The sequence below is a fragment of the Schistocerca serialis genome, chromosome 9 (assembly GCF_023864345.2).
Source record: "Schistocerca serialis cubense isolate TAMUIC-IGC-003099 chromosome 9, iqSchSeri2.2, whole genome shotgun sequence".
Classification (NCBI taxonomy): domain Eukaryota; kingdom Metazoa; phylum Arthropoda; class Insecta; order Orthoptera; family Acrididae; genus Schistocerca; species Schistocerca serialis.
The window spans coordinates 111,139,493-111,211,581 of NC_064646.1; the positions used below are offsets into that span (position 1 = coordinate 111,139,493).

Genomic DNA, 72,089 nt, shown 5'->3' on the forward strand with positions numbered 1-72,089 from the left:
CTTCTATTCTTTGGAGTCGTAATTCTGACCCAAATCAATTTTCTGCACTTGCTTGCTGGTTCATTCTCCATTTGCATTTTCCAGGGTCACCACATGGGGTGTATTTTTCCCTCTTCTCCTGCTGAAGTGTATTTTGTAGGGTTTGTGGTACTTCTTATATCAGCACCAGCGGGAAGTTGCGTCTCTGGCCAATATAACTGGGCAATATTTTGCCAACCCTGATACACCGCCAGATGAAAGTAGTATTACAGTTGGTCCGGATCCCTCTGTGCCACTTCCCTGTCAATCCAGCTGTGGTGAAAATTCCTGGAATGCTTCCGCAAGTTCTCTCTACTGCGCTACTAAATAAATAGCCACACTTCTCACAAACAGAGGTATATTTTGCCCATCATTTTCACTATTTCTCTTAACACAACAAACAATTGCTATGGTAATACCACTCTCTTGAGTATATTCAAAAATGTTCGTACATGTTTACTTTAGGACCTGAGAGAGCAAACCAAATAAACAATTACTGCTGATCAGTTGTTCATCATGCCCTTGTTGGTGCATCGTTTACTCCATGGCTCTTGGACTCAGGCACTTGCTGCACCATGGCACCCATGACCCCGGACGACCAGTGGTAGTAATACCATTTATACTGGTCCCCTTCTTGCCGGCTCCACCACTGCTCCACATTCACTGCATACAAGAAAGAAAAACACACAGTTTCCCTTTCCCACTACATTTATCCTTATTCGACTTACTCATGAGCATGTGTTGTTGATGGCTCTCCAATGGTGTGTTGGGATGTTTATAAATATTCTGAAATACTACAACTGCTAGCTTTAAGCCCGGGTCATTTTCTTGGACAGATTGCAAATTTTTTATCACCTAGCTCTCACTGTTTCATATTGCCACGGCTCATTTGGCTTTATGACAGCACAACCTATATCTGTATTAGCTGAGGCAATACTGAAGGATAGGTATGGGACCACAGTTGTAAAACAACAATGGAATGGTACAAGACAATATTATTTGTTATTGGCACATTTTATACATATGTGCATGCACCCACTCATGAGTTGAAATCTTTCTAAAGATAATTTTTATTCCTACTACTGATTCCATGACCTGTGCTGTTAAATTGAAAAAAAGATTACTTACTTATGACAGATTTCATTAAGGTAAAAATAGCAATAACCAAACACCTTGTAGAAACTTCTGGGACCTTAAGTGATCCTTATACTCATGTACCAACACATTTGCTCCCTAATTGTATTGAGATTAATAATAAGACTGAATTTGCAATAACCGATTAAATTTAAATACTCTGCCTATAGACATTACACCTCTATCTTGCCTTCAGACTGAAGTTATATATTCAGGAGCAAAAGTGTTTAATGAGGTAGTCAGCAGACACTGGATGAGAACCAGTAAATCACCAGGTATTCATGGATGAAGTACCTTAAAGGACACATTTGATGATGTGATGGTAATTTAAGTATCCAGGATTGCCTATACCCAACTAAGAAAGAATTGTTCAGTCCAGTATTGGAACAATTCAATTTAAACACAGTGTTGGAACAGTTCAATTTAAACACTGTGATGGGAACATTACAGTTAACTGTTTTGAATACTGGCCTTCACCTCTGAACAGTCAGGTTATATGAATTACCATATCTTTTGAAATATCAATGGAACAGATCAACTAGGTGATACAAAGATAAGCAATCATATTACTGAAAAACTGTCTAATGCTGAGAAGTTACCTATATTAAATGCAATTATAATGAAATCAGGACCTTTAGATGCTTACAGGCATTGATAAATATCAACAAGGAGAGTTGAAAAATGTGTGCCCCAACTGGGATTGAAACCCGGGACCTTCTACTTACATGGCAGATGTTCTAACTCACTGAGCCAACAAGGACACAGACAAGAGTGCAACTGCAGGGACTTATCTCTGACACACTCCCCATGAGACCCACATTTTCAACTTACTGTCCGCACACTACATTTGCAGTGGCCCTGCCGACTATACTCATTACTCGAGGCATTCAGTCTACCGATTCCCGTAAGAGGTCTGGATTTCATTGTAATTTCATTCTTAGAGAGCTGCAAGGTCACCAATGGTATCTGTTCTTTTGGACATGTCCAAAAAAACAGATACCATCTTCATATTGATAAGACCATCCAGTGGTCGTCTTCAGTGTGGATGCACTCATATTTCCCAAATGGGGAGTGTGCCAGAGATAAGTCCCTGCAGTTGCACCATTATCTGTGTCCTTGCTGGCTCAGTCAGTTAGTGTGTCTACCATGTAAGTAGAAGGTCTCAGGTTTGAATCCCAGTTGGGGCACACATTTTTCTACTGTCCCCATTGATATTTATCAATGTCTCTAAGCAGCTAAAGGTCTAGATTTCATTATAATTTCATTCTTCGAGAGCTGCAACATAACCAATGGTGTCTGTAGAGATACCAGCTTCATTTATTAAATGTAGTGTGACAACTGAAGATAGACCTGAAAACCACATATCCTGATTAGTTACTTTATGGAGATACATGTCTATTGTTATATGCAGGGCAATTGTTAAGTATGACAATCAGGTGTGAACTTCTGCAGCTTGTAGCTCAACTTGCCACATGTGATCACAATGTATACAATGACATGTGACTGAAATTCGAATGTGAGAAGAGATACAAACACAAGGAGATCAATATTTAGATTAAATGTATTTTTTTTTCAATAGTTCCATAGTGAGCAGATCCATCAGGATGCAGAACATATTAGAAAAACAATAATACACAAGAAATGTTTTTACAAATTGCTAATGTATCTTCCATAGATCCCAAGGAAATGGTTCTCAAGGATGTGGAATAAACCAAAAATCTTAAATATATTTTTGTTTAAAAGGTAATAGCAAACTTGTCACAAAACATGTAAATGTTGAATACACTGAGGTGTATATGGTAATTCTTAGGCCATTGTAGCCATGCATTGTGAAATACAAAAATCATTATACAACATTTATTTACAATGATCATATTGGTGCACTTACGGTTGGAAAGTTACTGATAATGTGTTTGGACCAAAGTAAGTGACATTAGATCTTCATGAAGATTATTCATGTTCCTTAATATGTACCCATAAAATAAAGAAAAGACAACTATTCATCTTTAGGTGACTGACATGTGGCTCATAGAAACATGCAATGGAAAATTGTCATATCAGCTTTAGAGCTCTTGCTCTTTCTCTGCCAGCCGCTGTGGCTGAGTAGTTCTAGGCACTTCAGTCCGGAACCGGGCTGCTGCGATGATCACAGGTTTGAATCCTGCCTTGGGCATAGATGTGTGTGATGTCCTTAGGTTAGTTAGGTTTAAATAGTTCTAAGTCTAGGGGACTGATGACCTCAGGTGTTAAGTCCCATAGTGCTTAGAGCCATCTGAACACATTTTTTTGTTCTTTCTCTACTAGAAGTGCACACAGTCACATACAGATGCACAAGACATCTGCAGGGTGATGTTGAGATTCAATATGAACACAAAAATTGTTATATAACACATATTTACAAAGATTGCGTTAGTGCCCTGAATTTGTGCAGAAGTCAACTGAGTCTTGCCATACCCACAGGCATGTGTGTTTGTGTGTCTATGCAGTTGTGGGTGTGAATGCCTGTATACTTCTACTAGAGGAAGAGCAAGAGCTTGAAAGCTCTGTCTAAATAGTTTTCCATTGCTTATTTCTATGGGCCATACATCAGTAATTACAAGTGAATCCCTGCTTTTCCTTTATTTTATGTACTATTCCATCTAAAAATTTACATTATTGTTGTTCTTATTCCTAGTACTGATTCAGTGGACTGAGATTTTGGTTTTAAAAATAAATATATATTTAACAACAAATTTCATTAAGAATAAATTCATTGGGAATCAGTGGCTTATATCCCTCATTCCCTAAACACACCTCTGCAGGCTGTACCTGACATCACACCATAAATAAATTCTTATTACACAATTTTAGACATGGAAAACTTTAGCTTATCTTGATGAGTTACTCTCAAAAATAATCCTATATAACATTATGGAATGAAAGCAAGCTTAATATACCAGCTTTTTATTTTGTATGTCACCTACATCCGACAACATTTGCATTCCAAATACTGTCAAATCCTTCTGTCTATCATCGTATTTTAGACACATGCTGGTGGAAATCTCTTATGAGTTCTAAATTGCATATAGTGTTTTTGAGTTTAGTGGCAAAGAATTGGGTAGGAACAATTAATGTCTAAGAATATTTCATTAATTGATCTTTCTAAGATTACACTTGATTTGCTGTTTACTGCTACATTTGTATCATCTACAAACAAAACAAATTTGGCATCTAGTAATGTTACTGATGATACATCATTGATAGACATAAGAAAAAGTAAAAGCTCTAAGATGGAACCTTGTGGGACACCACGTATAATTAGTTCCCAATTGGATGGTGCCTGATGGCTCAATACACATCTCTATCCCATTGACTCCTTTTGTTTCCTACTGGAAATATGGGATTTGAACAATTTTGCAGCATTTCCTACTACACGGTATGTAATATTCTAATTTGCTTAAAAGGATATTGTGATTTGCAATCATATGCCTTTTTTAACAGATCACAAAGTATATCAGCAGCCTGTAATTTATAGTCTAATGAATTGAGTACATTTTTTCTGTATGTTTAGACAGCCCTCTTAACATCAGAACCCTTTGGAAATGTGAATTGTGATATTAACAATATATTATTTGTTGTTTGAAGGTTAATAAACCACCTGTATATTACCTTTCCTAAAATTTTCAAGAATAACCCACAAAAGTGAAATTGGATGAAATCTGACAGTATTTCTGTATCTCCTCTCTTAAACAAAAGCTTAGCTTCAGCATATTTTAACCATTCAGTAAATGTTCCACTGATAAATGATTGGTTGCATAGACAAGTTTTACTAAACTCAGAAGCACACTTTTTAATTAACTCCATTGGTGTTTTATAGTAACCACTAGAAATTTTTGATTTTAAAGATTTTGCTGTGGACATTGCTTCTGCTGGTGTAGTGTATTCCATATTCATGGAGCTCAAGTTATTTGTAATGACTGGTCTGAGATATTCCATGGGAGCATGTACTGAACTTTACAACTCCATCGTTTCATCTTTTCAGTGACAGTTATGAGGTGGTTGAATGGAGGTAGTATACTGTAGGATGTGCAATATGGTTAACGATTCACAATGTTCATACAGTTTACATAATCATCTTTGTAGCATATTCTGAGAGATTGCTTCAATAAGGATAACTCATTTCTTGGTGTTCATAATTTTTGAACCAATGCTTATTCCTTTGATAATGCACTCGCTATGCTATACACAACAACCATGCCAGTTGTGTCCCACAGACAACTCTAACACGCCGTAGCAAGAAAACCTTCAGTTCTCTGTAAATTACGGAAATGGGACACTATGTAGACTGCATACTACTCAGCAGTTTCACTTTCCATCATATCAGAAACAAAAGAACCAGAGTTCATTTGCTAAGTTATACAACAATGCACATCTGACACAGGAATTGCATGTACTATGAAAACTTCCCTCACCATATGACTCATTTACTTTAAAGTACTGATTTTCTAGATAAGACTAAAACTAGCAAAGTTTAAAGATGAGAGTTAAAATAATCCAAAGACCTCAGCAGATGGCACACACACTAAGAGACACTGTGAACATGAGTAGCATCGTCAACAGTGAAAAAAAATGTGAAGTCACTGTTTGCACATAGTTCAGTGTAGTTCCTTAATTTTCGTGCTCCATAGATCATATTTGTATTCCACCCTTATGAATAACATGTTCCTTTAGCACCTTTCCAGGCATTAATGCTGACACATCAAACCTCACCCCTTCATTTCAAAACTGAAAGACAGTGAGCATCAGACCTCCTCCCTTAGTCATTAAGAGGATATGAGGAGAGATAAAGATCTCCTCCCCAAGGAACTAATAATTCTGAAAGTTAAGACAGTTTTGTGCATGGTATCCATTGGTAGTGCTAAAAAATTCACCATCTGTAGGCAAGTACTGGCCAGATATTCTATCTTGGCACCAGCATAAATTTTGCATTCTGTAGGGAAGTATTGGCCAATTTTACAATTACATAATTTTCTTAAGCAATTTTTCCTTTTCATACCATTAACCTTCATAAACATTTTATTTAAAAAGATGATTTTCTTGTGGGTGACAGTGAATGCATAAGGCAGATAAGATTTTTCAAGAGCAGATATTTATGAGGGAGGATTGGAAAGCAGTGCACAACAATTTTACTACCAAAAATTTTAAAAGGTAACAAAACATTAAAAATCAAAAATAAACTTATATCTTTTACTTATTTTTCTACATAGTCACCAACATTCTTAACGTGTTTCTTCCATCATGGTATAAGTTTCAATATGCCCTGTTCTCAGAAGTCCATTTGGTTGGTTCACTTCTGCACCTGTCACAAAGCACTGGCTGGTCAGGAATTTCTTCATGGGAACAAACAGATAAAGTCCTACAGTGCACTGTCTGCACTGCACAGTGGATGCTGGACCATCTCACACACAAATTTGGCAAATTTCTCACAAACAGGAGCAGCAACATGGGGGCATTGTCATGAAGAAGTCTGATACATCAGCATTAATTTATGGTGCTTATCACAAAGGGTATGATGCAATTTAATAAAAGTTTTAATGTAGGCTGCAGCATTCACAGTGGTCTGGTGTTGAGCAAAGTCCACCAATAATACACCATACATATCCTGTCACAAGCACTTCCCTAACAGACTGAGTCACCTTGAATTTTTTTCATACTGGGGAACCATGCCTACACTCCATAGCAGTTTGCTTGGTTTCAGGCATGTAGTGGTATGCCCTCAACTCATCACCAATGGTGATTCCTTTCAGGAAGTCATGCCTTTCTGCAGTGCAACACATTAAGTGATCAAAGCTTGTTATCATTTTCTGGCTGTGGTGATTGTCAGGTTCTTAGGCATGCTGTACGAAATTTCAACATTTCATGAACAATATAATACACCACACCACAGGAAATGATGGACTGCTGCAATAAGATTCTCAGTTGCACATGTAGGTCGTTTAGAATTGCTGCATAAATGGCTCCAACATTCTGTGTGGTTGCAGCTGTTACCGGCGACACGGAGCATGGTGAATCACTAAGGTTCACATGGCCTCTTGAAAGAATGCACACCATCTGGAGACCTTTCTATGGTCAATACAGTTGTCCTGATACATGCCACATATGTCCCTGTGAATTTCATTTGGTTTATGATCTCTGGCCCACAAATATTAAACTACACTTCACTGCTCTTCACAAGCTGATGACAGTAACATGCGCGCTATGCTTGTTTTGTACTTCAGGCTCTTCTGTCTAGAGCTGCACGTGAAAATAAAATTTCCTCTTTAGTACAAACTTCAAACTATATCACCATTAAATTTCAACACTCCAGCTGTAATACTAAGGGAGAAAAATATTATTGTGCATTACTTTATGATCCTCCCTCATAACTTATTAATGCATGTGAAACTGTTTTATTATGCCTGCCTGAACCACACACATTGTGGAGAAAATGCAAATCATTCTCCTCTGGAACACTATTGTATTCTTATATTTTGGGGACCTAGAATGGTTTGAGCTCTTAAGAATGAGTACAGACACCTATCTATTCCTGTACACAAAATCACTGAATGTTTTATCACCAATCAGTTCGTATGTCCCTTTGCCACTAAAAGAGACAAAGGATCCATCAATTCTCAAATTAGCCAGCTGTGCAGACTATGAAGTAGTTGCAAAGCAGTTCAGTTTTCTTAATTTGGCAGTTGTATCAGAATTTATGTATCTCTTTCCACCAATAAAGATAAAATATACTGCTCTTCAATTCTATAATGCCAGTAAATAACTTAATGGCCAGTCCAATACTACTACTTTTTCCACACTCATTTCATCCATGTTAACCAACATTTTAAAAAGCAATTAGCACATAACAAGCCAATCAGTAGCCAAATGTGGTACAGCATTTACACAGAGTGAATATTTATTGTGAGAGCTGAAATACAGCAACTGTAGCCATGCTTCAGACTCGATACTGGACTGGTTGCGTGACCAACCAGAACTGACACTGGGAAAAAAACTGGAATTGGAAAAACCATGTAAAAACAGTGAACATGAGACAAGAAATATAATTTATAAATATTTAGTAATTGTTTCCTGATAGGTATATTTTGTATAATATAAAACAAAAAAATACACTCTCAAGTATAAACACACTCACAAAATTTTAAAAAGTTGCACAAGCATTACTTTGCTCATAAAATTATGACGGCATTTTCCACAAAATTCAATTGTTCAACCAAAACAAACAGTGGACAGTACCAAATAAAAATCAGTCCAAAAAAAAAAGAGCCGATCATACCCTGCAGAAACTGACTTTGTAATTTTGATTCCTTGTATACAATTATCAGTATTCACTGTTGGAGGAGTAGGGTTCTGTGTCTACAGCTATTTCTTCATAATCCTTCTCCAGGGCACCCAGATCTTCACGAGCTTCACTGAACTCCATCTCCTCCATACCCTCTCCAGTATACCAATGGACAAAGGCACGCTTCTCAAACATTAGGTCAAATTTACGGTCCAGTTTCTCCCATGCTTCTTGGATAGCTGTGGTGTTGCTTAGCATAGACACAGCACGATTTACCTTAGCCAGATCTCCACCTGGTACCTCAGATGGGGGCTGGCAGTTTATTCCTACCTGCAAGAGATGCAGGAAAACATTCAAATGTTATTACATTGTAATCATACAAAATTCTTGGATCAGATCAGGCACTGCAATCATAAAATTCATGGATCAGATCTTGCCTTGTCCAAACTTACACTGCTAGGAGTAATGATAAAGAAAATAAAATTAATTATGCTTAATGCTGTTAGATTGAAAAGGCATGAAAGAGTGGTCATTAGTGCCTGAGCTAAGTTGTTATTGGGGCATAGTAAAATATACAAATGCATATTTTCATCATGATATATACTGATAAAATTTTCTTGGGCTTCCAGCAATCTCCAGTGGTTTTATCAGGGCTTTGTAAAAGTGTTACCACTACTACACACTCTGCCAATGGTCAGACTGTTATTGTATCCTCTGAAGTTAGAAAACAGTCTATCTGCTACATAACATAGGCAAAACCCAAGTAACTTTGCATCCAGGCACAGAGAACTACATGATTACTCTAAACTGGATGACACCCCTCCCTTCCATTAACGAACAAGTCACGAGTGATGCAATAGCACAGCCTTCTGAAACTGCATTAACAAATGCTGCAAAATATGTGCAGACACAAAAGGAATAGCTATGAAATTGCACGTGAAGGTCAACTGACATGAGGCCAAAAAAAAGGTTCTAACATTCTCAACAAGCATTTTCTCCCACCAATTAGAACCAGCTTCCAAACAACAACGCCACTTAGCAGCTCATTGCACTGCTTCATGATGAGGGCTTTGAATCTGAAAGGCTAAATGAGAAAGATATAGGCAATATATATTTCCACAGCTGTAAAACAAACATTCAGGTGGTTGGAGTGGCTTTACAACATAATTAAAATGCACAAATATTGTGGTCAAATAAATTACATTTATATCTCATCAACTGTAGCATTAAATAATGTGCATTTCCCAGTACACTGAAAAAAGGAGCCAGTCAGATCAACAGATAAAGAAGGGTTAGAGGAGGAAGCATCAAAATATAGATCAATATGTCTGATTCCCACATTTAGTAGGATTCTTTAATCAGTGATGTTAGTGCAACTTAGTACCTTTCACATTCGACACAATTTACTCACAGAAACCCAACAAGGATTTCAAAAAGACTGCAGCACCACAATAGCTGTCATAAAATGTTACCACAAAGTCTATAGCATTCTAGATGGAGAGAAGAATGCCGTGGGTGTGTTTTTAGATCTCACAAAGGCATTTAACACAGTCAACCACGCACTGCTCTCACAGAAACTGACTGTTTACAGTATCAGACACACATATATTGACCTCCTGTCTACTAACCTAAAAAAATAAATAGTGCACAAATGTAAATGATGAAAATAATGTCAAAAATTAACATTCAGTCTAAAACCGACATAGTAATAAAGGGCATGCCACACGTCAGTACTGGGATCACTTCTTTTTCGCTTGCTTGTAAATGACCTCACATGACTTTCATACTCCCATGTAATTAAAAGAGATAATACACTTTCCTGTGCTTGGACATCACAAAAGAATGAATAACCAGGGCCTAGAAGTCTGTGTGGGTGTAACTCCATGAAGTCACTTGGAACAATATTGCTGCCCTGATGTAGCTCAGCTAACTTCTCTGGATTGCAGTTAGTTCATTTGGGGTGATGTTTGTGACAAAATGCATTTTACCTTGTAGGACAATAAAATATATTTGTATGGAATCATATGACCTGTTAGTTGTTACTACATGTAACTTCTATCACGAGTACTGTACTTCCTACAGTGGTGACTCCAAAATTTCAACCATGCCACATTTAAAATACAAAATCTCCCATGCTGGTCCAGTGTCTTACAGTGACACAGCTACCTCCAGCTCAAATGTTTCCTGCTCTGAGGGATATCAATCTCACCTCATCATCAACATCCACAAACTTTCCAAGCCTCAGTTTGGTAAAATTTCACTAAAACCTGGGTATAGTGTCCGACCTGCGAGTGTGTAATGAACTGATGACAATGCTTCCATTGTTTCCATGTATACCACACCAGACTCAAGCCACTTCACACAGAACTGGCCAATGATGTTTGTTGAATTCTCAGTATGACCTTACGAATGACAGCACTGTAAGATGCCGGGTGAGTACTTGCCTAGCAATTCCCATGGACCCTCCTTTAGTGCCAGTAAATCTATGTGCATTAACATTCTCATTCTCAGTGTTTTGCAAAACTATCCGGGCACCCATCAGGGTGTTGCAATAGTTGGTCAACAATGGCCCCCAGTAAACGTTCCTCAAACCATTTCCAACTACTTACTATCTCCCAGACAAAATAACATAGGTTTGAGTGATCTTCCTGGACATAAAAGCAAACCACCCAACACAAACATGTCTCATGCAGCATTAATCCACGTCATGACCACCATCACCTGAGTGACGTCACATCTCTGCCACACACCCGACATATGCTTCAGTCCTACACGACATGCACACACTGCAACTCCTCCATGCATAAGTAACGCCCAGATTCAGCACAACTGCATTATTTCATGAGCATACCATGCACATAAAGCACCAAGCAGCTCCAGCAGACCACCACTCACCACCAGTCATGCCCACATTTGTGTTCAGTTCACGTCTATCGTGCTGCACATACCTTTGTCTCATCCAGATGTGCTCCATCACTAAGCTTCTCCACCTGCTGTGCCTACTGTGCTGCGTTTCTGTTCACTACTTTACAACACGCCACTTCCCCAAAACTTCCATGCCTGCTGAGGCTACTTTGCTACATATCTCTTCGCCGCTTTGCGATGTGCTGTTCCATGATGCCTCCACTCCTGCTGCATCTACTGCATCAGGCAACACCCACCTCATGACAGTGCCAGCCTCACATAACCATGACCCTGCCATTCCATAATCCCTCAGCCCTCAGCCCTCCCTCTGCTGAATGTGGACTTACCTATGCTGTGGTTCATGTTTAATGTGTGCATAATGCAGACTGGAGGCATCACTGAGAACAATGACAAATTGGCAGTACTTCTCAACCATCTTGGTGATAATGCCGATCTCACTAATGACTTTCTGCTTGATGTACACACATAAACAAATAAGTATGAGACTGTCAAGGCACTTCTGCTTCAATGCCTATCCCACTCACCAGAGCAACAACTTCATCTAAAGATAAATGAAACCTCACTCTGTCACAGTATGCCATCCGTGCTGTGGCACAAGCTCTGCCTGCAAACTGAGACAAGCATACTTCCAGATTGCACTCTATGGACTTTGTGGCTGTTAAAACTGCCAGAGGGCATTCAAACAGGGATGCTCACGTACAAGGACACTCCACTAGATTTCAAATTATGCCTCACTGACAGAATGCCAGTGCTCAGACAGCACCACTCATTGATTAATTGTCATTATAACCATGCTACAGCTGACAGCATCCCAACCTGTGCTCTCAGCCTCTACTGCACACCTCATACTGTGCAGACACTGATCACCCGAAGTCTACCAGGACTCGCTGAATCTTACCTAGCTGGCACCCACTATTGCTCCGTGCCGTCTCCCAGGTGATGAGCATAAACAAAAGCTTACAGTGCACATTACCACCAGCACTCCTTCACCTGGTTACTGAGCCATGCCTGCCAGTCAAAACAATGTGAGTCAGCCAGGCCCTTACACCTGCCTGCATGAACCACCTCTGCTGGTTCCACACTTGCTTCAGCTCCAACACACTGCATAGCAGGCAGCCTTGCTTATATCCAAACCGATCTCGTGGACTGATAACAGTGTACCAAGTCAATCGTCCTCTTTCAAGTTGACGCAGATCATCACTTCACAACAGTGTCTGCAGGTCTCATATATGAGCAGGTGGCTCTCGCCACTTCATTTACAATGCACAACTGAATTCTTGCCTTTTACCCGATACTGGAGCCAACATCAGCATGATTCCACCATTTCTCACTCCCGCTACACTTTCATTTTTGGCAATGCAATTACACACAGCTAATGACTTTGTGATACCGATGGTTGGCATGCCTCCATCACTCTTGATATCAGCAGCCACGAAGCTATGCCCTGGATGTTCTTGGTGGCTGAAATGGTGGAACTCATCTTAGGAGTCAACTTCCTCATACACTACTGTCTACTGCCAGATCTGAACTGCACTATGCCCCTGCGCCATGATGGCTAACGGTCAGTCAATGGCAAGGCCAGCAACTCTCTTCCTGCCAATGATACAGTGCTATCTCCTATTTGCAGTCAGAAATGTCTCTCAGTCTTATCTTGAAATGTCAAACACTTCTGAATGAGCTCTGCATGAAATCTGCTGAATGCTCCAGACTCTGGCATTCCAACTCGAATATGCGAGCAACAAACGACATTCTCTCCTCTGTTTTGTGAGACATCTAGTGAGCTTTGTATGGCTCAACAGCAACAGCACTGTTCTGAAACATCTACAACCACTGCTTGATGACAAAGATGTTACTTTGGTCTCAAAATAGGTCAGTCAAGTGCCATTACCTAATTGTGCTCACTCGACCATATCCAGTGTTAATGACACTGGCTCTGTGAGCGGGTTGTCCATGGACGATCGTGTTACGATAATACCTGTTGCTATGCCCTCAGCCCCCACTTCACATCTGCCCATCCGGCCACATAATATTTGCACCATCTGTGATGGGACAGTTCATCGCATCAACACCACCCCTGAACCCACTGGTCTGCCATCACCTGGCTCCCCCCAAACTCAAAGCAGCAAAAGCTGCCTGGGCTTCTCCTATCAAGCTCATCCTCAAAAAGGATAATACTTGGCAAATGTATGGCAATTATCAGTACCCCAATGTCCAGACTGTAATAGACAGCTACCCCATACCAAAATAACAATACTTCACACACAAATTTGCTGGTGCCACTATATTTAGTGTTAGTGAATGTAACAGGGCTTGTTTCAGATACCTATGGCTGACAAATATCTAACAAAAACTACAATAATCACACCATTCAGTCTGTTTGAGTTTTTATGTATGCTATATCACTTTAAAAAATGCAGCACAGACCTGGCAGAGGTTTATTGACGGCGTCCTATTTATCACATCCTTCTGCTATGCTTACCTAGATGATATGATAATTTTCTTACAGTCTCCTGATGAACTTGAGATTCATTTATGCACTTTGTTGGACAAGTTAGTACCACACATAACTAATAATGATAAATGCCAACTATGGCAATCATGTGTCATCATCGTTGGACATTTGGTTGATGCTTCAGGAATATGCTCCATGCCAGAAAAAAGGGAGAACAAATATGCCTCCTCCCTAACCTCTCAGACTATCAAGAACTACAATGTTTCCTGCAGTCATCTGTTTTTACAGGTGTCATCTCCCACACACTGATGACTGATCCACTCCTCAGCAAGAACACCACCAACAAACAATTCCTGACATGGATTCCTGGAATGCAAACCGCCCTTGACAAGACAAAATCCGACCTCACACAGGCTATCACCCTCATCCTTCTGCACTGGATGCAAACTTTGTGATCACCACAGACGCCAGTGACCACATAATTGGCACAGTACTGCAACAAGATATTGCCAGCATAACACAGCCACTGTGTTTTTTCTCTTGAAAGTTAACCGATACTCAGAAGAAGTGGTCAAATTTTGATAGAGAGCTTGTGGCCATCTATTAGGTGGTCTCCTTTTTGCAGGATGACATTAGAGGATCCCTCTAACCATTTACACTGACCACAATCCTCTTGCAGATTCAATCAAAAACCCTTCTGTTGTCATCAAGGCAAGTGCTTTTGTCACCTTGACCTGTCTTTCAATTTAACACAGACATCATATACACTCCTGGAAATTGAAATAAGAACACCGTGAATTCATTGTTCCAGGAAGGGGAAACTTTATTGACACATTCCTGGGGTCAGATACATCACATGATCACACTGACAGAACCACAGGCACATAGACACAGGCAACAGAGCATGCACAATGTTGGCACTAGTACAGTGTATATCCACCTTTCGCAGCAATGCAGGCTGCTATTCTCCCATGGAGACGATCGTAGAGATGCTGGATGTAGTCCTGTGGAACGGCTTGCCATGCCATTTCCACCTGGCACCTCAGTTGGACCAGCGTTCGTGCTGGACGTGCAGACCGCGTGAGACGACGCTTCATCCAGTCCCAAACATGCTCAATGGGGGACAGATCCGGAGATCTTGCTGGCCAGGGTAGTTGACTTACACCTTCTAGAGCACGTTGGGTGGCACGGGATACATGCGGACGTGCATTGTCCTGTTGGAACAGCAAGTTCCCTTGCCGGTCTAGGAATGGTAGAACGATGGGTTCGATGACGGTTTGGATGTACCGTGCACTATTCAGTGTCCCCTCGACGATCACCAGTGGTGTACGGCCAGTGTAGGAGATCGCTCCCCACACCATGATGCCGGGTGTTGGCCCTGTGTGCCTCAGTCGTATGCAGTCCTGATTGTGGTGCTCACCTGCACGGCGCCAAACACGCATACGACCATCATTGGCACCAAGGCAGAAGTGACTCTCATCGCTGAAGACGACACGTCTCCATTCGTCCCTCCATTCACGCCTGTCGCGACACCACTGGAGGCGGGCTGTACGATGTTGGGGCGTGAGCGGAAGACGGCCTAACGGTGTGCGGGACCGTAGCCCAGCTTCATGGAGACGGTTGCGAATGGTCCTCGCGCCGATACCCCAGGAGCAACAGTGTCCCTAATTTGCTGGGAAGTGACGGTGCGGTCCCCTACAGCACTGCGTAGGATCCTACGGTCTTGGCGTGCATCCGTGCGTCGCTGCGGTCCGGTCCCAGGTCGACGGGCACGTGCACCTTCCGCTGACCACTGGCGACAACATCGATGTACTGTGGAGACCTCACGCCCCACGTGTTGAGCAATTCGGCGGTACGTCCACCCGGCCTCCCGCATGCCCACTATACGCCCTCGCTCAAAGTCCGTCAACTGCACATACGGTTCACGTCCACGCTGTCGCGGCATGCTACCAGTGTTAAAGACTGCGATGGAGCTCCGTATGCCACGGCAAACTGGCTGACACTGACGGCGGCGGTGCACAAATGCTGCGCAGCTAGCGCCATTCGACGGCCAACACCGCGGTTCCTGGTGTGTCCGCTGTGCCGTGCGTGTGATCATTGCTTGTATAGCCCTCTCGCAGTGTCCGGAGCAAGTATGGTGGGTCTGACACACCGGTGTCAATGTGTTCTTTTTTCCATTTCCAGGAGTGTATGTTGGAGGTGCAGAAAATATAGTTGCAGACTACCTGTCCTGCTTGGTGGTCACATCTACTCAGCTGGACTTAGATCTTCTTGCTGCCGCAGTAACTACAGACCCCAACTTATAATAACTACTCACTGGACAAGACACTGGCCTACAACTACGGCAATGCACACTGCCATGGACCACCAAACCTGTTTCATGTGATGTGTCACATAAGAGAATATAACCAGTCATCCCACAATCATACAACTGTTTTTACTTTGGCTGCTGCAAGAATCTGAGAACAGATGTATAGTATTGGTGCCACCATTCAGTTGTTTTTTATCTATGTCAGAATGAAAGTCCAGCAAAGCTGAAGCAACTTGATTGCATACTATAGAGGATTCCATCTGCAACCAGGTGTAGAAAACAGTACTTTTATCCTTTTTCCCTGAGTATGGATCATGATGCACAGATTGTGTAATCATACTAGTCTCATGGGTCACTCCTTGTATTCTGTCGAGGAGTTCCTTGAAAAATTAAGCTGATTATTATTGTATTGTTGATTGTGTTTGCTTAAACTTAAATGGATTGACTTTTTTCGGGTTCATAAACATTTAGTTTTATCTGTTATTACTTTTATGTTGTAATTTCATGTACTGACACGACCTTGAAGAATTGCTCCTCAATTTGGTCCTATGGAACTTGACGTGTAAATAAATAAATAAATGCTTACTGTACGACTAAATCGCAGGTGACGTGTGTGTGCTCCGAAGCGAAGCTTACGTGTGAACGCCTCTGAGGTGGGGTGGAGACAAATAGCAAGAACTGTTCAACACGTGTGCGTATCTCGTTGGGGCAGTGACTGAGCGAGGAACTTAGGTATGTTGAACTGACAGCCATAGTACTGCCCGTCACCGACGAAAGGCAACAGGCTGTCCGCCGTTGCCCAGGTAACACCAAGCCGTCTTTCCCTACCACGCCACCAGCAATTCGGTCGGTAAAGCGCCCCTGTTGCCACTCCGTGGATAAACAATACTGCGTGGTGTGGCGCGTTAGAGGCACCTACGTTCATTAGCTCTCATAGTGAAGTGATATTTTTCGGCGTTGAAGTGTTCTACAGTTGTCAGGGATTGTGAACAAGTGTTTCGTATTGGCGCTGCATTAATAATAAGAGTGTGGCACGTCTGAACACGAGATTCGCTATAAAAGTGGTCGTCCAAGAACACGTTTACCAGCTATGAAAATAATGTTCTACAGCAAAATACTTCCCCAAACCCGACAATAGTAACGGACAATGCGCAATATCACTCGGTTGTGATTGATACAGCTCCAAAAATGCAGCGGAGGAATGTGGCTATTTTTCTGTGGCTACAAAAAAATGTTGGATAAAGGTGAACCTAGCTTGTGGAAGGGGAAGCCAAAAACTCCACGCTACCAGGTCGACCAACTGGCTAAGGCTAAAGGGCATATTTTAATCAGGCTTCCTCCATATTATGCTCATTTAAATCCGACTCAGAATATATGGGCCTAGGTGAGAAGTAATGAAGTAAAAAACAACAAGAAATTTACGCTTAATGACGTTGAAATGCTGACAGAAGAAGTCATTACAAGTGTTACATCACAGGACTGGTCTCAAGTCGTCAGAGATACCAAGAATGTAGTTGAGGAGACATGGATTCATGAACTGTGTCGAGTTTTGATTAATACGTTACTTCTTTTGTTGCTGTGTTAATATCTGCTTCTGTCTCTAAACACAGACGAGTTTACAGATACACATTTCAATAACATTCCAATGCAGTTAAAATTTTGACAGAATCCTAAAACAGCGTATTATTAAACTAGCAGCTGAGGGCGAGATATATCAGTAGTTATGAGAAAACCTTTCTCAGCATAAAAATCGGGTTGGGGATTTTCGCTGCCCGGGGACTGGGTGTTTGTGTTGTCCTCATCATCTCATCATCATTCGTGACAGTGGCTAGATTGGACTTTGAAAAAAATTGGACTGCATAAAAATTTGGACTTTGTATGGGCGCTGATGACCGCGTAGCTGGGCTCCCCACAAACCAAACGTCATCATCATCAGTATAAAAATAAATGTGCAGTTTCTTCACTTACGTTGGTGCAAAAGTCACAGCAATTCTCGTTTCACAGGCATTTGATGCTTCTTAAAAATTACACTATGTCATTTTTTTTTTTTTTTTTTTTTTTTTTTTTAAATCTGTAGTTGCTTGAATATTGCGGTGGATAGGGAACTCGCAACTAATTTTAAATGCGCTATATAAAATTAATTTTGGTAACATCTCACTCCTCATTATCATGCCACGTATGAACGCATTTTATTTACGAGAGACTTCGTGCGTGACAACGGACGACTACTAATTTGCCGCCGCCATGGTTATAGTTACGACAGCTCGCTCGCATTAATACGACCGAGAGAATTCCCTGCCTCCCGAAAACGCTTTATTTGCTGCTGTTACAGACCCTTCGTCAGTGCACCCATCACCCAAATCACAGATTCACACTATACAAAAGAAACTATAGGTAATTTGAGCCCGCCCGGCTAGCTGCGCTGTCTAACGCGGTGCTTCCCGAGCGGGAAGGCGTGCCGGTCCGCGGCACGAATCCACCCGCAGATTAGTGTCGAGATACGGAGTGTCGGCCAGCCTGTGGATGGTTTTTAAGGCGGTTTTCCATCTGCCTTGGCAAATGCTGGCTGGTTCCCCTTATTGTGCCTCAGTCGGCGATTGCTGTGCAAACACCATTTCCACGTACGTGTTCATCATAATTACTCCATCGTGCAAACTTTTCGGGTTACACTTGTCTGGTACGAGACGTTCCCGGAGGGGGGAGGGGCAAACCGTTCAATAACCCCCTGGGTTCGGTGTGGGACAGTGGTGGGGGTGGGTGGACTGCTGTGGCCTGTTGGTGGCGTTGTGAACGACTGAGGGCTACAGCGGGATGAAGCATCTCCGTCGTTTCTAGGTCCCCAGTTCAAATACACAATACACAATAGGTACTCTGAAGCCAATATTTCCGTTCAAGTTGAGCAAAATACATTTCTGCATATGGTTTTGTGTACCCCAAGTTTTATTCTACTACAAGATTATTGCCCTCAGCACACAGCAGGTGCATATACACTACTGGCGATTAAAATTGCTACACCATGAAGATGACTTGCTAAGGACGCGAAATTTAACCGACAGGAAGAAGATGCTGTGATATGCAAATGATTATCTTTTCAGAGCATTCACACAAGGTTGGCGCCGGTGGCGACACCTACAACGTGCTGACATGAGGAAAGTTTCCGACCGATTTCTCATACACAAACAGCAGTTGACCGGCGTTGCCTGGTGAAACGTCGTTGTGATGCCTCGTGTAAGGAGGAGAAATGCGTAACGTCACGATTCCGACTTTGATAAAGGTCGGATTGCAGCCTATCGCGATTGCGGTTTATCGTATCGCGCCTGCGATGGTGTACTCAATGACGAACCTGGGTGCACGAATGGCAAAACGTCATTTTGTCGGATGAATCCAGGTTTTGTTTACAGCATCATGATGGCCGCATCCGTGTTCGGCGACATCGCGGTGCACACACATTAGAAGCGTGTATTCGTCATCGCCATACTGGCGTATCACCCGGTGTGATGGTACGGGGTGCCATTGATTACACGTCTCGGTCACCTCTTGTTCGCATTGACGGCACTTTGAACACTGGACGTTACATTTCAGATGTTTTACGACCCATGGCTCTACCATTCATTCGTTCCCTGCGAAACCCTACATTTCAGCAGGATAATGCACGACCGTATGTTGCAGGTCCTGTACGGGCCTTTCTGGATACAGAAAATATTCGACTGCTGCCCTGGCCAGCCCATTCTCCAGATCTCTCATCAATTGAAAACGTCTGGTCAATGGTGGCCTAGCAACTGGCTAGTCACAATACGCCAGACACTACTCTTGAACTGTGGTATCGTGTTGAAGCTACATGGGCAGCTGTACCTGTTCACGCCATCCATGCTCCATTTGACTCAATGCCCAGGCGTATCAAGGCCGTTATTACGGCCAGAGTTGGTTGTTCTGGGTACTGATTTCTCAGGATCTATGTACCCAAATTGCATGAAAATGTAATCACATGTCAGTTCTAGTATAACATATTTGTCCAATGAATACCCGTTTAGCCGGCCGAAGTGGCCGCGCGGTTCTGGCGCTGCAGTCTGGAACCGCAAGACCGCTACGGTCGCAGGTTCGAATCCTGCCTCGGGCATGGATGTGTGTGATGTCCTTAGGTTAGTTAGGTTTAACTAGTTCTAAGTTCTAGGGGACTAATGACCTCAGCAGTTGAGTCCCATAGTGCTCAGAGCCAATACCCGTTTATCATCTACATTTCTTCTTGGTGTAGTAATTTTAATGGCCAGTAGTGTACACAAAACTTCTTTCTTGCAGCTGTAATTTCTCCACATTCTATTAAAATTTTTTGTCCATTATTATACTTTCTGAATCAAACACCAAGAGAGCGGAGAAGATAAAGAACGGAGATCTATGAGTCAAAATAATATTTGTTTTAAAAGAGATGATTCTGTATTTTTCTAGCCATTGCATACTCTCCTCTGTTGTAGTATCAAAGTACAGTACTACGCACTAACCTTTTGTCAAAATCGTCAAATTACGTAATTTCCGTTTTCATTTATATCCCTTCCATAGAGAATCAAGACATCTTCATCACCAATGTAACTGCATTGTTAATATAGTATAGTCGATAAGGAAATACCACAAGGCTTTATTGTCATATTGTGAAAGTGCGCAAGATTATATTACTTCTTGCTTCTTAACAATTGGCCAGATCAGTAAAAAACCTTCAATACGTTCCATACGACAATTTTAGGCTGTTCTCGAGTGTGTTTTCGCCTTTTACGCACACCAACCAGAGCAGCACTACACATAGGTCTTTGCTCCTGCATTCTGCTCACTACCAAACATATGTCAATGTGCAGTTCCACGGAAGACTGAAACCGCACACGAACACACGATATCGCAAGGAAACCGAGAATATTCAGCTAGCGCTGACCTACTGCACTGTCCACTGGGCACATGCGGCAACAAAGCAATGGGGTGGGCGAATCACAGTGCTTAGCACCTGCGGTCTGCAGGAAGTCGGTGTCACCCTGAGGTGTCTGGTTTCCTGACAGCCACTCTGCTCGTTTCTTTATGGAGCTGATCGAACGAAATGACACAGCGCAAATGATTGTGGTAATAGTCGGCATTAGCAGTCGCAGGCTGAGCTACAAGTCTTCTTTTGGTAGGCAGACGATAGGAACACAAGGAATAAGAAAATTCACATACATATCTCAGTTATTTTTTAAACTGTCTCGCTCTTTCCTTCTTCTCTTTTTTGCCCCCATCGCCCTGCCTGCTCCCTTGGCGGAGGCCTATCTCACCACACTCTAAGCACGGCCCTGAAAAGACTAAAATAACATGTAACCAAAACATCAAAAAGAATATAGTACAAATTATCAATGAGAAGGAAAGTTGCTAGTCACCATATAGCGGAGATACTGAGTCGCAGATAGGCACAACAAAAGACTCTCACAATTAAAGCTTTTGGTGATTAAGGCCTTCGTCAACAATAGATAAACACACACACACACACACACACACACACACACACACACACACACAATTGCAACTCACACACACAAATGCAGCCTCAGGTGTGAGACTGCACCCGTGTGTGTGAGAGTTGCATTTGTGTGTGTGTGTGTGTGTGTGTGTGTGTGTGTGTGTGTGTGTGTGTCGCTATTGTTGACAAAGGTCTTAATGACTGAAAGCTTTAATTGTGGGAGTAATTTTTTTTGTGCCTATCTGTGACTCAGCATCTTCTCATAATAGTATTATATTCCATCCTGGATTTTCCATTCTTAAATTAACAATGAGGTCATAGAAGCAGTCTATGAGTTTTTATAAGTGCCTGACAAAAAAGTGGAACACCCAGAAGACATTGTCGAATGTTGGTTAACTTCGTCCACATACACACCATCGAGTATGTAAATGATTAGAGTTGAAATTCTCTGTAGCAGGTAGAACGGCCACCACAGTGCATCAGTGTTGTTCGTGTTTTGTGTTGTTACCAGTCCTCGTAGGATGTATGATGGGCGAGAACAGCGTCAGGTGTTGAGTGCTCACTGTGAATGGCTCGGGGATGTCATGTGCTCGTATGAGGTGGCGTTATCATTGCCTGGCAGTTGAAAAGGGGCCTCACCATGGGCCTCAATTTGACCAGCCGGAGGAATTGTGCAGTACCCATTTTTTCGGACATTCGGTTGTGACAGTGGCACTCTGTGGGAATGTGATGGCAGGCATACCCGTCATACAGGTCTCAGTTGACCACATCTGACCACAAGGGAGCATGCCGTACCTCGCACCGAGCACATTGCCAGCACTTCCCATCTGCAGTTGCCATACGAGAATAAGTAATGGGCTTCCTGCAACATTCTCTGTCATCCCGTATCGTTGGTGGAAGACTAGAAGCAGCCACACTAAGCAGTTACCATCCCACGCATATGTGGGATATGTGACTAGGGGTAGGGGTGGCAGATGGATAAAGGAAGTTGTGTATTTTATGAGTTCCAAGAGAAAGGAATGGAATGTGGGTGAACATTTAGCAACAGGATGTATGCGTGCAGATGAAGACAATAATTCGTACAGATGTCTGGAAGAGGTTTTATTTAGGAGTAGATGCCGATTCGATGTCTGTTTGCAGTAACGTAACAAAAAGTAAAATATAAATTCGAAACCAATTACCTAGAACGAAAAATAAGCGTCTGGCTTTAGTACCTATGTGTACCACTATAAAGCAAAGAAATCATAGCTGATGACAATCTTTTAGCGAACAAGACAGTCTTTCTGCCAGTCGGTTGTAATTTTCTAGTCTTCTGGCTCTGATACACCTATTCATGCAGTTCTGTGCATCATACAGCGACAAAATAGTATACAGGGTGTCACAAAAAGGTACGGCCAAACTTTCAGGAAACATTCCTCACACACAAATAAAGAAAATACACTCCTGTAAAGGAAAAAAGAACACATTGACACCGGTGTGTCAGACCCACCATACTTGCTCCGGACACTGCGAGAGGGCTGTACAAGCAATGATCACACGCACGGCACAGCGGACACACCAGGAACCGCGGTGTTGGCCGTCGAATGGCGCTAGCTGCGCAGCATTTGTGCACCGCCGCCGTCAGTGTCAGCCAGTTTGCCTTGGCATACGGAGCTCCATCGCAGTCTTTAACACTGGTAGCATGCCGCGACAGCGTGGTAGTGAACCGTATGTGCAGTTGACGGACTTTGAGCGAGGGCATATAGTGGGCATGCGGGAGGCCGGCTGGACGTACCGCCGAATTGCTCAACACGTGGGGCGTGAGGTCTCCACAGTACATCGATGTTGTCGCCAGTGGTCGGCGGAAGGTGCACGTGCCCGTCGATCTGGGACCGGACCGCAGCGACGCACGGATGCACGCCAAGACCGTAGGATCCTACGCAGTGCCGTAGGGGACCGCACCGCCACTTCCCAGCAAATTAGGGACACTGTTGCTCCTGGGGTATCGGCGAGAACCATTCGCAACCGTCTCCATGAAGCTTGGCTACGGTCCCGCACACCGTTAGGCCGTCTTCCGCTCACGCCCCAACATCGTGCAGCCCGCCTCCAGTGGTGTCGCGACAGGCGTGAATGGAGGGACGAATGGAGACGTGTCGTCTTCAGCGATGAGAGTCGCTTCTGCCTTGGTGCCAATGATGGTCGTATGCGTGTTTGGTGCCGTGCAGGTGAGCGCCACAATCAGGACTGCATACGACCGAGGCACACAGGGCCAACACCCGGCAGCATGGTGTGGGGAGCGATCTCCTACACTGGCCGTACACCACTGGTGATCGTCGAGGGGACACTGAATAGTGCACGGTACATCCAAACCGTCATCGAACCCATCGTTCTACCATTCCTAGACCGGCAAGGGAACTTGCTGTTCCAACAGGACAATGCACGTCCGCATGTATCCCGTGCCACCCAACGTGCTCTAGAAGGTGTAAGTCAACTACCCTGGCCAGCAAGATCTCCGGATCTGTCCCCCATTGAGCATGTTTGGGACTGGATGAAGCGTCGTCTCACGCAGTCTGCACGTCCAGAACGAACGCTGGTCCAACTGAGGCGCCAGGTGGAAATGACATGGCAAGCCGTTCCACAGGGCTACATCCAGCATCTCTACGATCGTCTCCATGGGAGAATAGCAGCCTGCATTGCTGCGAAAGGTGGATGTACACTGTACTAGTGCCGACACTGTGCATGCTCTGTTGCCTGTGTCTATGTGCCTGTGGTTCTGTCACTGTGATCATGTGATGTATCCGACCCCAGGAATGTGTCAATAAAGTTTCCCCTTCCTGGGACAATGAGTTCACGGTGTTCTTATTTCAATTTCCAGGAGTGTATGTTATGGGGACATGTGTCCGGAAACGCTTAATTTCCATGTTAGAGCTCATTTCAGTCTCGTCAGTATGTACTGTACTTCCTCGATTCACCGCCAGTTGGCCCAATTGAAGGAAGGTAATGTTGACTTCGGTGCTTGTGTTGACATGCGACTCATTGCTCTACAGTACTAGCATCAAGCACATCAGTACATAGCATCAACAGGATAGTGTTCATCACGAACGTGGTTTTGCAGTCAGTGCAATGTTCACAAATGCGGGGTTGGCAGATGCCCATCTGATGTATGGATTAGCACGGGGCAATAGCCCTGGCGTAGTACGTTTCTATCGAGACAGATTTCCAGATCGAAGGTGTCCCGACAGGAAGACGTTCGAAGCAATTGATCGGCGTCTTAGGGAACACGGAACATTCCAGCCTATGACTCGCGACTGGGGAAGACCTAGAACGACGAGGACACCTGCAATGGACGAGGCAATTCTTCGTGCAGTTGACGATAACCCTAATGTCAGCGTCAGAGAAGTTGCTGCTGTACAAGGTAACGTTGACCACGTCACTGTATGGAGAGTGCTACGGGAGAACCAGTTGTTTCCGTACCATGTACAGCGTGTGCAGGCACTATCAGCAGCTGATTGGCCTCCACGGGTACACTTCTGCGAATGGTTCATCCAACAGTGTGTCAATCCTCATGTCAGTGCAAATGTTCTCTTTGCGGGTGAGGCTTCATTCCAACGTGATCAAATTGTCACTTTTCACAATCAACATGTGTGGGCTGGCGAGAATCCGCTCACAGTTGTGCAATCACGACATCAACACAGATTTTCTGTGAACGTTTGGGCAGGCATTGTTGGTGATGTCTTGATTGGGCCCCATGTTCTTCCACCTACGCTCAATGAAGCACGTTATCATGATTTCATACGGGATACTCTACCTGTGCTGCTAGAACATGTGCCTTTACAAGTACGACACAACATGTGGTTCATGCACGATGGAGCTCCTGCACATTTCGGTCGAAGTGTTCGTACGCTTCTCAACAACAGATTCGGTGACCGATGCATTGGTAGAGGCGGACCAATTCCATGGCCTCCACGCTCTCCTGACCTCAACCCCCTTGACTTTCATTTATGGGGGCATTTGAAAGCTCTTGTCTACGCAACCCCGGTACCAAATGTAGAAACTCTTCGTGCTCGTATTGTGGACAGCTGTGATACAATACACCATTCTCCAGGGCTGCATCAGCGCATCAGGGATTCCATGCGACAGAGGGTGGATGCATGTATCCTCGCTAACGGAGGACATTTTGAACGTTTCCTGTAACAAACTGTTTGAAGTCACGCTGGTCCGTTCTGTTGCTGTGCGTTTCCATTCCATGATTAATGTGATTTGAAGAGAAGTAATAAAATGAGCTCTAACATGGAAAGTAAGCGTTTCCGGACACATGCCTACATACCGTATTTTCTTTCTTTGTGTGTGAGGAATGTTTCCTGAAAGTTTGGCCGTACCTTTTTGTAACACCCTGCATAAAAGTTTTTAACTGTAGGTACCGGTCACACAAATAGATATTTCGCATACGTTACACAGTAACTCGTCAGTGTACGAAAGGAACCCCCACTGTTTACCTGTAACAAACATTCCACTTGTTGTCCTCGATTTCATCAATCATTTTACAAGTACAATAAGATCTCTCTCATTTTGTTACACAGGAATTATGCGTAAAGAATGAAAAGAGTCTAACGCTAATCAGAAAAAGATGCGATATTTCTTTAATAGTTGGCGTTTTCTAAAGTGTTTGCGTATGCAACAATTCGGTAAGTGACACCGTTGCGAACGAAAAGTAGTACAAATAGTAATGTCGGTTGCAGATATTTCTTATATGAAGTTCGCGTTTTCGCGCAATAAGAAGACAATCTTCTGACCTTCACTGTGAACGGGTGCTGATATAAAACTTTCATTTCTCTCAAACGTTCCAGAGTTTTTTCAAACTTTGTCCATAGTATTTTGTCTGGGTGGATGTGGACAGGTTTATAAATTTCCATTTTTAATGTTAGTGAGGCTCAATTTTTAAGTAACGGAGTGCAGACCCATATGTGTGGGGTTCTGTCCCCGTACAGTTCTAGAATTTTTGTGTCACTTACTGCATTTTTAGCTTTCGGAACGAGTGTGAAAAATGACGAGATGCACGGTGAATCTGAGTCTCTCTCCATAATTAGCTGCATAAGCCAATTCAGAGGTCTGAGGAAAGGAAAGGAAAGGAAAGGACACTTCGCTTTCAATAGGACCCTGCGTAGTAAAGCACCGTGGTGTTCAAACCAGTCGTTGAGTTGATGGCTGCTTGAGGTTTACGCACCTCTCTGTACACCTCCGAGAACCACAAATGAAGATCATGCATATATTTAAGGCGTGTACGGAACTAATGAGGAGGTACTGAATAGACTTGGGGCGAAGGGGAATTTGTGTCACAACTTAACTAGACGAAGCTATCGGCTGGTAGGACATGTCCTGAGGCATTAAGAGACCACCAATTTAGTACTGGAAGGCAGCGAGGAGGGTAAAAATCATACAGGGAGACCAAGAGATGAATACACTAAGTAGATTTAGAATGATGTAGATTGCACTAGGTACTCAGAATGAGATTTTCACTCTGTAGCGGAGTGTGCGCTTACATGAAACTTCCTGGCAGATTAAAACTGTGTGACGGACCGAGACTCGAACACGGGACCTTTGCTTTTCGCGGGTAAGCGCTCTACCAACTGAGCTACCCAAGCACGACTCATGCCGCGTCCTCACGGCTTTACTTCTGCCAGTATCTCGTCTCCTACCTTCCAAACTTTACAGAAGCTCTCCTACGAAACTTGCAGAACTAGCACTCCTGAAAGAAAGGATATTGCGGAGACGTGGCTTAGCCACAGCCTGGGGGATGTTTCCAGAATGAGATTTTCACTCTGCAGCGGAGTGTGCGCTGATATGAAACTTCCTGGCAGATTAAAACTGTGTGCCGGACCGAGACTCGAACTCAGGACCTTTGCCTTTCGCGGGACCTTTGCCTTTCTGGAAACATCCCCCAGGCTGTGGCTAAGCCATGTCTCCGCAATATCCTTTCTTTCAGGAGTGCTAGTTCTGCATGGTTAGCAGGAGAGCTTCTGTAAAGTTTGGAAGGTAGGAGACGAGATACTGGCAGAAATAAAGCCGTGAGGACGCGGCATGAGTCGTGCTTTGGTAGCTCAGTTGGTAGAGCACTTGCCCGCGAAAGGCAAAGGTACCGAGTTCGAGTCTCGGTCCGGCACACAGTTTTAATCTGCCAGGGAGTTGCACTAGGTACTTGTAGATGAAGAAGCTTGCAAAGGATATAGTAGCATGAACAGCTGCACCAAACCAGTCTCTGGACTGAAGGCCACAACAACACGTTTCGAGAAGTAAAACAAGTATGTTGTATGTGCGGTAGATGTAGCCAGTAAATGCCGCTGGAGAGCGTTGCGGTTGCAGAGCACGTCGGTGAACGTCCCCCGCCCTCTCGTGAGAAAGACTCGACAGCGAGAAGATGGAGCCGTCACTCACCTTGAATCCCGTGGGGCACCAGTCGACGAAGCGGATGCCGCGCTTGTTCTTGATGGCGGCGATGGCGGCGTTCACGTCCTTGGGCACCACGTCGCCCCGGTACAGCAGGCAGCAGGCCATGTACTTGCCCGCGCGCGGATCGCACTTCACCATCTGGTTGCAGGGCTCGAAGCAGGCGGTCGTGATCTCGGCCACGGACATGCCCTCGTGGTAGGCCTTCTCGGCCGACACGACGGGCGCGTAGGCCGCCAGCGGGAAGTGTATGCGCGGGAAGGGCACCAGGTTGGTCTGGAACTCGGTCAGGTCGACGTTGAGCGCGCCGTCGAAGCGCAGCGACGCCGTGATGGACGACACCACCTGGCTCACCAGGCGGTTGAGCGTCGAGTAGCGCGGCTGTTCGACGCCCAGGCATCGCCGGCAGATGTCGTAGATGGCCTCGTTGTCCACCATGAACACGCAGTCCGAGAAGTCCATGGACGCGTGCGTCGTCAGCACTGCGTTGTACGGCTCCACCACAGCCGTCGACACCTGCGGCAGTGCAGTTTAACGGAACAGTTCAGCTTGACCACACTTGTACTACATTACTGGCCATTAAAATTGCTACACCACGAAGGTGACGTGCGACAGACGCGAAATTTAACCGACAGGAAGAAGATGCTGTGATATGCAAATGATTAGCTTTTCAGAGCATTCACACAAGGTTGGCGCCAGTGGCGACGCCTACAACGTGCTGACACCAGGAAAGTTTCCTACCGATTTCTCATACACAAACAGCAGTTGACCGGCGTTGCCTGGTGAAACGTTGTTGTGATGCCTCGCGTAAGGAGGAGAAATGCGTACCATTACGTTTCCGACTTTGATAAAGGTCGGATTGTAGCCTATCGTGATTGCGGTTTATCGTATCGTGACATTGCTGCTCGCGTTGGTCGAGATCCAATGACTGTTAGCAGAATATGGAATCACTGGGTTCAGGAGGGTAATACGGAACGCCGTGCTGGATCCCAACGGCCTCGTATCACTAGCAGTCGAGATGACAGGCATCTTATCTGCATGGCTGTAACGGATAGTGCAGCCACGTCTCGATCCCTGAGTCAACAGATGGGGACGTTTGCAAGACAACAACCATCTGCACCAACAGTTCAACGACGTTTGCAGCAGCTATAAGCTCGGAGACCATGACTGTGATTACCCTTGACGCTGCATCACAGACAGGAGCGCCTACGATGGTATACTCAACGACGAACCTGGGTGCACGGTGGCAAAATGTCATTTTTTCGGATGAATCCAGGTTCTGTTTACAGCATCATGATGGTCGCATTCGTGTTTGGCGACATCGCGGTGAACGCACATTGGAAGCGTGTATTCGTCATCGCCATACTGGCGTATCACCCCGCGTGATGGTATGGGGTTCCATTGGTTACACGTCTCGGTCATTTCTTGTTCGCATTGACGGCACTTTGAACAGTGGACGTTACATTTCAGATGTGTTACGACCCGTGGCTCTACCCTTCATTCGATCCCTGCGAAACCCTACATTTCAGCAGGACAATGCACGACCGCACGTTGCAGGTCCTGTACGGGCCTTTCTGGATACAGAAAATGTTCGACAGCTGCCATGGCCAGCACATTCTCCAGATCTCTCACCAATTGAAAACGTCTGGTCAATGGTGGGCGAGCAACTGGCTCGTCACAATACGCCAGTCACTACTCTTGATGAACTGTGGTATCGTGTTGAAGCTGCATGGGCAGCTGTACCTGTACACGCCATCCAAGATCTGTTTGACTCAATGCCCCGGCGTATCAAGGTCATTATTACGGCCAGAGGTGGTTGTTATGGGTACTGATTTCTCAGCATCTATGCACCCAAATTGCATGAAAATGTAATCACATGTCAGTTCTAGTATAACATATTTGTGCAATGAATACCCGTTTATCATCTGCAGTTCTTCTTGGTGTAGCAATTTTAATGGCCAGTATTTTATTGTTGTTGTGGTCTTCACTTCGAATACTGTTTTGATGCACCTCTCCAGGCTAGCCTACCCCCTGTAACCATCTTCATATCTTTACAGCTACTACAACCTATTTCCTTTTAAGCCCCCTTAGTGTGGTCAAGCCTTGGTCTCCCTCTACAACTATTCTTACCCCTCACAATTCCCTCCATTTTCACATCATGCCTAAGGATGTGTCCTGTCAAGGGATCCCTCCTTTCATTCAAGTTGTGTCATTAATTTCTTTTCTCTGTGATTCGATTCAACAGATCTACTTCATTAGTTCTCTCGTCCATCCATCTAAACTTCAGCATTTTTTTTTACAACGTCACAACTGAAAAGCTTCTGTTGAGTTGTCTGAGCTGTTTTTTGTCCTCGTTTCCCTTCTGTACAAGGCTACATTCGAGTCACATATTTTCGCAAAACACTACCTAATACTCAGAATAAAAAGAAACGATTGAGTGGCATTGTTGGCTGGGAGACCACATCCGGGGAAGTTCAGCCGCCGGGTTGCAAATCTCATTTCAGGTGACACCACATTGTGCGACATGTAGGTCGGTGACGATGACGAGAAGATGACGAGGACGATAAAACACCCAGTCCACAAGGGGAGAAAACCTCCAAACACGCTGGGAATCGAACCCTAACTCTCTTCATGGTAGGCAAGCACGTCACAACGCAGCTAAGGAGCGGACACCTAATACTTAAATTCACATTAGATGTTAAAATATCTTTCTCGGAATCACTTTCTTTCTGTTGCTAGTCTGGATTTTATGTATTCTCTACTTTGGTCATCATAGCTATTTTACTGCCCAAACAAATACTTGCTCTCAAGCACATAGATCCAAAATATTGGTAAAACAGTATGCGTTTAAGGATGTACTTATTGGAATATGAATAGACGTCCATGAAAGGCACAGATCTGAAACAGCTAGCCCAGAAATTTTGGCTGGCTGATCACTTACGAAATAAATGGATGGACCAACCAATTTCGCACACACTAACAGTGGCAATAGCTGTCTGTGAACTTCACAGGTCGCAAAAATCATGTTATTTCACGTTGCGTTTTAACAAACTCTTAATGAATATTGAAACTTACGTAGTAATCTTGGGGTTATTTACACTAATGGGTCCAGGCAACCACTGGCAGTAGCCGCTCGAATATTTTCCCTGACAGTCTTGTGAGGTTTCGTTTGCTGGAAACAAAAATCAAAGAGTACCGGGACTGTAGGAGTTGAGGAAGATCGTAGCATGGATACGACTCATCTTCTCCAGTACCGTCATCATGCATGCTACTGAGTACCACGCGCTGTGATTATTAGGACGTTACCTGGAAAAACCACTCAGCAGCCAACTCTATAGCGTTAGGAAGTATGTAGTTTAACTAAAGTGTTTTATGTTTAATGTGAACTAACCGAAGATGGCGTCGTTATAATTACATTCGATTGGAAGATTTATTCAAGTACGAATAAGATACTGAAGTAATGGGACAAAGAAGCGTGAATTAGTTTACTAACAGAACAGTGTTGTCAACATACGACCAAAAAGTTTTGTAGCAAGAGGAAACTGAACGTCAGATAAGTAGAAATATGAGGATTGCAACTTAAATAGTGGCAACTATTTATTCACAATATATACAAAAGAGTTACATGTAGCACCTGTTACTGTCCTTCAAAGTAGTCACCAGCGTTGTGTAGAATCCGTTGCCAGCGATGTGGAAGGCGTAGTACACCGTTAGCATAGCCTGTTGTGTTCTTGGTGCGAATGGAGAGGTCTACTGCCTGTCGAATCTCTGGAACAGTTCTGAAGCGAATGACACGAAGTGGTTCCTTCATCTTTAAAATCAAATCAAAGTCACAAGGAATCACGTCCGTAGAGTATGGTGGATGGTACAGTACTTCCCAGTCCTATCGAACGAACAGAGCAGCCACAGCTTGCGCTGTATGCGCCCACGCATTGTCGTGCAAAATGATGGGTGGGTTGTTCAGAAAGCGTCGCCGCTTCTTTCGCAAAGCTGGTCACAGCTGATGCTCCAAAAACTTACAGTAATACTGTGCGCTGACGGTCTACCGTGGAGGAACGTAATGCGTTGGGATAACACCATCACAGTCACACACGAGAATCACCGTAACTTTAGACCCCTCCAATCGCACCATCAACACAACGGGCTCTCTTAACAGTATACTACGCCTTCCACATTGCTGGCAACGGGTTCTACACAACGCTGGTGACTACTTCGAAGAACAGTAACAGGTGAAAACATGTAACTTTTTTGTATTGATTGTGAATAAATAGTTGCCACTATTTAAGTTCCAGCCCTCGTATTATTACTTATTTCGATAAAAAGTTGAGATCTACTTCTGCGGCCGTCTCTTAATCAAGCCGAAAATCCGTTGCCTTAGTGCACAGTCGAGTCTTGTAACAATGCATCTACTGACCACGCGAAAGTCTAAACCCTTACCAGACCAAGAGATTCTTTAGTGTCGCTCACGAGTCCACTACACGCAGGAGGCGGCTGCACCGATAGCAGGGGCTGTGTGGCGTGGACTGGGCGGTTTTTCAGGTTAGAGGGTCTCGGGAAAACACAAGAAGGGCTTCAGTCACAAAGGGTGCAGGCCGAACTCAGGAAAAACGTAGATACAGAACTATCGGTATAAAAGTTGTAAACTGTCGTAGCTGTGTTGGGCAAGTACCAGGGCTCCAAGCGCTACTAGAAAGCACTGACGCTCAAATCGTTATAGGCACTGAAAGCTGGCTAAAGCCACAGATAAGTTCAGCCGAAATTTTTGCGAAGCAGCTAACGGTGTTCCGAAAGTACAGGCTAAACACAGTTGACGGTGGAGTGTTTGTTGCTGTTAGAAGCAGTTTATCTTGTCGCGAAATTTGTCCCTGTGAGCCAGTAAGGGCAGAGGCCATTCTTGGGAACCGGAATAAAATAACATTTGGGTCCTTTTACCGATATCCCAACTCATGATACAGTTGCTGAACGGTTCAAAGAAAACTTGAGTTTGATTTCAAACACGTACCCGACTATACAGTTATGGTTGGTGGTGACTTTTAATTTACCCACGCTATGTTGGCGAAAATACATGTTTAATTCCGGAGATACGCATAGAACATCATCCGAAATTGTCCTAAACGCATTCTCTGAAAATTATTTCGAGGAGTTAGTTCAAGAGCCCACGCGAATAGTAAACGGTTGTGAAAACAAACTTGACCTCTTAGCAACAAATAATCCTGAGGTAATAACGAGCATCAAAACGGATACAGGGAGTAGTGAACACAGGGTTGTCTTAGCGAGATTGAATATTGTAACCCCCAAACCGTTCAAAAACAAACGAAAAATATACCTATTCAAAAAAGCGGATAAAAATTCACTTGACGCCTTCCTGAGAGACAATCTCCACTCTTTCCAGATTAATAATATAAGTGTAGACCAGATGTGGCATGAATTCAAAGAAATAGTATCGGCAGCAATTGAGAGATTTATACCAAATAAATTAACAAACGACGGATCTGATCCTCCTTAGTACACAAAACGGCATAGAGCACTATTGCAGAAACAGCGAAACAAGCATGCCAAATTTAAACAGACGCGAAATCCCGAAGATTGGCGATCTTTTACAGAAGCTTGAAATATAGCGCGAACTTTAATGCGAGATGCTTATAATAGTTTCCACAACGAAACTTTCTCGAAACCTAGCAGAAAATTCAAAGAAATTCTGGACGTATGTGAAGAATGTTAGCGGCAAGAAACAATCAATGCCTTCTCTGCGTGATAGCAATGGAGATGCTATCGAAGACAGTGCTGCCAAAGCAGAGTTCCTAAACACAGCCTTCCGAAATGCCTCCACAGAAGACGAAGTAAATACTCCAGAATTCGAATCAAGAACAGCTGCCAACATGAGTAACGTAGAAGTAGATATCCTCGGAGTAGGGAAGCAACTTAAATCACTTAATAAAAGCAAGTCTTCTGGTCCAGACTGTATACCAATTAGATTCCTTTCAGAGTATGCTAATGCAATAGCTCAATACTTAACAATCATAGACAACCGTTCGATCGACGTAAGATCTGTACCCAAAGACTGTGTGTGTGAATTCCTAATGGACCAAACTGCTCAGGTCATCGGTCGCTAGACTTACACACTACTTAAATTAACTTACGCTAAGAACAACACACACACACCCATGCCCGAGGGAGGACTCGAACTTCCGGCGGGAGGGGCCGCGCAATCCGTGACATGGCGCCTCAAACCGCACGGCTACTCAACGCGGCCACAAAGACTGGAAAGTTGCACAGGTCACACCAATATTAAAGAAGGGTAGTAGGAGTAACCCACTAAATTATAGGCCCATATCATTAACGTCGATATGCAGCAGGAATTTGGAACAGATATTGTGTTCTAACGTTATGAATTATTTCGAAGAAAAAGGTCTATTGACAGACAGTCGCCGCGCGAAGTGGCCGCGAGGTTAAAGGCGCCATGTCACTGACTGCGCGGCCTCTCCCGCCGGAGGTTCGAGTCCTCCCTCGGGCATGGGTGTGTGTGTTGTTCTTAGCATAGGTTAGTTTAAGTAGTGTGTAACTCTAGGGACCAATGACCTCTGCAGTTTGGTCCCTTAACAACTCACACACACATTTGACAGACAGTCAACACGAATTTAGAAAACATCGTTCTTGGGGGACGCAAGTACATCTTAGTCGCTGAAGTGTTGAGTGCTATTGGCAAGGGATTTCAGATCGATTCCGTATTTTTGGTTTCCGGATACTGTACCACGCAAGCGGCTTGTAGTGAAATTGTTTGCTTATAGAATATCGTCTGAGGTATGTGACGGGGTTCGTGATTTCCTGTCAGAGAGGTCACAACTCTTAGTAACATAAAGTCATGGAGGAAAACATAAGTGATTTCTGTCGTTCCCTAAGGTAGTGTTACAGGCCCTTTGCTGTTCCTTATCTATATAAACGATTTGGGAGACAATCTGAGCAGCCGTCTTAGGTTGTTTGCAGATGACGCTGTCGTTTATCGACTAATAAAGTCATTAGAAGATAAAAAAAGCTGCAAAAGATTTAGAAAAAATATCTGTATAGTGAAAAAATTGGTAATTGACCCTAAATAACTGAAGTGTGAGGTCATCCATATGAGTGCTAAACGTAATCCGTTAAACTTCGATTACGCGATAAGTCAAACAAATCTAATGGCCGAAAATTCAACTAAATACCTAAGAATTACAATTACGAACAACTTAAATTGGAAGGAACACACAGAAAATGTTGTGGGGAAGGCTAACAAATATAGGCAGGACACTTAGAAAATGTATCAGATCTGCTATAGAGATTGCCTACACTACTACACTTGTCCGTCCTCTTTTGGAATACTGCTGGGCAGTGTGGGATTCTTAGCACACAGGATTGACGGAGTACATCGAGAAAGTTCAAAGAAGGGCAGCACGTTTTGTATTATCGCGAAATAGGGGAGAGAGCGCCACTGAAATGATACAGGATTTGGGATGGACATCACTAAAACAAAGGCGTTTCTCGTTGCTGGGGAATCTTCTCACGAAATTACAATCACCAGCCTCCTCCTCTGAATGCAAAAATACTTTGTTGATGCCGATTTACATAGGGCGAAACATCACGATGATAAAATAAGGAAAATCAGAGCTCGCACGGAAAGTTACAGGTGTTCGGTCTTTCCGTGTTCTATAGTAGATTGGAATAATACAGAACTGTGAAGGTGGTTCGATAAACCCTCTGCCAGGCACTTAAATGTGACTTGCAGAGTATCCATGCAGGTGTAGATGCTACAGCATCCAGTAATCGTTAAGCTTGTTCAAACGTACGGGCGGACAAAAACTGCAAAACTCAAAGTACATCACAGAGGATTCTAGTTGTAGTTACACAGAGATGAAAACGTCTCTGCACAATATGAAAGGTCCCAGGGCAGTATCAAACGCGCAGGAAGAGTACTGTCTCATTTTTATAAATTAAAAGCGTAAAACAATGGATGTTCTACAGTATTAATTTATTTCTTTAACCGGTTATTGGCTTGAAAGGCCATCATGAGACTATAGGAGGATGCAGTATGTTCAAATGTGTGTGAATCTCTAAGGGACCAAACTGTGGAAGTCATCGGTCCCTAGACTTACACACTACTTAAACTAACTTATGCTAAGAACAACACACACACCCATGCCCGGGGGAGGACTCGAACCTCCGACGGGAGGATGCAGTACCGGAGAACAAAATTGAGAAAGATGTTATCCACGTACCGTGCAAACGAAACATAAATGTCATCTGTGACAGGGCAATAGTACGAGGGTAACCCCAAAAGTAAAGTCTCCTATTATTTTTTAAGTACATAGACCTGTTTATTTCTACAATGGTTTACATCAGTTTACAGATTCAACTTTTAGCTATTTTTCGACATAATCACCATTTCATTCGATGCATTTTTGTAGATGCTGTGGCAGTTTTTGTATGGCCATGTCATACCAGCTCGCCGCCATGCTGTTCAGAAAGTTATGAACCTCTTCTTTCACCTCGTCGTCGGAGCTGAATCGCTGGGACCACAATTAACGCTGACAGATACTGTGAGACTCTGAAAAAACTCAAACGGGCAATTCAGAACCGCAGGAGAGGAATGTTGAGCAAGGTCGTACACATTCTCCATGACAACGCTCGCCCACACATCGCTCGGCAAACCGTTGCTCTCCTGCAACAGTTTCAGTGGAACATAATCACCCACCCCCCCTATGGTCCTGACTTGGCGCTCAGTGACTATCACCTGTTCCCCGGCTGGGTTAAAAGAACATTTGGCCGGAAAGCCATTCAGCTCCGACGACGAGGTGAAAGAAGAGGTTCATAACTTTCTGAACAGCATGGCGGCGAGCTGGTATGACATGGGCATACAAAACCTGCCTCAGCGTCTACAAAAATGCATCGACAGAAATGGTGATTATGCCGAAAAATAGCTAAATGCTCAAACAGTAAACTGATGTAAACCATTGTAGAAATAAACAGGTCTATGTACTTATAAAAAATAGGAGACCTTACTTTTGCGATTACCCTCGTAGCATAACTGAAAGTATTTAGCGAAACAGTAAATAAGTGTGAAGGGAACAAACCAGAAAACCATTATGACTGAAACAATAAAGAGGATGAAGCAGAAGGGGAGGAGGACAACATGAGCAGAGAATTGCACTCAACTGAAGAGAAGATGTACATCTGATAAAACTAGCTAACGGCCTATTCAGCGATTTGAATTAAAATGACAACCGCAATAAAATGAAACAGAACAAGAGATCTGAAGAATTTTTTGAAAATGTTTTAGATTTGACAGGTGATACAGTAAAAGAGTGAAAGATATATTACCCAAGAGCAGCAGAAGTGCCTCTCCTTAGCTGAGTGGTCAGCGCGTCTGACTGCCATGCAGTGGGCCTGGGTTCGATTCCATCTTCATTTACACGCAAGTCGCATAATGTGGTGTCACCTGAAAGATTTGCTATTCGGAGGGGCACTCAGGCCATCAATGCCATACGATCATCATCACAATAAATACAGAAGCTGAGTTATAATCAGTGCTATGAACAATTACTGTCACTGTAAGAAAGATGTACCGTAACAAAGAACCAGACTATATGGAATACGCACAATGTCACAATAAAATGAACACGAGTAACTGTAGGGAAAAGTGGAGGAATAGAATGGAACCGACAGTTTGAGAAGACCTGGGGAAATGTGAAACTTAAGTGAGGTTTAGGAAAGGGAAAGTATTAAGGCGTGGGTAATCACTTAACATCGCCAACGGCCTTGCCGCAGTAGTAACACCGGTTCCCGTCAGATCACCGAAGTGCTGTCAGGCTGGGCTAGCACTTGGATGGGTGACCATCCGGTCTGCTGTGAACTGTTGACAAATGGGTTGCACACAGCCCTTGTGACGCAAACTGAGGAGCTACTTAATTGAGAAGTAGCGGCTCCGGTCTTGTAAACTGAAATACGGCCGGGAGAGTGGTGTGCTGACCACATGCCCTTCCATATCCGTATCCGGTGACGCCTGTGAGCTGAGGATGACTCGGCGGCCGGTCGGTACTGTTGGGACTTCATGGCCAGTCCGGGCGAAGTTTAGTTTTTTTTAATCACTTAATATCAAGTGAGGACTTTGTGCCTGATGCTTTCTGATATGTATAATTTCCAAGAGATTCAGTTTTGTCTCTTGCTGTTCGAGGACATGCGACTGTGTCTGGCAACTGTGACCTACATTCGGTACTTGTTTAGTTGATGTGGAGTCAGAAGTTTGCAATCTCTTTGATGACGATACTACGAGGGTGGTTTGAAAAGTTCTCTGAATCACCACGAGAGGTCAGCGCTACCGCAGCGAATTGTTCACGTGATATTCATTGCACAGTCGCCTGTAAACACGTGCCACAGCGTTGCCAACCATACGATAAATTATCGCGATATACGATAATTACAACGTGAACCCTCCCCCCATGAACCATGGACCTTGCCGTTGGCGGGGAGGCTTGCGTGCCTCAACGATACAGATAGCCGTACCGTAGGTGCAACCACAACAGAGGGGTATCTGTTGAGAGGCCAGACAAACGTGTGGTTCCTGAAGAGGGGCAGCAGTCTTTTCAGTAGTTGCAGGTGCAACAGTCTGGATGATTGACTGATCTGGCCTTGTAACACTAACCAAAATGGCCTTGCTGTTCTGGTTCTGCGAACGGCTGAAAGCAAGGGGAAACTACAGCCGTAATTTTTCCCGAGGGCATGCAGCTTTACTGTATGATTAAATGATGATGGCGTCCTCTTGGGTAAAATATTCCGGAGGTAAAATAGTCCCCCATTCGGATCTCCGGGCGGGGACTACTCAAGAGGATGTCGTTATCAGGAGACAGAAAACTGGCGTTCTACGGATCGGAGCGTGGAATGTCAGATCCCTTAATCGGGCAGGTAGGTTAGAAAATTTAAAAAGGGAAATGGATAGGTTAAAGTTAGATATAGTGGGAATTAGTGAAGTTCGGTGGCAGGAGGAACAAGACTTTTGGTCAGGTGAATACAGAGGTATAAATACAAAAGCAAATAGGAGTAATGCAGGTGTAGGTTTAATAATGAATAGGAAAATAGGAGTGCGGGTAAGCTACTACAAACAGCATAGTGAATGCTTTATTGTGGCCAAGATAGACACAAAGCCCACGCCTACTACAGTAGTACAAGTTTATATGCCAACTAGCTCTGCAGATGATGAAGAAATTGATGAAATGTATGATGAGATAAAAGAAATTATTCAGGTAGTGAAGGGAGACGAAAATTTAATAGTCAGGGGTGACTGAAACTCGTCAGTAGGAAAAGGGAGAGAAGGAAACATAGTAGGTGAATACGGATTGGGGCTAAGAAATGAAAGAGGAGGCCGTCTGGTAGAATTTTGCGCAGAGCATAACTTAATCACAGCTAACACTTGGTTCAAGAATCATGAAAGAAGATTGTATACATGGAAGAACCCTGGAGATACTAAACGGTATCAGATAGGTTATATAATGGTAAGACACAAATTTAGGAACCAGGGTTTAAATTGTAAGACATTTTCAGGGGCAAATGTGGACTCTGACCACAATCTATTGGTTATGAACTGTAGATTAAAACTGAAGAAACTGCAAAAAGGTGGGAATCTAAGGAGATGGGACCTGGATAAACTGACTAAACTAGAGGTTGTACAGAGTCTCAGGGTGAGCATAAGGGAACAATTGACAGGAATGGGGCAAAGAAATACAGTAGAAGAAGAATGGGTAGCATTGAGGGATGAAATAGTGAAGGCAGCAGAGGATCAAATAGGTAGAAAGACGAGGGCTAGTAGAAACCCTTGGGTAACAGAAGAAATATTGAATTTCTTTGATGAAAAGAGAAAATATAAAAATGCAGTAAATGAAGCAGGCAAAAAGGAATACCAACGTCTCAAAAATGAGATCGACAGGAAGTGCAAAATGGCTAAGCAGGCATGGCTAGAGGACAAATGTAAGGATGTAGAGGCTTATCTCACTAGGGGTAAAATAGATACTGCTTACAGGAAAATTAAAGAGACCTTTGGAGAAAGGAGAACCACTTGCATGAATATGAAGAGCTTTGATGGAGACCCAGTTCTAAGCAAAGAAGGGAAATCAGAAAGGTGGAAGGAGTATATAGAGGGTCTATACAAGGGCGACGTACTTGAGGACAATATTATGGAAGTGGAAGTGGATATAGATGAAGATGAAATGGGAGCTATGATACTGCGTGAAGAGTTCGACAAAGCACTGAAAGACCTGAGTCGAAACAAGGCCACGGGAGTAGACAACATTCCATTAGAACTACTGATGGCCTTGGGAGAGCCAGTCCTGACAAAACTCTACCATCTGGTGAGCAAGATGTATGAGACAGGCGAAATACCCTCAGACTTCAAGAAGAATATAATAATTCCAATACCAAAGAAAGCAGGTGTTGACATACGTGAAAATTACCGAACTATCAGTTTAATAAGTCACAGCTGCAAAATACTAACGCAACTTCTGTACAGACGAATGGAAAAACTGGTAGAAGCCGACCTCGGGGAAGATCAGTTTGGATTCCGTAGAAATGTTGGAACACGTGAGGCAATACTGACCCTACGACTTATCTTAGAAGATAGATTAAGGAAAGGCAAACCTATGTTTCTAGCATTTGTAGACTTGGAGAAAGCTTTTGACAATGTTGATTGGAATACTCTCTTTCAAATTCTGAAGGTGGCAGGGGTAAAATACAGGGATCGAAAGGCTATTTACAATTTGTACAGAAAGCAGATGGCAGTTATAAGAGTCGAGGGGCATGAAAGGGAAGCAGTGGTTGGGAAGGGAGTGAGACAGGGTTGTAGCCTATCCCCAATGTTATTCAATCTGTATATTGAGCAAGCAATAAAGGAAACTAAAGAAAAGTTCGGAGTAGGTATTAAAATCCATGGAGAAGAAATAAAAACTTTGAGGTTCGCCGATGACATTGTAATTCTGTCAGAGACAGCAAAGGACTTGGAAGAGCAGCTGAACGGAATGGACAGTGTCTCGAAAGGAGGGTATAAGATGATCATCAACAAAAGCAAAACGAGGATAATGGAATGTAGTCGAATTAAGTCGGGTGATGCTGAGGGAATTAGATTAGGAAGTGAGACACTTAAAGTAGTAAAGGAGTTTTGCTGTTTGGGGAGCAAAATAACTGACGATGGTCGAAGTAGAGAGGATATAAAATGTAGACTGGCAATGGCAAGGAAAGCGTTTCTGAAGAAGAAAAATTTGTTAACATCGTGTATAGATTCAAATGTCAGGAAGTCGTTTCTGAAAGTATTTGTATGGAGTGTAGCCATGTATGGAAGTGAAACGTGGACGATAAATACTTTAGACAAGAAGAGAATAGAAGCTTTCGAAATGTGGTGCTACAGAAGAATGCTGAAGATTAGATGGGTAGATCACATAACTAATGAGGAGGTATTGAATAGAATTGGGGAGAAGAGGAGCTTGTGGCACAACTTGACTAGAAGAAGGGATCGGTTGGTAGGACATGTTCTTAGACATCGAGGGATCACCAATGTAGTATTGGAGGGCAGCGTGGAGGGTAAAACTTGTAGAGGGAGACCAAGAGATGAATACACTAAGCAGATTCAGAAGGATGTAGGCTGCAGTAGGTACTGGGAGATGAAGAAGCTTGCACAGGATAGAGTAGCATAGAGAGCTGCATCAAACCAGTCTCAGGACTGAAGACCACAACAACAACAACAACAACGTGAACATGATATACGACAGTACATTGCTGATAATTGCGGAATCTACGATAATTTTTGTGAAGATTTAAAATGAAAATAAATTGATACTTGTAGTAGTTTCATACGTTAATAATCTGTTTTCATATATTTAAGTCCATACTCCATTCAATATAAGCAATTTCCTCTTTTTCTCTCGTCCACTCCCCGCAACAGTCCAACGACTCTTAACACTGTATATTCGCTTCCGGGGAATACCTTACCGCCTAACAAATATTGTTTCACAACAATATGGGCTATTACGGCTAGGCCATCGTCATCAGTTGAGGTGAAATTGGGACTTGAATGCACGGGTAGTTGTCTTTGTGCTCTTAAAAGAATATTAATTTTTTTCTTAAGGGAAATTAAAGTGTGGTGTTCTTTAGATAAATACTGTAGTAGTGTATTCAAATATAAATAATGGAAAGTGACAACAGTGATGTAGATTCTCCGCTGACCCCACAGAAGAAATTGAGGCTGCGTGGTGAGTTGAAATTAAAACGTTTGAAACGAAAGTTCAGAAAGGAATGGTTGACTGATTTATCTTTCAAGGATTGGCTACAACCTGTTAGTGATGATGCATACAAAGCTCGTTGTAAAGTTTGTAGATGTGAATTCAGTGCTGAGTTGACTGTAGTAAAAAATCACGCTAAAGGGAAAAAACACTTAAGTGCCGTAAAATGTGTCGGGCCTCTACAAAAGAAACTTGACTTTTCATCACAATCAAAATCGACTGATACATTTGATAAGCAGGGCAAGAGGACTGAAACACTGCTATGTGGATTTTTGGCAGAACATAACATCTCTATTAATACAGCCAATCACTTACCAGATGTAATTAAAACTGCCTTTCCCGATTCTAAAATAGTTGACAACTTCCAGCTCGGTAGAACAAAAGCAACAGGGGTGATAAAGAATGTCATAGGTAAATGTCATTTGGATGAACTGAATGAAGTTTTATGGAGACAAAAGTTCAGTTTCATAATTTATGAATCTACCGACATTTCCGCTACGAAAAATTTGTGTATTTGTGTGCGGTATTTTGATGAAGATAGCTCCAAAATACATACTAAATTTTGGCAGTTGTTACAGCTGTTTGACGAGAAAAATGCAGAGGCCGGTCATGAAGGTGCCACTGCTAATCGTTTGTACGATCTCGTACGTAAAGCCTTGTCAGTACATTATATTCCTCCTGAAAATTTAATAGTATTTGCTTCGGATGGGTGGAACACAATGATGGGGAAAGATAATTCTGTTGCTAGTCGAATAATTAGAGATTTTTCTGGTATTTTTATACAGAAACGTATATGTCATTCGTTGCACCTATGTGCAAGTGAGGCTTGCAAACAATTACCAAGACTATGTGAAGACACAGCAAGGGATACATATTCATTCTTTAAGCATAGTTAAAAAAGAATAGCCCAGTTTGTGGAATTCCAACAGTTTTGTAATGTCGAACCTCACAAGATACTGCATCCGTCTCAAACAAGATGGTTATCTTTGTTGACTGTTGTTTCACGTATTCTAGAACAATGGAATGCGTTGCAATTATTTTTCACTTTCAAGTGGGAAGAAGAAAGACTGTATGCAGCTGAACAGTTAGCAAAGGCATTCAGGGACAACTTTGTACGTGTATTTTTTATTTTTTTCCAATGGATTCTACCGAAATTTGTATCTCCGAATCAATATTTTCAAAGCGAGAAATTAGTAATTTGCTCTTTGCATGATAGAATGTGCAAAACGTACAAAGAAATCCTTCTCTGCTATATGTCTCCTGATTATATCAATAAGACTGATTTGACAGAAATAGATCCAGCAAACCCAGACCAACTTGTGCCTTATACGCAAATGTATTTAGGTGTAGGTGCGATGGATTTCATGAGCCAATCTGAAAACATCTCACAAAAATCTTAAGTGACTGATTTCTACTACAGAGTGCAACAGTTTCTTATAGTATCTTGTTGTGAAATAAAAAAGCGGTATGATTTCAACAATTCTGTTCTAAAAATGTTGAGTTGGTTAACACCAGAAATAGCATTGTCAAAAAGTGCTGAAAGGCCGTCAACGCTTGTTCCACTTATAAAGTCGGTTCAGAGGATTTCTCCAAAAGACAAAAGGCTTATGTAAATGATTGATGATCAGTGGAGAGCATTGTCACATGCAGAATTTCCCGAAAATCTACGGTCTAAAGAGGTGGACGAATTTTGGGTGTTCATAAAGAACGTTAGGGACCTTCATGGTAATCAAGAGTTCCTCCAAACAGGAATCTTTGTGCTAGATATATTAGTTTTACCACATTCTAGTGCTGATTGTGAACGGGTCTTTTCAAAAATGAATCTAGTGAAGACACCATTGAGAAATAAGTTACATTCGGGTACAGTCAGCGCAGTAATGCTCACTTCCCAGCATGTCAAGAATTGTGTACAGTTCGAACCAACCAGTGAAATGATTGCATCAATGCACACGTCTAACATTTATGCTAAGAAGAAGGAATCTCATCGGGATAGTGACGCCGATTTCGTCGATGTGGAGTTCGACAACAATGCTTATTAGGGTGAGTTTAATTATATTATTATTTTTAATTATATTACGTACACAGCGCTACTTTTCGATTGGGGTTAGCGAATTTTCCTTGCATAAAATCTGTGATTCTTTGAACACTTCGAGTTTATCTGGTTCTGAACATATTTTTAGTACTTAGCATCGCGATTAGAGACGTTTTGGTTCGTAATTAGGAGGTATTATGGATAAAAATTTTAAAAGATGAGAAGACTTTGCCATTCGTGATTGAAAACAAATATGGTGTACGTCATATTATCAGCATTTTTGTTTTTGTTTTTTTAAGATTATCAGTATACGATAATTTTAGATAAAAAACGATAATTTTAAATTCAAAATGCCATAATTTTATCTTCTGGGGTTGGCAACGCTGACGTGCCATGTCATTGCTCTTTGAAGAGAGCTGTGGCGGTGACGTGGTTCTGTTGTTCCCGCGTAGTGAATTGCGAAGACTGAAAAAATCGAGATTTGATTAGTGATTAAGTACTTCGCAAAGAAAGGTATGAAAGGAAAGGACATTCATGCCGATTTCCAGAATACACTGGGAGACTCTGCTCCTTCATATTCAACTGTTGCCAAGTGGCCAAATGAATTTAAATTTGGTCGGAAGAGCTTAGATGGTGATCCGCGCAGTGGTCGGCCAAGATGTGTCGCTGTTCCAGAAACCATTGCAAAAGTGCACAAAATGGTCATGGAGGATCGCCGATTGAAAGTACGTGAAATTGCTCACGCTTGCCAGATATCATCTGAAAGGGTATATCTATCACATTTTAACTGAAGAATTAGAAATGAAAAAATTATCTGCAAGATGGGTGCCGCGACTCTTGACGCTGGATCAAAATCGCATGAGAATGGATATGTCGGAACAATTTTTGGCCCGTTCTAGAAGAAACGAACAAGATTTTTGCACCTGTTTGTGACCACAGATGAAACTAGAGACAAACAACAGTCAAAGCAGTGGAAACTTGCTGATTCTCCGCCACCATAGGAAGCAAAGACAGTTAAGGTCACGGCATCAGTGTTCTGGGATGCGATGAGGATTCTGTTCGTAGATTATCTTCCCACTGGACAAACAATTACTGGAGAACCCTATGCTAACCTCCTGGACAAAAAATGGTTCAAATGGCGCTGAGCACTATGGGACTTAACTTCTGAGGTCATCAGTCCCCTAGAACTTAGAACTACTTAAACCTAACTAACCGAAGAACATCACACACATCCATGCCGAGACAGGATTCGAACCTGCGACCGTAGCGGTCGCGTGATTCCAGACCGTACCGCCTAGAACAGCTCGGCCACTCCGGCTGGCCCACCTGGACAAATTGCAACAAAAGATACGCGAAAAAGTATAGGTTTAGCAAGGAAGAACGTCATCTTCCATCAAGAAAATGTGCGCCCGCACACATGTGCCGTCGCCATGGCAAAATTACACGAACCAAGGTATGAATTAACTCTTCAGACTTTCCCGGCGAGATCTTGACATGTGGAATAATCGGATCTACTGCCGGATGTTTGTGTCGTGGCCGACATATTGTGCCAGAGCGACACAAATATCCGGTAGTAGAACCGATTATTCCACATGTCAAGGTATGAATTGTTTCCACACCCGCCTTGTTCACCTGATATGGCTCCGTCAGACTTCTGCCTCTGCCCAAAACTGAAAATTTTTCTTGGTGGACGGAGATTCAATTCAAACTAAGAACTGATAGCCGGAGTTGACAACTATTTTGCAGGCCTGGAGGAAACTCATTTTCGAGATGGGATCAAGGCACTGGAACATCGTTGGACAAAGTGCATTAATTTACAAGGAGAAAACATTGAAAAATAAAAATAGTTTCAATGATGTAAGTACTTTTTTTCTATTGCGTTCCGATAACTCTTCAAACCACCCTCGTAGTGTGGTAAGATGGGCCCGCCTGGTTGGCCGTGCGGTCTAACGCACGGCATTCCGGGCAGGAAGGAGCGCCGGTCCCCGACGCGAATCCACTCGGCGGATTTGTGTTGAGGTCCGGTGAGCCGGATGGTTTTTAGGCCGTTTTCCATCTGCCTCGGCGAATGCGAGCTGGTTCCCCTTGTTCTGCATCAGTTACACTATGTCGGCGATTGCTGCGCAAACAAGTTCTCCACGTACGCGTACACCACCATTACTCTACCATGCAAACATAGGGGTTACACTCGACTGGTCTGAGACGTTCCCTGGGGGTCCACCTGGGACCGAACTACACAATAACCCTGGGTTCGATGTTGGGCGGCGGAGAGGGGGTGGAGTGGACTGCGGTAGTCGTCGTGGGGTTGTGGGCCACTGCGGCTGCGACCTGGACGGAGCCTCTCCGTCGTTTCTAGGTTTCCGGCTAACATAACATAACATAACGTAACATGGTAAGGTGTACCGTAGGTCTCTAGAAGAGCGTAGCGTTCCAAAGGATTGGAAAAGGGCACAGGTCATCCCCGTTTTCAAGAAGGGACGTCAAACAGATGTGCAGAACTATAGTCCTATATCTCTAACGTCTATCAGTTGTAGAATTTTGGAACACGTATTATGTTCGAGTATAGTGACTTTTCTGGAGACTAGAAATCTACTCTGTAGGAATCAGCATGGGTTTCGAAAAAAACGATCGTGTGAAACTCAGCTAGCGCTATTCGTCCACGAGGGCCATAGACACGGGTTCCCAGGTAGATGCCGTGTTTCTTGACTTCCACAAGGCGTTCGATACAGTTCTCCACAGTCGTTTAATGAACAAAGTAAGAGCATATGGACTATCAGACCAATTGTGTGACTGGATTGAAGAGTTCCTAGATAACAGAACACAGCATGTCATTCTCAATGGAGAGAAGTCTTCCGAAGTAAGAGTGATTTCAGGTGTTCCGCGGGGGAGTGTCGTAGAACCGTTGCTATTCGCAATATACATAAATGATCTTGTGGTTGATGATGCTGTGGTATATCGAGAGGTTGTAACAATGGAAAATTGTACTGAAATGGAGGAGGATCTGCAGCAAATTGACGCATGGTGCAGGGAATGGCAATTGAATCTCAATGTAGACAAGTGTAATGTGCTGCGAGTACATAGAAAGAAAGATCCCTGATCATTTAGCTACCATATAGCAGGTCAGCAACTGGAAGCAGTTAATTCCATAAATTATCTGGGAGTACGCATTAGGAGTGATTTAAAATGGAATGATCATATAAAGTTGGTCGCGGTGGTCTCGCGGTTCTAGGCGCTCAGTCCGGAACTGCGCGACTGCTACGGTCGCAGGTTCGAATCCTGCCTCGGGCATGGATGTGGATGTCCTTAGGTTAGTTAGGTTTAAGTAGTTTTAAGTTCTAGGGGACTGATGACCACAGATGTTAAATCCCATAGGGCTCAGAGCCATTTCAACCATTTTGTTTTTTATAAAGTTGGTCGTCGGTAAAGCAGATACCAGACTGAGATTCATTGGAAGAATCCTAAGGAAATGCAATCCGAAAACAAAGGAAGTAAGTTACAGTACGCTTGTTCGCCCACTGCTTGAATACTGCTCAGCAGTGTGGGATCCGTACCAGATAGGATTGATAGAAGAGATAGAGAACATCCAACGGAGAGCAGCGCGCTTCGTTACAGGATCATTTAGTAATCGCGAAAGCGTTACGGAGATGATAGATAAACTCCGGTGGAAGACTCTGCAGGAGAGACGCTCAGTAGCTCGGTACGGGCTTTTTTTGAAGTTTCGAGAACATACCTTCACCGAGGAGTCAAGCAGTATATTGCTCCCTCCTACGTATATCTCGCGAAGAGACCATGAGGATAGAATCAGAGAGATTAGAGCCCACACAGAGGCATACCGACAATCCTTCTTTCCACGAACAATACGAGACGAATAGAAAGGAGAACCGATAGAGGTACTCAAGGTACCCTCCGCCACACACCGTCAGGTGGCTTGCGGAGTATGGATGTAGATGTAAATGTAGATGTAGAAGGTGCTCGCAAGCCGCAGCCTGGATAACGAAATGATTTAATGCTGTGGAACACAACGATGAGGTAAGTAGTTGCGCCCACCTGGGGGGCCGGATAGACGGCGAACTCGAGCAAGCTCTTCTTGGAGTACTCCTGGCAGAGGCGGTCCATGATGAGCGAGGTGAAGCCGGAGCCGGTGCCGCCGCCGAACGAGTGGAAGACGAGGAAGCCCTGCAGGCTCTCGCACAGGTCCACCATCTTGCGGACGCGGTCGAGCAGCGTGCCGATCATCTCGCGGCCCACCGAGTAGTGGCCGCGCCCGTAGTTGTTGGCCGCGTCTTCCTTGCCCGCCACCAGCGACTGCGGGTGGTACAGGTCGCGGTGCGTGCCCTGGCGCACCTCGTCTGCAAGCGCCGAAATCTTCCTCATTCACAACTAAATCAAATTCACTGTAATACTATTTCCTAACAAGAGAACCTCCCCATCGCACCCCATTCAGATTTAGTTATAAGTTGGCACAGTGGATAGGCCTTGAAAAACTGAACACAGATCAATCGAGAAAACAGGAAGAAGTTGTGTGGAACTATGAAAAAAATAAGCAAAATATACAAACTGAGTAGTCCATGCGCAAGATAGGCAACATCAAGGAGAGTGTGAACTCAGGAATGCCGTGGTCCCGTGGTTAGCGTGAGCATCTGAGGAACGAGAGGTCCTGGGTTCAAGTCTCCCCTCGAGTGAAAAGTTTACTTTCTTTATTTTCACAAAGTTATGATCTGCCCGTTCGTTCATTGACGTTTCTGTTCACTGCCGGCACGGTAGCTCAGCGTGTTCGGTCAGTGGGTTAGCTCACTCTGTAATAAAAAAACAGAGTTAATCGATCAACAACGAACGTAAACGGATGTCTTACGACGTCTGTCCTGAGCAGATGCAACGAACAAAATCGAACAAAATGAGATTTCAAAAGAACTGTAATAAGTGTAATGTCTGTGTTTTGCGACCGCACCGCAAAACCGTGCGATTAGTGGACGAAAGGACGTGCCTCTCCAATGGGAACCGAAAACATTTGATCGCAAGGTCATAAGTCAACCGATTCCTCCACAGGAAAACACGTCTGATATATTCTATACGACACTGGTGACGGCATGTGCGTCACATGACAGGAATATGTTGTCGACCCACCTAACTTGTACACTTGGCGAATGGGTAAAAAGATTCTTCTACTTTGCCCGATTTAGGTTTTCTTGTGGATGTGATAGTGACTCCCAAAAAAGTGATGAAAACATAAGAATTTGTCACATAAACCGCAACAAATGAATGCAACAGTTTCACAGTCGCACAGTTTTCCCTGTGCTCTGTCAAAACATATGTTTTTAACGTTTTCAAATTTTTCCATGCGTAGACCGTCAAATCCTGCATATGTCCAAGCAAATCTGAACATGTCCTGGAATTTTGGAAAGCGAAGTTGATTATGTGTGAGTGCCTGAACTTTGATAATTGTCTGGAAATAAAAAATTAAACTTTTCACTCGAGGGAAGACTTGAATCAAGGACCTCTCATTCCGCAGTTGCTCACGCTAACCACGGGACCACGGCGCTCCTGAGCTCACACTTTCCTTGATGTTGCCTATCTTTCACATGGACTACTCAGTATGTATATTTTGCTTATTTTTTTCATAGTTCCACACAACTTCTTCCTGTTTTCTCGATTGATCTGTGTTCAGTTTTTCAAGGCCTATCCACTGTGCCAACTTATAACTAAATCTGAGGGGGGTGCAATCGAGAGGTTCCCTTGTAAGTAATAGCTCAGTTTATTTACAGACAAACATTTTTGGAAGGTGACTATCAATAGCCATCAATTAATGTATAAAATGCATGTTTGACCATCAGTTACTTTTATTTTAAACCCAATTATCGACCGATTTCACTCGTGGACCATATTCAGGAATAAGGGTTAAAATGGTTTAAACCACAACATTAACATTTGTCATTACTTAAATAATGTGTGGAGCAAGTCATGAATGTCAAAATGACACAGGACTTTTAGAAGCAAACATACTAATAACAGACGTAAAGACCCGCCAGGGTAGCCGAGAGCGCTAATGCGCTGCTTCCTGGACTCGGGTAGGCGCGCCCAGCGGATTAACGACGAGCGCCGCTATGCTGGCTAGTGTGGATGTGGTTTTTAGTCGGTTTTCTACATCCTGCTTGGTGAATACCGGGCTGGTCCCCAAGTTCCGCCTCAGTTACACGACTCACAGACATTTGAAAACGTTCGCACTATTTCATGACTTACACTAGACGCAGACAGCTGGGGTACACTACTTCCATCCCGGGGGGTTCGGGGTGGCGTCAGGAAGGGCATTCATCCACCCTCTGCGATTAACACTGCCAAATCCGTAATAACAAAGCCGACCCCGCGGCCGGCCGGAGTGGCCGAGCGGTTCTAGGCGCTACCGTCTGGAACCGCGCGACCGCTACTGTCGCAGGTTCGAATCCTGCCTCGGGCATGGATGTGTGTGATGTCCTTAGGTTAGTTAGGTTTAAGTAGTTCTAAGTTCTAGGGGACTGATGACCTCAGAAGTTAAGTCCCATAGTGCTCAGAGCCATTTCATTTGAACCGACCCCTCTTTGGAGCGTGACAAAGGCCCCGAGAAAGAAAGAAAGAAATACTAATAACAGACGTAAATAAAGCAGTACTGTTCTTCGTATACTTGGTATTAGTATGTTTGCTCCTAAAAGTCATGTGACGTATACTGATACTCATGACATGCTCTGCACATTATTTAAGTAATGACAAATGTACTGTTGTGGCTTAAACCATTTTAACCCTTATTCCTGAAGATGGTCTACGACTGAAACCGGTCCTCAACTCGTGGTCTAGTGGCTAGCGTTGCTGCCTCTGGATCACGGGGTCAAGGGTTCGATTCCCGGCCAGCTTGGGGAGTTTCTCTGACTAGGGACTGGGTGTTTGTATTGTTCTCATCATTTCATCATCATTTCGTGACAGTAGCTAGATTGGACTTTGAAAAAAATTGGACTGCGTAAAACTTTGGACTTTGTACGGGCTCTGATACCCGCGCAGTTGAGCGCCCCACAAACCAAACATCATCATGACTGAAACCAATCGATATTTGGGTTTAAAATATAAGAGGCTGATGGTCAAACATACATTTTCTGTATCTTCAAACTGTTGCAATCGGCCAACTAATTTCTTAGTGGTATTTTCAAAGTATATATGAGGACGTGACTAAAGGCAATTTCACACGAATTGATGCTGCAATATAATTCTGTTGAACTAGCTGCTCTTTTCATAAACCTGACATCGATTGCGACCAATCGATCAACTCCAATCGATTGCTCCAGATGAAAACTTTTTTGTAAACTATAAGCTAAAATTCTGCATAATAAAAGCTGGTTCTGATTTGAGGTTACAGACACTTTCCACGACTACAAAAAATTGCTGAAAGATTTACGCCCCTTCCAAATCGTCGATTTTACTTGCATTCTTCGTGTGGTTCAAGTTTTCGTATTTGGCTTCGCGTGCAGAGATTATCCTCGGCTTAATTAACACATATTGGAAGTCAGAACAATCCATTATTCGCAGAGGCGTAATAGGTTTTCTGGCAGCTAGATTCCATCATCTATTCCTGGAACGTCTGATCAGAGAATACTGATTATCTTAGAAAAACCTTTTGAAGGAACTTGTATGTCAATAGAAGAAGGAGTTCCAAATACCTCTACTATGACAGATTCCTTTAAAAAGCGATACTTCAATTACTACTCGTATTAAAACATCGATAAAAATACATGGGCAATTCTAGTTACACTTTGAAAAATTCAGTTTCATTTTCGTAAACTTCTGACCAAACAGGATCGTCTGATATGCATCACACTAACATTGTGTAATTTTTATTTTGGTATTTTTCTAGTGATTTTCGTTTTTGTTTGTTTTCAGCTCTTCCATCCCCTTTCAGACTGTTGCACTCAATTTATTATACACACAATCTGCATGCAATCTGAATCCGAAAATTGTGAGTGACTCGCAATGTCATTAAATGCATTGAATGTTCATCATAGCTTAAAATTACATCAAGCTTAAATTCAGTTGATAGGACATATAGAAATTCTGACGTAGGACTTGTCCGTCGCCATGGGAATGACGTCACAAGCCAACAGAATAAAAACAGCAGCTTCAGCTGAAGGGGGTCACTTGGGCTGCAGTAGAGCAGTATTTGTACGGGCAGTCTTCGCACTCTTGTCTAGTTTTCGAGAGGGAGCTGTATTTTTTTCGCCTAGCATCGAAGTGGCAACACCGAAACACCGAGACAGTTGCGTACGCTTCACCAGCGTTATTATTATTTTGGATGCAAATAAAAGATCATTGTCTGAAACTGTTGTTTGTTAGTTATAGTGTTAAGATGTGAATGCAGCTCTAGTCGGTCGTGAAGCACGCACCATCGTGAGTTCCCTCGAGCGCCCAGACATCTACAAGCCACATGGTGACAAATCTGAGGTGTAGACCTGATATTAAAGGAATAACAGCCAACGTCTCCTCCTTCACTCCCGCGGACACACACACGCAGTCTTGAGTGCTGCGTCTCTTTGAGTAGTGGGCAGCTCCAAAGCGACGAGTGAGGTGGCAGTAGCAGGCTGCAACAACGGTCCGACGTTCCTGCTGGAATCCGGCAGGGCAGAACGCCTTTATAATCAATCCCACAAGAGCGCAATGCTGACGTCACTGGGCGACAACTGTGCCTGGCATTCACCTGTGTCTCCTCATCACTCCACAATGGTCGGCTATCTTCAATTTGGAGATGTCATGGTGGGTCATATGCAACTATGCAGAAATAAGATATCCTATTCCGTACTTACATTGAGGTGACAAAAGTCATGGGATACCCCCTGTTATCCTGATGGATGATGGAGAGGGTTGTATGGGCGCACGACGGCAAGGTCTTCAGCGCCCGCTCAGTAACAGATTGAGGCAGGTGTCAAGAAAATACTCAGAACAATAAGTTAAAACAGAACGTAAAACACAGGTAACAAGGTTGGAAATACACCGAAACGTGGGACGAAGCATGCCGTCAGCAGTAAAACGTGGACAACACAAGAAGAAAGTGGTAGAGGGAGCTAAAACAATATAGCAGATGGAAGTGGCTGGCTGGCCGCAAGGAAAAAAGGGAGGTGTCAGCCACTTTGCAATACACTGAAACCTCCAGCCTAAAAGTTTAGGCCAGAGTCCAGACACATCACAAAACTTTAAAATCCTAGACACACACGTCTCATCATTAGCTAAAACACAGGGCAGATCTCCATCAACTTGTGCTTCTGCCCTTGCATCACGGTATAAAATGCAGTCTGTTAAAATGTGCCGGACAGAGATGTGCACACCACAAGCATCACAAAACGGGGGATCCCCCCGCCGTAATAGAAAGCTATGTGTGAGAGGACAGTGCCCAGTCCGAAAACGCGTGAGGGTCACTTCCTCCCACCTGAGCAACCAGCAGGAGGAACGCCACGGCCCAGTTGTTGACTTCACCAACCGCAGTTTATTGGCTGTCACCGCCAGCCATTCTTCCTCTCACAACTCCATGCACTTCTTGTGGAGTGCAGAAATGACACACTGTAAGGGAATAGGACACTGGACCACATGCTGCCCTCTGCAGACCGCCTTGGCAGCCCGATCGGCCTGTCCATTGCCCCATATTCCTACATGACCAGGCACCCAGCAGAAGGACACCTCCTTACCCCACCGTTGGAGCCAGTACAGTTGGTCATATATCAGCTGGAGCGTCGCCTCAGTTGGGTACAGATTCTGCGATGATTGTAGGGCACTAAGAGAATTGGAGCAGAGGAGAAATCGATTGCCCCGAACACGATTCATCTGCTCCAGTGCCTTCAGGATCGCGTGGAGCTCCGCTGCGAAAACGGTATATTCATCAGGGAGGCGAATCCGGGTAACATGATCAGGGAACACTACAGAACAGCCAAGGAAATTCTCTTGTTTGGAGCCATCAGTGTAAATGACGGTAAAACCGTGATGCACATCTAAAATGTTAAAAAACAGATATTGGAACGTAAAATCTGGTGTAGGTGTAGGACACTGGACCACATCCTGCCCTCTGTAGACCGCCTTGACAGCCCGATCGGCATGTCCATTGCCCCATATTCCTACATGACCAGACACCCAGCAGAAGGACACCTCCTTACCCCACCGTTGGAGCCAGTACAGTTGGTCATATATGAGCTGGAGCGTCGCCTCAGTTGGGTACAGATTCTGCGATGATTGTAGGGCACTAAGAGAATTGGAGCAGAGGAGAAATCGATTGCCCCGAACACGATTCATCTGCTCCAGTGCCTTCAGGAACGCGTGGAGCTCCGCTGCGAAAACGGTATATTCATCAGGGAGGCGAATCCGGGTAACATGATCAGGGAACACTACAGAACAGCCAAGGAAATTCTCTTGTTTGGAGCCATCAGTGTAAATGACGGTAAAACCGTGATGCACATCTAAAATGTTAAAAAACAGAGATTGGAACGTAAAATCTGGTGTACTATCTTTTTTAAAATTAGTCAAATCCTGTCGGACCTCCTTTTGCCCGGCGTAGTTCAGCAGCTCGACGGGGTGTGGACTCAACAGGTCGTTAGAAGTCCAGCGAAGGAATATTGAGCCATGATGCCTCTATAGCCGCCCATAATTGCTAACGTGTTTCCAGTGCAGGATTTTGAGCACGAACTGACCTGTCGATTGCGTCCCACAAACGTTCGATGGGGTCCATGTCCGACAATCTATGTGGCCGAACGATTAGTTCGAATTGTCCAGAATGTTCTTGAAACTAAACCATTAGTGAACAAACGTGGCCCTGTGACATGGTGCACTGCCATCGATAAAAACTACATCGTTGTTTGGGAACATGAAGCCCGTGAATGGCTGCAAATAGTCTCCAAGCAAACGACCATAACCATTTTCAGTCAATGGTCAGTTAAGTTGGACCAGAGGACCCAGTCCATTCCATGTAAACACAGTCCACACCGTTATGGACACAGTACCAGCTTGTACAGACGGATGGGTTGGGTTGGTTTGAGGAAGGAGACCAGACATCGAGGTCATCGGTCTCATCGGATTAGGGAAGGAAGTCGGCCGCGCCCTTTCAAAGGAACCATCCCGGCATTTGCCTGGAGCGATTTAGGGAAATCACGGAAAACCTAAATCAGGATGGCCGAAAGCGGGATTGAACCGTCGTCCTCCCGAATGCGAGTCCAGTGACTAATCACTGCGCCACCTCGCTCGGTTGGACGGATGGCTTCTCGGTATCCGCGCCACTCGATCCCTCCCATCAGCCCTTAATAACTAAAATCGGGACTCATCTGACCATTCCACGGTTTTTCAGTCCTCTAGGGTCCAACCGATATAGCCACGAGCGCAGCAGAGACGCTGCAGGCGATGTCGTGCTGTTAGCAAAGGCACTCACGTCGGTCGTCTGTTGCTATAGTCCAGCCGCGCGGGATTAGCCGAGCGGTCTATGGCGCTGGAGTCATGGACTGTGCAGCTGGTCCCGGCGGAGGTTCGAGTCCTCCCTCGGGCATGGGTGTGTGTATCTTTGTTCTTAGGATAATTTAGGTTAAGTAGTGTGTAAGCTTAGGGACTGATGACCTTAGCAGTTAAGTACCATAAGATTTCACACACATTTGAAACATTTGCTGTAGTCCATTAAAGCCAAATTTCGCCGTACTATCCTAATACAAACGTTCATCGCACGTCCGACAGATTTCTGCGGCTATTTCACGCATAATTGCTTGTCTGTCAGCACTGACAACTCTACGCAAATTCCGCTGCTCTCGGTCGTTAAGTGAAGGCCGTCGTATTCTCGGCACAGTCTTGACGATGTGGATCGCGGAATGTTGAATTTTCAAACGATTTAGAAATGGAATGTCCCATGCTTCTAGATCCAACTACCGTTTCGCTTTCAGCTTCTGTTAATTCCCGTCGTGCGGCCGTAATTACGACCCCGGACACCTCTACACATGACTCACCTGAGTACAAATGACAGCTTCGCCAATGCATTGTCCTTTTATACCTTGTGTACGTGGTACTAACGCCGTCTGTATATTTGCATATCGCTATCCCACGACTGTTTGTCACTTCAGTGCAATACAAAAATGAAATTGCTGTTGGTACCTGCCATGTGCTGTAGAGCTGTACTGAGTACACCACAGTTTTCTCAAAGAGTTAGTTCAACCAAGAATTTATTTATTCTTGCACCGGAAGGGGAAACTAAAGACATATAATCAAGTTTGTTGTGAAAATAACAATTACTATGGATTTATGAAATGTTTTAGTTTATAATTTGTCTAATACGTTATTACACTACTGGCCATTAAAATTGCTACACCACGAAGATGATGTGCTACAGACGCGAAATTTAACCGACGGGAAGAAGATGCTGTGATATGCAAATGATTAGCTTTTCAGAGCTTTCACACAAAGTTGGCGCCGGTGGCGATACCTACAACGAGCTGACATGAGGAAAGTTTCCATGGGCGCTGATGACCACGCTGTTTAGCGCCCGTAAACCTCAAACACACACACACACACACACACACACACACACACACACACACACACACACACACACACACGGAAGTTTCCAACCGATTTCTCATACACAAACAGCACTCGACCGGCGTTGCCTGGTGAAACTTTGTTGGTTCAAATGGTTCAAATGGCTCTGAGCACTATGGGACTTAACATCTGTGGACATCAGTCCCCTAGAACTTAGAACTACTTAAACCTAACTAACCTAAGGACATCACACACATCCATGCCCGAGGCAGCATTCGAACCTGCGACCGTAGCAGTCGCGCGATTCCGGACTGCGCGCCTAGAACCGCTAGACCACAACGGCCGGTGGAACTTTGTTGTGATGCCTCGTGTAAGGAGGAGAAATGCGAGCCATCACGTTTACGACTTTGATAAAGGTCGGATTGTAGCCTATTGCGATTGCAGTTTATCGTATCGCGACTTTGCTGCTCGCGTTGGTCGAGATCCAATGACTGTTAGCAGAATACGGAATCGGTGGGTTCAGGAGGGTAATACGGAACGCCGTGCTGGATCCCAACGGCCTCGTATCACTAGCAGTCGAGATGACAGGCATCTTATCCGCATGGCTGTAACGGATCGGGCAACCACTTCTCGATCCCTGAGTAAACAGATGGGGACGTTTGCAAGACAACAACCATCTGCACGAACAGTTCGACGACGTTTGCACCAGCATGGACTATCAGCTCGGAGACCATGGCTGTGATTACCCTTAAAGCTGCATCACAGACAGGAGCGCCTACGATGGTGTACTCAACGACGGACCTGGGTGCACGAATGGCAAACCGTCATTTTTTCGGACGAATCCAGGTTCTGTTTACAGCATCATGATGGTCACATCCGTGTGTGGCGACATCGCGGTGAACGCACATTGGAAGCGTGTATTCCTCATCGCCATACTGGCGTATCACCCGGCGTGATTACACGTCTCGGTCACCTCTTGTTCGCATTGACGGCACTTTGAACAGTGGACGTTACATTTCAGATGTGTTACGACACGTGGCTCTACCCTTCATTCGATCCCTGCGAAACCCTACATTTCAGTAGGATAATGCACGACAGCATGTTGCAGGTCCTGTACGGGCCTTTCTGGATACAGAATATGTTAGACTGCTGTCCTGGCCAGCACATTCTCCAGACCTCTCACCGACTGAAAACGTCTGGTCAATGGTGGCCGAGCAACTGGCTCGTCACAATACGCCAGTCACTACTCTTGATGAACTGTGGTATCGTGTTGAAGCTGCGTGGGCAGCTGTACCTGTACACGCCATCCAAGATCTGTTTGACTCAATGCCCAGGCGTATCAAGGCCGTTATTACGGCCAGAGGTAGTTGTTCTGGGTAATGATTTCTCAGGATCTATGCACCCAAATTGCGTGAAAATGTAATCACATGTCAGTTATAGTATAATGTATTTGTCCAATGAATACCCGTTTATCATTTGCATTTCTTCTTGGTGCAGCAATTTTAATGGCCTCTAGTGTACTTCTAAAATCACTTCAGAGGAAATTCACCTGGCGAGTTTTTGGAGTGATACGAGAGCTACAAGCGGGCGGCTAGTTGAGGACAATAACAAAGGCATCAGCTACTGACCGATGGTGGTGGGCTCGAGGTCGACCATGACGGTGCGGGGCACGATCTTGCCCGCCTCGGTCTGTGAGAAGAAGGTGGTGTAGCACTCGGTGTCGACGGCCACCTTGTCCGAGGGAATGCGGCCGTTGGGCTGTATGCCGTGCTCCAGGCAGTACAGCTCCCAGCAGGCGCTGCCGATCTGCACGCCCGCCTGCCCGATGTGCAGCGACACGCACTCCCTCTGAAACATGCGCGTATGTGTATGCGCAAATCGAAACACGACGAAAAAGATCTCGATCGAACAGTACACGGGTCTACTGACGATCCATAGTGTGCAACTATGGACTGTCAGTATACCCGTGGACTGTTCGATCAACAAATACACCGGGATAAACTGAAGAATCGCAAAAAGAACTTGAATGTTGGTGCGAAGAAACTTCCGCCAGGCACTGCACAGCTACTTGCTGTGTATGTACAAGGTGAAATAGAATAACGGGAATGTTTGAAATGAGTAGTGGCAGCCATGAGCAGATGGCAGCACAGCGGGTTCGTGACGGGTAGCGAGTAAACAGTCCGCCATTTCAGTAACCATGGATCAGTGGAACGGACAACAGCGTACGTTAGCCATAAAAAATGTTTTATAAAAACAATGATACGAAACTTCCTGGCAGATTAAAACTGTGTGCCCGACCGAGACTCGATCTCGGGACCTTCGCCTTTCGCGGGCAAGTGCTCTACCATCCTCTTTTTTTTTTTTTTTTTTTTTTTTTTTTGGTTTTGTTCGTTGTTGATCGTTGTGTTTGGTCGTTGCGGATGTCACATGACATCCCCTCAAGTTCGTTGTTGATCCTTTTACTCAGTTTTTTATTACAGAGGCCAACCAGCTCTCTGACCGAACACGTTGAGCTACCGTGCCGGCACCATCTGAGCTACCGAAGCACGACTCACGCCCGGTCCTCACAGCTTTACTTCTGCCAATATCTCGTCTCCTACCTTCCAAACTTTACAGAAGCTCTCCTGCGAACCTGGCAGAACTGTTCTGCAAATTCCGGCACGGTAGCTCAGCGTGTTCGGTCAGAGGGCTAGCTGCCCTCTGTAATGAAAAAAAAAAAAAAAACTGAGTTAACGGATCAACGACTAACTGAAACGGGTGTCTTTCGACGTCCACCCAGAGCAGATACAACGAACGAAAACGAACAAAATAAGATTAAAAAAATAGAAGATGGTAGAGCACTTGCCCGCTAAAGGCAAAGGTCCCGAGTTCGAGTCCCGGTCGGGCACACAGTTTTAATCTGCCAGGAAGTTTCATATCAGCGCACACTCCGCTGCAGAGTGAATATCTCATTCTAAAAACAGTGATAGTTTGGAAGTGGCGCAGAGGGAGTTGCGCCTTTTTTATAATTTAGAACGTCATGATGCCGTTCCGTCGAAACACGCTTCAAAATTTTGGATTAATAACTTTGAAGAGACTGGATCTGCCCTCAAGAAGAAACCAACAGGACGACCAAGAAGTGTGCATTCTTCAGCGAACACTGATGTTGTACGGTATTCTGTCTTACGGAGCCCACGGCGTTCAATTCGTAAGCAAGCAGCAGTGGTTGGTATGTCCTGGGAGAGTGTTCGCAGAATTCTTCATCTTGATTTAAAATTTCATTCTTAAAAAATACAGATGGTGCAACGATTGAAGAACAACTATTACCGGTTATGATTAGGATTCTGTCAACAAATGATAATAAAAATAAACAATGACGATGAATTTCTAAACAAGTTGTTGATGTCAGAGGAGACAAATTTTCATCTTACAGATCATGTAAATAAACAAAACTACCGTTAATGGGCAAACAAAAATCCTAATGACGTTCATGAACCCTTTACACGCTCTTAAAGTGACAGTATGGTGTGGTATTTCATCACATGGGATTATTGGTCCGTATTTTTTCGCAAATGAACAGGAAAACACAATAACTGTCAATGCCGATCTTTACGTGGAGATGTTACGAACTTTCGTTACTCCTGCATTGAACAACTTTCCAAGTGTTGAAGAAGTCTGGTTTCAATAGGACAGAGCGACATCACACACTGCACGCCAATCAATGGCACATGTGCGAGAATTTTTTGGCAACCGTGTGATCTCACGATTCGGTAACATTCCCTGGCCCCCTAGATCGCCAGATTTATCCGTTTGTGATTTTTTCAAAATGGTTCAAATGGCTCTGAGCACTATGGGACTCAACTGCTGAGGTCATTAGTCCCCTAGAACTTAGAACTAGTTAAACCTAACTAACCTAAGGACATCACAAATATCCATGCCCGAGGTAGGATTCGAACCTGCGACCGTAGCGGTCTTGCGGTTCCAGACTGCAGCGCCTTTAACCGCACGGCCACTTCGGCCGGCCATGTGATTTTTTCTTGTGGGGCTACCTCAAGAGAAAAGTCTATACAACTCGACCAAGAAGTCTGGATGAGTTAAAACAGAGAATTCGGGATGCAATTCACAGTATCCCAGCAGAGATGTTGCAGCGGTCAATGAGGAATCTCAACAGCAGATTTCACGGATGTATTCGTACAGGAGGGCGGTATCTAAAGAACGTAATTTTTAAAAATGATAAATGCCCTCAATGTTTCGCAAATGGCAAAGTTGCAAGTTTTCATTTACTATGAATGCAATTTCTTTCCTTCATCACTTCTAGTTTTATTGTATTGTGGAAATGTTCCCGTTTTTCTGTGTCACCCTTGGCAAGTAGTTCCTAAAATTAAAACGAGGCTGTAAATATTTTGCTTCAGCAGGAAGAGGTCAGAGAAGTCATAACAGGCTACTGACCGACAAACATGCTCTCCGTAATTTATAAGACGTTCACTTGAGTTACCACCGGCTATATAGATAAAAACGTTAGCTCCTGATCTGGCAAAGGAATGAGCAGAGTTTAGAAGTAGAAAAAGCGCAATGGGCCATTTCTATGGCGTGAAGGGAAGATCAGTAGGCCTACCTACTCGTATTACCACATTATCGGTCATTGCTACTATGAGGCATGGTTTGTATATGGGGTGCGTCGTAATTAGTAATGAAAACTGACACGCGTGGAAGTCCATGACAATAGAAAGAAAACTTTCTAGTCAACAAAGCCTCACAAACTAACCGTTTCCCAGATTACTGCCGATGTGTCGTTACGAGTTTCCTAGCTGGTATAACAGCAAAACCCCGATTGCTTGAAGAATCGAACTTCCACGTACAAAACAGCTTCAAACGTTTGATTACCTTACAAATGAGTTAATATGTTGAATATTTGAATTTAAGCATGTAAGCGAGAAAAAAAGTTTAGGAAAGTTTAGAAAATAATTGTCCTTAAAGTCTGTTGGAAGTGGCTAATCCTTTCATTATGAAATACTGGGTAATTTGCTCTTTTCTTTAAGCAAAAGCTTGTTTTTACGCATCTCAGTACCTACGACGTCATATCTCCTGAAATGTGTGTTCTATAATGATTTAACTCCACAGGTACATTTCGTGATGTATGTGGATACTACTTGCGTAGTGTGTTGCGAATAGAATCGGTAGTAAAGAAGTAATAAATTAGAATGACTTGCCTGATTCTAAAGTTTTACTGCATGAACAGCGAAAATTTATCAAGCGATACAAATTTTCCGTTTCAAAATTTTGTGAGGGGTGTCAGAGAGAAAATGTTTCGTCACGGTATGAAAGTACGTACAAAATTTGTTGGAATTCACCAAGTTCTCTCATTGCCAACTACTAGATGAGTAGATATCGGGCATTTGCGTGACGTCAGATACAAAGATAATCCTAATACTTGTCTTCTAGAATGAGATTTTCACTCTGCAGCGGAGTGCGCGCTGATATGAAACTTCCTGACAGAGTAAAACTGTGTGCCGGACCGAGACTCGAACTCGGGAACTTTGCCTGTCGCGGACAAGTGCTCCACCAACTGAGCTACCCAAGTACGACTCACGAGCCGTCCTCAAAGCTTCAATTCTGCCAGTACCTCGTCTCCTACCTTCCAAACTTCACAGAAGCTCTCATGCGCACCTTGCAGAACTAGCACTCCTGGAAGAAAGGATATGCAGAGACATGGCTTAGCCACAGCCTAGGTTAGCAGAAGAGCTTCTGTGAAGTTTGGAAGGTAGGAGAATTGAAGCTGTGAGGACGAGTCGTGTGTCGTGTTTGGGTAGTTCAGATGGTAGAGCACTTGCCCGCGAAAGGCAAAGGTCATGAGTTCGAGTCACGGTCCGGCACATAGTTTTAATCCGTCAGGAAGTTTATTAGTACTTGTCTTATTGTGATAAATCTTTAAAGCAAGATTATACCGCTTAATGAGTACATTTTAATTTTTTTGATTTGACCAAAAATGGAGCGGATTATTAAAATTCATATTTTTGTTATCCCTGGAAGCTGTTACACAGGCAGCCAGCAAATGGAACTGAGTTCGAGGAGCCGGCCGAAGTGGCCGTGCGGTTAAAGGCGCTGCAGTCTGGAACCGCAAGACCGCTACGGTCGCAGGTTCGAATCCTGCCTCGGGCATGGATGTTTGTGATGTCCTTAGGTTAGTTAGGTTTAACTAGTTCTAAGTTCTAGGGGACTAATGACCTCAGCAGTTGAGTCCCATAGTGCTCAGAGCCATTTGAACCATTTGAGTTCGAGGATGGAGGTTTAGTGTCTCCTAAGAGTCGTCAGACGCATTTTCTCTGGTGTTACGAGACATATCTGCAATTTTCAATTCCACATTCACGTCTTTCATGTGACGTCAACCATCGATGGAAACGGTCGGTTTGTTTGCCGTCACAGACAAAATTATTTTTAAAGCGGAATTTTACTTCCCATTCAGTATAGCGGTCCCAGATCAGTCTAGTACGACATTCGTTTTATCGATATGTATTAACAGGGACGTTAAAACACAAGGAATAACAAGTAGCTCAGCAGCGACTGAGCAGCGCTGGATGCTTGGCCGGTAGCAGTCAGGAGGTGCTGTGGCTGTTGGGGTACTGGTTATTATTAGAGTTTTACTGTCCCTGATGATACATAACGATGAAACGAATATCTCACTAGACTGATCTGGAATCGCTCTACTGAATGGGAAGTAAAATTACTCTTTGGAAATAATTTTGTCTGTGACGGCAAACAAACCGACCGTTTCCATCGATGGTTGCCCCATGAAAGACTTGATGAGTACAGTTTGTTTGGAATGATACCAGCTACGCAATGCAAAAACGAAACTTACAGATATCTACGGAAACACCAGAGAAAATGGGCCCGATGACTCTTAGGAGGCATACTCCGTGTATGCAGAATTTTAAGTTCTGGACTATGTTCCCATCACACTTGGCTCAAATTGCACTCAAGACCTACATTAACATGAAATATAAAACGTTACGTGCCACATTTTACTACCTACTCGTACAGAGCCATTCAATGTGGCGTCCTCACATTTGGAAGCAACACTTGTGAGTTAACGAACATTGCGCTCTCATTTAAATATATGGCCGAAAGGAATTGTGAAACGAACCCTGTCGTCCAGGACCGTGTGCCTCAAAGGGTGCATATTCGCCACGAGATGGGGAAACTCACAAGCGTCTATTGTGCTGCAGTGTGCGAGTGAGACAGACGAGAACCTACGTCATAGGGAAACCCCGCAGAAGCCTTTTGTGGCCAGACGGAACTAAGATCGGCCATAAAGGTTAACATTTATGAAACCTATTTAATTCCGTAGTAATGCAGGGAATGAAGCCACAGTAATTTTTATCTGCCATGCTCCATAAAATTTCATGGTGATCCCAATAAAACTTGAATATAGATCAAATATATAATAGTTTAGGATTTACTGTTAAAGTGAAATTAACAAGTTTTGTAACAGAGACCTGAATACTAAAATCTGAACGCTTTGATCGATCTTAACGATCGATATTTCATATAGAAGCGCATCATTAAAATGCCAAACGTTGTAAATATCAACTCTGTAACTTTATTTGCGTAAAGGATATGGTGACCGCGAGACTGCTACGGTCGCAGGTTCGAATCCTGCCTCGGGCATGGATGTGTGTGATGTCCTTAGGTTAGTTAGGTTTACTTAGTTCTAAGTTCTAGGGGACTGATGACCTAAGATGTTAAGTCCCATAGTGCTCAGAACAATTTTTTGGATATGGTGAATTTAAGTTATCACCATTTTCGGTTAAGCATCAGATCATCATTTGCTCCACACAAAACACGTTGAACGGTGACAGCATGACACCTTACTGAATCATTGGGTAACAGAATTTTTTATGTAAAGTTTAGTGCGTAATAGTTACTTTTCTTCTTTATTTATTTATCAGAAAGCACATTGGTGCAAGGCTACTGGCCGTGACATTCAAAGTTAAGAAGGACACTGTATTGATTTTATGTAAAAGAATTTAATGTTTATTATGCAATGGGTATTATTGTTACTTTATCTACAACGTGAAAGTGGTCAAGCTTTGATTATTTAAATATGTTAAAATGTAAAATAATGTAGAATAAGCTGTAGCCAATCAGATAGGCTGCTTCAGGAAAGGGAACTGTCCTAGTCAGTTGAGCGAGGAGTGTTTGCCGGCCGGAGTGGCCGAGTGGTTCTACAGTCTGGAATCGCGTGGCCGCTACGGTCGCAGGTTCGAATCCCGCCTCGGGCATGGGTGTGTGTGATGTCCTTAGTTTAGTTAGGTTTAAGAAGTTCTAAGTTCTAGGGGACTGATGACCTCAGAAGTTAAGTCCCATAGTGCTCAGAGCCGTTTGAACCATTTTGGGGAGTATGTTTGGCGCGGAAGCGCGGCCAGGGACGGGCAGAAGGACAGTGCTGATGCAGACGCGAAAGCGGACAGTTCGGCTGGAGACACCAAACTGGACAGTTCGGATTGAGACGCGAAAGCAGACAATCGGTCTTTAGGCAGCTAGGAAGTGAAACGACTTAGAAAATTTCGCATTGCGTGGTATCGCGAAACTTAAGTCTCTGAGCGGTGAGCAACCGCCCGCCTGGTGTTAACTCTAACTTTTCGTGTAAATAAGGAGGTGGAGTATTGAACTTGTGTTTCACAATGAGATTGTTAATGATCGAACTGTGTCAAATGGATATGAGTTCGAGTGTAACAATAATTCTAAATACGACCACTTTCGCTATTAGTTTGCTTTCTGAATAAACATTATTCTAACCAAATCGCAACTGTGTGGCCTACATCATTTATGGGTCGGGTCATTAATTTAGTTCCTGATATTATTATTACTGTTATTATAAGTTATTTTAACTTTGTATTTCGCAAACTTGCCATCAGGCAGAGAATTTAACCAAAGGGTCACAAGTGTCTAATATATGTCGTGTAATGCGACACATGCGGTTCAACTGCTAGACGAGTTTGAGCCAAGGCATTTCGACGAAGAGGAACCACATGTGAACCCGAACATCTTTGGGATGTTAGCTCGCACACTGCACTCTTCTGTCTAGTGAGTTAACGAGTTTTTTCCAAACACCCTCACATTATATCATAAATCTTACAAGACTATACTACTGGCTATACCAGTTCTTAAACCGCAACAACGAAAATGCTGAACAGTTCATTTGAGAGGTTGCTGCAGACAAAAATCCAGCAGGTTGGGGTGAGATTATAACAGTGTTAATCACTTACCTAAATTCATAAAAAAATTTTACATTTAAAATTTGTCACTACATAACTTGTGATACGCAAGGACTGTATAAAAAATGTGATATACCTGATGTTAGAGTGCTTTGCTGATGTATGTTTGTAACTTATGTAAAGAAATTTGTGAAATGTATAATTTACTAAATAATATTTTGTCATGGATTAATGAAATAGAAATGTTCATGTATGTAATTTTATACACTTGTGCAAGTTGTCATTTGTATAAAATGGTGCACGATTAGGGACAATATGTAGGATATGTATTGTGTAAAAGATTGAGTCCTTTTGTACTGTATGGAAACTCCTGTGGGAATCGTAAAAGGTGGCTTGGGTTTTTGGCGCGCTAGCTGCAGAGGTCTTTGGTACAAGTTGTGGGGCTATGTAATGGACATTAAAATGACGCCAAGAAGAATTAATTAGCCCATTCTTCAAGAAACCTGTACGCCGTACCATAAGAAATATAGCTGCCGTTACTATCCGCCACACCCGACGCCTACAGGCAACAGGATACGAACAGTATAATTAGAATTTTAGAAGCGAGAACCATTAATTAAAAATTAACTTTTTTGCTTAATTATTGCGTTAAAACATAAAATTTGGTCTATTCTGTTTTTTTATTCCTAATTAGTCACCTATATGGGATCCTTATTCCGAGTAAACTCGTTTTAAAAATATTTGAAGTGTCTTATTCAGTATCTACAAGCACTAATTTTCATCTTCAAATAAATGTCTGAAGATAATTGTTGTGAACTAATTTTTAAAGTGATAATGAGTAAATAAGTTTTGAGTAAAATGTAGATAAAACTCTGTCAGTTGTAAATGAAATTCAGTAAAGTACAAAGAGTTATGAAAAGAAAATTGCTTATTTGAATCAATAACACATAAGCAGGGTTGCATAAAAATACTGAATGACAATATAGAGTGACCACACCGTCCCTTCCTTTGGTTTTTGACAGATAATTTGTCAAGAGAGAGATGTAAACAAATTGTCTTAGTAAATTTAAATGTGTGTATTATGCTATTAGTGTATGTAAGTATTTAATGTGTCAGTTATACAAAATGCAAACATGGAAGTCCGCCCTGGATAAAACTTTTTTAGCGTATTGTAATGATTAGAAATTCGTGGCCTTTCTATATCAATACCACATAAGTATGTATGTGGGTGTAGTAGCTAAAAGATTCTTGTGTCTTTCACAGGTCCATATCCACAAAGTTATATTTGTTTGTGAAGGTATATTAGGGAACAGAAGAAAAGTAGCTCAAATTTACTTCTGCTTTTCTGAAACTTAACCACTTCTTTGTTGCCTAGATAGATCGGCGGCCGTAAATCCATTAGACAAACCGCTTAATGAACTTCCCAGATTCAGTATTATTCCATTTTTACTGCGTTTCTTTCTAAAAGCTAGAAAACTCTTAGGAGAAGGAACTTATAGTTTCATTTCCATGACCTTTAGTCATGCATCACAGTCAAATCTTGTGAAAGGAATAACATTAAACTGGCTTTTCCATTAACAGGACTACTTGTTCTGTTGAAGTATAGTGTTATAAGGTGACCTTGGAGTCCAAGATATGGGCTGTGCTCACCTCACCACCACGGATCCATATTCGTGCATTTGATGGCGTCCTACATCACATCAATTTATGCCTGTCCCCTCATCATGCATTTAACATATTTTTCAACGTTGCGGAAGTTACTGTAGGTCATGGATAAAATTTGACCCTTAGAATGTGACTTAACGGAAAAGCTTACATTTCAAATACATTTGTACTACTAATACTAATTTCGTGTGACTTAATGGCTTGGTGAAACTCTTTCAACTGGGCGCTGTTTCGGATACTAGCGTATCCCTAACATACTGCAGTTATTTGGAAGACTTGCTTAAGACGAAGATTGGAAAACCCGTTGTTCGACTTAGATTCGATCCCGAGATCTCTCGGTTTGCAGGAACGTGCACCACCGCTCCTTTTTAGTCTCAAAATAAAAATATGGAAATAAAATTTATCCCTAATTGGCCCCGCCAGTTTTACACTAACACAAAAAAAAGAACTCTCTCTCCATGAGGCGTTGCCCCTAACTGTTCTCAAAAATTCTCCCAAGGCGATGGGGTCCACGGGTCTATAATTTGTTTTTTGTATTCATTTTTTTATTAGTTTCTTTATTAAATGATTATATTTAGTAAATGTGTACAATGAAAATTCAATAAAACAGGATGCTATAAACATATGATTCAAAGGAGAAACTATAATAACTTTATATATTACTTGTGCTGTGTTCAAATGTGTGTGAATTCCTAACGGACCGAACTACTGGTGTCATCGGTCCCTAAACTTACACACTACTTAAACTAACGTATTCTAAGAACAGCACACACACACACACACACAATGCTCGAGGGAGGACTCAAACTTCCAGCGGGAGGGGCCATGCAATCCGTGACATGGCGCCTCAAACCGCACGGCTTACTTGTACTACTTCAGCTAAAATTATCTTTCTTCAAGAAATGGTGCAAATGAAGTTCTTGTGTCCAATGCTGCTGGCGTTTTCTTTCTCCATCAATGCCGCCTGAATTATCTACAAGCAGATAAATGCTGCATTGCTAATGCCTTAATGAATGTGTTTTTACCATGAATCAGCCAGTCTCACTGCTTACACTTCAGGTAATTCTGTCTTGGATGTGGTGCTGCGTGAAGGTCACACTGAGCCTGGTACTCACCAACTAGGGAGTTCACGAAAACACTGCATAAATAATTTACAAAGAGCGTACGGTGCCTCGATATGGGTTCAAGAGCGTTGTAAGCGTTCTGCATGTACCACCAATACTCAAGCTTCACTTTCTGCCCTTCGTCGGAGACCGCTAGACCACGAGGCCAGACATTTTTACTAATCGTACTAATTAGCAGCTGCGCGAGATTAGCCGAGCGGTCTGAGGCACTGGAGTCATGGACTGTGCGGCTGGTCCCGGCGGAGGTTCGAGTCCTCCCTCGTCCATGGGTGTGTGTGTTTGTCCTTAGGATAATTTAGGTTAAGTAGTGTGTAAGCTTAGGGAATGATGACCTTAGCAGTTAGATTTCACACACATTTGAACATTTTTTTGAACTAATTAGCACAACATTTCATATTGAAATCAGTGGTGAATTGTAGCCATACATTCCCAATTATCTCGCAAACGCCTCATTTGCGAGGACGTGTTGACTGAACGTTTTTGCTTCGGTTATCGTCTACTTTCACACGTGTCAGTTTTCGCAGTTAATTATAATCCAAAATATTTATCACTGTGGTTACAAATAAATAATTTAAAAATCTCGTGTGGCTCACAGCTTGGTGCAAATATTTTATCAGACGGAATGTCAGTAACGAGCGTGTCAGTTTAAATTGATGCTGCCAACAGTAATGGCACAAAAGCCCACGGCGTGAAAAGCGTGACCGCTGCTCTTCCGATAGACTGGTGGATTTCAACGTATATGACACGACTAAACTGCTTCTGATTGGATATCATTAGCCCTCAGGACATTTTGTCTAATGAATTGCACAGAACCGCGCTTCTTGTCCAGCTACGTCTATTCCCTCCTCTCCTTCCCCACTCGACACCCAACCATGGCGGAAAGTTCTTCTTTGGTTTTCGAGAACACTTTTGTACCATATAGGCAGGTTGTTCTGTGGACGCTCGACCAGCCCTTTAGCGAACTGACGAAAACATACACAAAAGAAAAGAAAATTATCTGAAGCATGTTATGCAAAGTATCAGGAAAAAGAAAGGAAGGGAAATGAAAAACAAGCTAGGGCCATGAAAGTTAAGTGTCGCCTTCTACAAGCAGTAAAAAATCTTGTAGATGTCTTTTCACCAGAATGTCGTGAATTTCAGTGATGATCTTCCTACATCTACAACTGTCTCTTCCAAGAGTTGAACCGTTGATGGTTCAGATAGCAGCTTATTTTTTCACTTGTTGCCAAACTTAGTTTCACGCTTCTAGAAAATTACGAATTTTCCTTATTGAATTTCTTTAGTGTAGTTGTTTATTATTACTATCAGCAGACAGCTTTGTAATTAAGTAAGTAATATGATTTTTAAGAAATGACAGTACAGCAATCTCGACTATCTGGCTCACGACTAACCAACCCTCCATACTATACAGTCTTCACAAAAACCCAGACTTGTTAAACCATTACAGGAGGGCATCTACCACGATTCACTGTGTGCAAATTTCAGTTTCAGCATAAAAACTGACAATTTCATTAAGTAGGATAATGCATCATTTCGCGTTTCCTTACACATTGTAACAATTGTCTTAAAATAGTCTTACCAAGATCGTAAAGAAAGGCTAGTAATATCAGAGAGAGTGAAGGAGGGTGCCAATTGATATATCGCTTGTGTGGAAAAATGTTCTCGAATCGGCTCTGGTCAAACCAATAATATTTCGTAGTGCGTATTTTTCCAGAACAGTTAGGATTTGCAGCGTACAATTTTATGCTGGTAACGAACAAAAAAAAAAACATTATTTTACTTCAAATAGTCATCATTTTGTAGTCTTATTGTTAACAGTATACAGATTGTTTAAGTCGTTCCTCATGACAATGCTGCTCATGGATAACTATAAAAAAATGAGTTGCCACTTTTGACAGTTCAATGTGGAACATATGGAGAGGAGCGTAGTTACAATAAAATGAATACCCCTAGCTGCTTACAGGCGTTGATATAAATCAACGGGGACAGTTGAAAATGAGTGCCCCAACTGGGACTCGAAGCTGGGGTCTCCTGCTTACATGGCAGACGCTCTATCTATCTGAGCCACCGAGAACACAGAGGATAGTGTGACTGCAGGGACTTATCTCTGGCACGCCTCCCGTGAGACCCACATTCCCAACTTATTGTCCCGCACTATATTCATAGTGGCCCTGCCCATTGTACTCACTACTCGCGGCTTGTTGCCGGACATGTCCGAAAGAACAGATACCATCTTCATAAATACGTATAGTTAAGGTTCACCTGCCATTTGACCATCTTCTTCTGTGCGGATGCACAAACAGTGCCCGAACTCTTACGGGAATCGGCAAAAAGCCGTGAGTAATGAGTATAATGGGCAGAGGCATTATGAATATAGTGCGGGACAATAAGTTGGGAATGTGGGTTTCACGGGAGGCGTGCTAGTGATAAGTTCCTCTGTCACACTATCCTCTGTGTCCACGGTGGCTCAGATGAATAGAGCGTCTGCCATATGCAAGCGGGAGAGCCGGGTTCGAATCCCGGTTGGGGCAAGCATTTTCAACTGTCCCCGTTGACTTATATCAACCCATGTATGCAGCTAAGGGTATTCATTTCATTGTAATTTCATCCTAACGAGCTGCGTGGTCACCGATGGTAACTGTTCTTTCGGATATGTCGCCTTTATCTATCCTCATCGCTAGTTACCCACAACTCGCAACGGCTTCGAGAAAGGGGTACCTTCACAGTCAGCAGGTATGACTATGGTGCTCCGAGAAGGCACCGAACATCCAACTGGAAGAAATCGTACTGCTTCACGTTAAAGAGAACCCGTCAACGAGTACACGAGGAATTCCGCATACGATGGATGTTGTTCTCATTTAGTATGTTCTGCATGAAAATACTTGAAAAAGTGATCCGTTACCACCATGTTTTCAAATGGATGTAACACTAAAAGTGTACGTTTTCGGACATGGGTTTCATTCAAAATATTATCTATTCACTACCCTCTAAAAATCCTAGAAGTTTGTAACGGGAATTTCCGAACACTTTGCACAGCATCTCCCAGGAGAAATGGTCAATTTTCACGCATATTGCAGGAATGATCATTCCAAGTGTTCGAGGCAAAGAAGGCTATAAGAAGTATGAGCACTTCATCTACGACACTGTGAAATAAATCTCTCCTTTTGCAAGCTCTTTGCTTTCAATATTTCAAGAGGTGGTAGTATGGACCAAAACAAGAAAAAAATGTCC

The 72,089-nt window shown here is 43.4% G+C and overlaps 1 protein-coding gene across 1 annotated transcript; it reads right to left on the reverse strand.

Annotated features, from left to right (window-relative positions):
* Positions 1–8,506: 8,506 nt before the first annotated feature.
* LOC126419405 (tubulin alpha-8 chain-like) lies at positions 8,507–58,732 on the reverse strand. The gene is made up of 4 exons (XM_050086594.1): positions 58,504–58,732; positions 48,416–48,717; positions 28,037–28,564; positions 8,507–8,797 (listed from the first exon to the last, which is right to left on the reverse strand). The coding sequence occupies exons 1-4, from the start codon at positions 58,730–58,732 to the stop codon at positions 8,507–8,509; spliced, it is 1,350 nt and encodes a 449-aa protein (XP_049942551.1).
* Between the last annotated feature and the right edge of the window lie 13,357 nt (positions 58,733–72,089).

Bases quoted from the DNA above. Each gene is read 5' to 3' on its own strand.
- LOC126419405 (XM_050086594.1), bottom strand. From the start codon at position 58,732: ATGTTTCAGAGGGAGTGCGTGTCGCTGCACATCGGGCAGGCGGGCGTG. The intron at 48,718-58,503 runs GTCAGTAGCTGA...CGGCGCTTGCAG, and splicing joins CCTCGAGCCCACCACCATCG to ACGAGGTGCGCCAGGGCACG. The intron at 8,798-28,036 runs GTGAGTGACGGC...CATCTCTTGCAG, and splicing joins GGTGCCCCACGGGATTCAAG to GTAGGAATAAACTGCCAGCC.